The sequence below is a fragment of the Erigeron canadensis genome, chromosome 3 (genome assembly GCF_010389155.1).
Source record: "Erigeron canadensis isolate Cc75 chromosome 3, C_canadensis_v1, whole genome shotgun sequence".
Classification (NCBI taxonomy): Eukaryota; Viridiplantae; Streptophyta; class Magnoliopsida; order Asterales; family Asteraceae; genus Erigeron; species Erigeron canadensis.
The window spans coordinates 8,901,204-8,973,292 of NC_057763.1; the positions used below are offsets into that span (position 1 = coordinate 8,901,204).

Sequence of the window (72,089 nt, forward strand, 5' to 3'; positions counted from 1 at the left end):
ATATAACAAGTTTATTTCACAAAATTGTTATTGCTAATTGTTTGTATGTATTCTAATATTTTGTTTGTCCACTCATTTATGTAGTGGATTTGACTATTAAGAAAATTTTGAATATTTGATTTTTAAATATTTTCAATTATTTTATATAATTTTTTATTGAAACATTGCTTATTAGAGATTTTATTGATTCAATACTAAAAGTTTTGAAAATATAATCCACGAGCTGCGCATCTTGCGGGGTAAAAATCCTTGTATATATATATATTAAAAAAATTAGTATGTGATGAATTATACATCCAATCTTAAGTGTCTAACAGTTATGTTTTTTTCAAGATATATATTAACTTTATATTTATATACTAGACTGTAAAGATTCGAACAAATGAAATCGCAAAAGGATTGATCATCAAAAAAAAAATCGCAAAAGGAGACATACATATATATTATAACTTTTACCACGTGGTAGACTTTATAAAGATTGGTGACTTATACTTGGTGAATAACTAAATATAGAACTTTACACAAAAATTTTAAAATCGACGACTAGGTCAACTGGTTACATGTTAGAAATCCAACAGGAAACCTATTTTTTTTTTTAAAGTAATTTTTATTTATAAGTCGTCAAACTAACACGAATTGTGGAGTGACATGTATACAAACACTAAAAATTACAATTTATACATTAAAGAGATTCCAATCTTGCCAACTAATTGAGCAATGCCTCGATCGATTTTTGTACCATAAGTAACTTATAGTTTTAATCTTTTGAATGACCTTCTCCACATCAATATTCTTGCCTTCAAATTTCAATTCATTCTTCGCCTTCCAAATACACCAACATGCTACAAAAACCACACCTTTAAACACTTTTTTCCTTTTTCTTCCTAAACCCATATCTTCTTCAATAGAGAATAAGTCTTTAACTGGAATCCTATAGTTAAAGGAACTTTTCTTTGACAAATGAGACATAAGAGCCTATCACTTTGCAAAATAAGTTTTCTGCAAAAAATAAAAAAATAAAAAATCAAAATTTGTATACCCGGCACTGTTAGTGTCGGGTTCTTCCCAGTCAGCTAAACCCAGGGTTGCCAATGCCAGTTTCGTTTACGTGGCAAACGAACATTGGCTAAAAATTGGTAAGTGGTACGGGTATCTTCTTTGCATTTAATGTATACTGCAAAGCAAGAACAAGAGTAATAGTGAGAATGGTGGGAATCTAGAACCTATCATTATCAATGCCGGATTGAATATGATTTGGATGAACTCGACATTAGGAATGCCGAGTACACTGGTTTTCCAAAAGTTTGGCCGGAAACTCCTTTTGCAAAGTGATATGCTTTTATGCCTCATTTAGCAAAAAACAATCGAAAAATGTTACCAATTGCTATACGAAAAAAAGGCAATATATTTTAGACACGTAATATTTATACGGTATGTATAAGTTATTGTAGTTTATGATAAAACTAACGATAAAAGTATTACCTTTAAAAAATAGTTGGCTTATAAACACAAACACCTCGAAAATTACTGTCTAGAAGTTTCATCTTGTTAATTACTAGATGATTTTCTTTTTCTCGTGTACAACAAATATTAGTATGTTAATGTATAATGTAGTAATAGTAATTATTCTATATAAAAAAATTGTTGTAAGTTTATTATAAATTATCAACCAAATGTCATGTAGTCCCGAGTACTTTCTAAAGTTTCACATATTGGCATATTGCCATCCACTGACACATTCAATTACGATGTGTTAGTTTCATCATTCAAGTACGTACATTTAAGGGTTCACAGATAATAAGAAAATATAGAGAGAATTTACCACTTTATATCCAAAAAACAACTTAGAGTTGATGCATGTTAATTAACTCAGTTTTACACAAAAATAAGGACCATCACTCTATTAAACCTTTAAACTCGTTGCAAATCCAAAACCAATAAATGATACAAGCTAAAGTAGGTTCTACCTTGTTTATTGATATGGACTAGCCAGCCCAATAAAAGTACAGCCCCAAATAAAGACTATCATGGAAGCATGGCCCAAGAGACAAGTTAAAAAGGGTATATTGAAAAAGTAATCGGAGTAATGGATTTGTATGCAATCTTCCACCAAACTACCAAAGCATATTCCTTTGATTTCCACATGTTTTTGTTATTTCAATCCACCAATTTGAACCGAACCTGAACCGAGAAACCTGAACGGCTGAACTTGTCTTTGGAAATGGATTCAATCCAAAAACCCGGATGTTGTTGAACTAATCGGGTGACCAGTTTTGACCAACATTGGTATTTGGTTATATTGGGTTATATAACAAATTATCATATTAAATCACAAAGCACGCACTAAAACTATGTAGCTAATTAATTAACCAAAAGAGATAGAATATACCTTTAATTGAAGATGAAAAGTAAGAAACTTTATTTGAAAGGTTTAAAGTAAAACCTCTCTACGATTGCACATACAACACTAGAATGTATGCGTGCTAGCACTTGATCACGAACCGGCTTCTCCTTTTTCCTTGCTTTGATCGAATCACCAAGAACCTTAAAAAGAAGGTTAAGAATTTCGGCCCTAGGACCGAAAATAATAGAGAGAGAAGAGAGTTTTAGGGTTTTTAAAACCTTTAGAATTTGTGTGTAAAAAACAATTAGGTTAGACCTTTATTTATAGGATTAGGTAACTTGTTTACAAAGTTTAGGGTTTTCAAAACCCTTCCTTCTCCTTCTTGTGGCCGTCCCCCCTAGAACATTCTAGAGGGTTTCCTAATTGTTTTCTAAATTACAATCTTCTCCTCCATTAAGTCCGTCAGTTAAGTACCGTTAACTATTAACATTTTAACGAATGACCGTTAGTTTTTCGTGATCTTTAATTAATTAATAAATTACATTAATTATATTAATTAATTATAGTTACATTCGTGTCGAGACGTGTGACCCCGTAGACTTAAATCGTTTCTGGACATACGTTCATTTTATGTGATCATATACTAACAGCTCCCACTTGAGCTCGTAATAAATGAAGGTAATAACATTGGTTAGTGTCTAGCAATACGCCAATGCTCCCAGAAATATTTAAGTATAGTTTCTTAAAGTATATTCAAATGGTTAAGGCATTTATTTATCCCTTAGTTCCAGATACATTGTTAAATATGAATATGGATCGATGTCATTTCATAATTTAACGATTATGTTTCTCATTCCATAACTAATTAATGATTACCAAATATAATCGAGAACCATCTGGATTTATTTGGGCACGACCATGCAAACATCTTAATTAGTCCTAATGAGGGCGCCAATTGTATCATACTTCAACTTTCAAGTCGAAGGAACAAATTCTGTATTGACTACACGTGTCAGTCATTATATTTCACTACACTTTCTGAAAATAGCCCTTTATGTACTCCCTTTTTCAGGAGAGTTAGAACTATATCAAGTAAGTGCAATTCATACATGCTGACCTGCTTGTATCTCAAGTCTAAGGATAGATAAAGTGACCATTTACGAATTTCACTTAATGACGTTGATCCATAAAGTGATAATTCGTTAGTGGGGTAGTCCGATATGCATTAACTATGGATATCATGTGAGTTTGGTGGGACCATCCATTATATATTCTAAGAATATAACGAATCACTCAGATTTGTCTTAGTTTAATTATATTCTCATATAATTAATCGACAATGGACAATTTAGAATATTTAATAAAATATTCAAGGATTAAACATACAAATATAGGATACAATCAATATTAAATGAAATCAAACATATCAAGTACTTTATTTCATTATGGAAAATATTAATTGTTTAACATCCCTTATCCAAATACCGAAACAACAGATTTACATGAAATAACTAGCTAATTTAAGTCCTATGCCCTCGGCATGCCTTTCAAGCTTGGGCCTAGACAAGCTTGGGCCTACTCACGAACATAGTGATTTCGTCTAGCATAATGTCTGGCACCTTTATGAACTCCGGGTTCGTTGGCAATGATTAATGCACTTGTGTTTGTAACACCCCGACTATGGCGGAAACACGAGATGCCACAGAACGACATGGTACAAAAGATTAAATAGAAAACATCATAATTAAAATCTTAAAATCATCCCAATCAAGAGGTTACATAGTTCAAATTAAAATGTCGATAACCCATTACATAATCCAAATCCAAAATTGAAAAGATAATTGTTTGCATTACAAGCCATCAAGCAACAAACAAATGCAACATCCAAAGGCGGTCCATTAGCTAACTTACGGCTCTAAACCTGAAAAGCATGAAGAAAAAGTGTCAACTACGAGAGTTGAGTGAGTTCATAGGTTTTTAACTAGCAACATGAAGTATATATATCCATCATAATCAAAAATTTGAGAGTCACCAAAATTTCCATGTATACCTCCAATATAACATTTGAAAAGCGTATGTTCCACTTACTATAATCAACTGTAATAAAATCACTATCATATAACCACAAGAGTATAATTCAATTAACCTTGATGAGTAAATGCTTGAGCCACTACTACTACCATTTTTTTTCAAAGTCCAATAATAAATAAATAAATCTTGCACGAGCTGTCAATCAAGTGCCGTAATAATAATAATATAAAAGGGGTCGTGCCATGGAGACGACCTAAGTAAGGTAGCTAGAACACCCGTGGTCGGACTGGAAGTTGAGGTTGTCACAAAGGCAACCAACCTTCCACCGTTACACAATTGGGTGGGTGGACGAAACCTAGTTGCGCAACTAACTAACTACAGGCCTCCATGATTGGAGTAAATAGTAGTGAACCGAAGAAAAAACGGTTTGACAGAACTCAAGCTCATCATATAAATCATTTATCATAATGAACATACGAAACAATTTCATTTCATAATCATAATATCAAGAATCATTTCATATATATGTAATAATAAAAGCAATTTAGCTTATATATCATGCTTTTCACCCCGATAGTTAAAACACATAAAATAGTTTGAAAGGGGGCTATGACTCACTTGATTTGAGAGTGAAAGAGGGCTGATCAAAAGTGAAGTGCGCCTAGTGGTGTCGTCCCACAAGCAAGCCTAAACCATGGTATTCAAAATATACACAACGTAAGTGTGTGTTACATGAACTAGTAAACTAGATCATGAGACGTATGCTAGTAGGCTTGCCTATCTTTGGTTGTTACTTAATTATGGAAATCAAAGTGCATTATGATGTTCAAAATGTTTGGTTAAGTTAGAATTGGTGATAAGAGTAGTTCTCGTGTTATACGTTTTTACGCGTTTATTGGAATTTCGGTAGTTTGGCTTTGATACGCATGATTTCTTTTGTACACTTAGCTTGGTAATATTATTTGACATTAGTACTGTAATATTATGGATATTAAATATATTTTCTGATTTATATTAATTTCCTTGATTTCTTATTATTTAATTAATTATTTATTCCATTTATTCATTAATTAATTAAATAATTCCTTATAATTATTTTTAAGTTCTTAAATTGCCTTTAAAATTCATGGATCTTTATATTTTGGTTATCTACTGATTTTCAAGTTTTTAAATTTGTAATATTATGATATATGTATCTATTTAAGCTTTATTATTAATTTATTTAATAATGGTGATTAATTAGTGATTTTAACTTAGTTATTCATTCTTGAAGCATATAAAACTTGGTTCTTTTCTTGTGATTATTTTTCTCCAGTATGTTTGAGATATTTTTATCATTGGTTATGTGAATTTGGCCAAGTCCATGATTTATATAATTTATTATTGATTTAGTTATCCTTTAAATCCCATTTAAATTCATTAAATCATAAAAACACTTGAAAATCACCACAAGAGTCTTAGTCCAAAAATTCCAGGCCTTTTAGGCAACTTCTATCAATATAAATTTGTATCAATTCAACCTCTCTTGTGTCTTGCTTAAATTGAGGACTTTTCGGTTAAAAATCGTTTACCGAAATAGTGATTTTAGCCTCATTTCTTAGGCTATTAAGGTACTTCAAAATGGATTTTCATTCTAAATTCAATATTCACAGTAAGTTCATCATATTTTGGTGGTTCAAGTCGTGATGGTGGTGGTGGTGTGATATGTGCAATTTAGTGCTTTCGGTTAGTGATTATTTGACCCGAAAAGGCGATTTTTGAGCTTATTCTTGCCATGCATCAAATGACTTGAGTTTTATACTTTTAATATGTCATATTTCCAGTATGTTCATCATATTTTCATGGTCATAAAGTTAGGGTGCATGTGTATACTCAAAATGCAAATTTTACAAGCTTTCGGTTTACGATTTCAAGCATATTTTAACTTGTTTAGTTCCAAACTCATATTTTTGACATTATACTAATTTTTCCAGAATATTAACAATAATATTAACAAATTTTTCACATATGACAAGCCTAGCTTCATCTCATAATCCAACAACAAATCCAACCTTCTTAAATCTAGCATGCATGTACTTAAATCAACACTTTTTAACATAAATCTTTATCCATCAAAAATCCATCAACATAAAAATATATTTTTATGAAATATTCCAGAAATGTATGCATAAATATTATATAAAATATGTTCATCTTTTTATATAAAAAGTTACTTTACAAACTATCAACACATATCTACCTTTTTGATGCTAACTTTTATAGATCTAACTCTTTAACAACAAAATCCATATTTTTATAAAATTTCCAGAAATATAATCTTTATGATATATATAAATATCACCATTTTTCAAAGGAAAAATCACATCAAGAACTATTAAACATATATCCACACTTTTGGGTCTTAACTAGTTGAATCATTGGATTTTTCTTCATAGATCTAATATGCATGAGCATGAGAAGAAAGACCCTATCAACTTTGCCCTCATTAAGTGTATATTTGAAATAAAACATAAAGAAAACATAATCTTTTGATGAAACCTTTTTAATATGAACATAAACAAGATTAAACAAGTAAAGAGATGAAGATATATACCCTTGAAGAACAAGTTTTTGTTGAAGGAAAAGTGCAGATTTTTGTGACCCAAAAAGCCTCCAATAACCCTTGTTTCAACCTCAAAACAACCCTTAAACCTTAGCCTAATCAAACCCTAGCTTCACCTAACTTAAACCCTTATTATTAACAAGTGTTTAGATGGATTTTAGCTTTGTTTCACCCTTGTTCTTGGCTGGCCAAAATGAAGAAAGAAAGAGGGAGAAAAAGAGTTTTTCTTGAGAGAATAATGACTAGTGTGTGACGAAAGTGAAGAGTGTGTTTTTGTTGGGAGTTTCAAGAGTGATTGTGTGAGAAATAAGAATTTAAAAGTGGAGTGTGTGTGTGGTCTAAGGGGGGGGGGGGACGGCCAAAAGGGTAATGAAGGGGTTTTCTATATATATATTTTTTTTGTTTAATGTAGTGTAAGAGTGTAGGAGTATAAATATATAAGTTGTATATATATATATGTGATTGTTTTATAAGTGTAATGTTAGTTAAATGTAAGAAAATGGTTGTTTTAGTTAGGAATGTATAAATGTATGTATAAGTCATGTATATATACATGTATGGATATATTTTTATATTTTTAGTTGGTTACATAAGCCATTGGTTGTAAACTTGTATTTATTTTTAAGCATATATACTTACTTATTAAGGTTTCGACGCGTTTATGCACATATAACTTCCAATTATATTTTTAGTTGGAAATTTTTATTTATCATGATCGTATTTACTTGATTTGGTTTAGTTTTTGATTTGTTGGATATTTCATAGGAATTTTGATTGGTGTCTCAACTTGTGAGACTTACGTTATTATTATTGTCACTCGCTTGATCATCTCTAAAATTTTTGTTCTAAGGTATTTTATTAAATTTGATTTAGAACTAAATAATAGCTTAAGATTGTTAATTAGGGGCATTATTCACTAGCTTCTCATATAACTAAGGCTCACGGGATCACAATTAACACAACTAGCACTTATATAATATTATAAAAATGAGGGTTGTTACAGTGTTATCACAGTACATATCAGTGGGTAAGTCACTTGAGGGGATCACGTCAAGCCCGCCAATGAACTTCCTTATCCAGACTGCTTCCATTGCGGCTTTGGAGGCGGCAATGTACTGAGACTCTGTCGCAGACATGACAACTGTTGTTTGCTTCTTGCTTTTCCAGTCCACAGCACCTCCGTTAAGAACGAAGACGAATCCTGATTGAGACTTCGTGTCATCTTTATCAGTTTGAAATCCAGCGTCACAGTATCCGGTCACTTTAAGCTCTAAGTCTGGATTTCCTCCATACACGAAAAAAATATCTTTAGTAGCTCGTAGGTACTTCAGAATGTTTTTAACAGCAGTCCAGTGGCTTTCACCTGGATTCTGTTGATATCGGCTAACGATGTTTTGCGTGAATGCCACATTGGGTCTAGTGCATCTAACCGCATACATAATAGATCCCATAGCCGAAGCATAAGGGACTCTACGCATACGCTCCACCTTATTAGGTGTAGTAGCACCCTGTTTGACAGATAAACTAAGTCCTTCTTGCATAGGTATATACCCACGCTTAGAATTCTCCATCTTGAATCGCTTCAAGACCTTATCAATATAAGCACTTTGACTTAGTCCAATTAATCGCTTTGATCTATCTCGGTAGATCATGATTCCAAGAATGAATGTTGCTTCTCCTAAATCTTTCATGGCAAAACACTTTCCAAGATGGGATTTAACATCTTGCAACATTGGAATGTGTTTTCCTATGATCAATATGTCATCAACATACAAGACAAGGAAAGTAACATTACTCCCACTATATTTGCGATATACACATGGCTCATCGGGATTTTGAACGAAACCAAACCTTTTGATTTCTTCATCAAACCGTTTGTTCCAACTTCTTGATGCTTGATTTAGTCCATAAATGGACCTTTGAAGCTTGCATACTTTGTTGGGATGCGTTGGATCAATAAAACCTTCAGGTTGATCCATATAGACTTCTTCATCTAAGTAACCATTTAAGAAGGCAGTCTTAACATCCATTTGTCATATCTCAAAGTCATAGTATGCAGCTATGGCTAAGAGAATCCTAATAACTCTAATGTCTGCAACTGGAGAAAAGGTCTCATCATAGTCAACACCGAAACGTTGAGTATAACCTTTGGCCACAAGACGAGCTTTATAGGTGTGTATATTTCCATCCATGTCCGTCTTCTTCTTGAAGATCCACTTACACCCAACAGTTTGAGCATTTTGTGGAATATCAACCAAGCTCCAAAACTTGATTGTCTTTCATGGATTTCATTTCCACCTTCGTAGCTTCAAGCCATTTGTCAGATTTCGGATCTGATAATGAAGCTTTGAAATTCGAAGGCTCATCGAGATCTCCTAAAACGTTTTCTTCTACCATCAGACATAATCTGTCAGCAGGACGTCTTGTCCTTTCGGACTTACGAAGTGGAATCACTTCATTATCATCGACTTGAGGTTCATCACTTTGAACATCCCCCCCCCCCCCCCCAGTTGATGATTGCTAGGAGTCTCATCAAGTTCTACAACCCTCCCACTATTCTCTTGAGCTAATTTCTTTTCAAAGAATTCAACATATCGAGCAATGCGAACAGTGTTTTTGACGGGATCATAGAAGTCGTAACCCATCGTTTCCTTAGGGTATCCGACAAAGATGCACTTAGTAGTTCTGGGTTCAAGTTTGTCAGGCGTATCGCGCTACACAAGTGCCTCACATCCCCAGACTCTTAAGTAAGTCAGATTAGGGACATCTCCATGCCATAAATGATATGGCGTCTTGTCAACCTTCTTGGTTGGAACCATATTGAGAATGCGTACAACAGTCTCTAGAGCATAATCCCAAAACCAAAATGGGAGAGTCGTAAGGGTCATCATAGATCTCACCATGTCTAGCAAGGTTCGATTTCTCCTTTCAGACACTCCATTATGTTGAGGAGTGTATGGAGGAGTAAGCTGTTGGACAATTCCACATGCTTTCATATAATCCTTAAACTCTTGGCTTAAGTATTCACCACCTCGATCCGAACGAAGAATCTTGATGGTTTTGCCGAGTTGATTTTCTACTTCATTTTTAAACTCTTTGAATGTTTCAAACACTTCATGTTTATGTTTAAGCAAGTAAACATAACCATAATGACTGAAATCATCCGTAAAACTTATAAAGTAGCTAGCTCCTTTCCTTGACACATGTCTAAATGGGCTGCAAACATCAGTATGAATGAGTCCAAGAAGATCTTTAGCCCTTTCTGGCGTATGCTTAAAAGGTTTTCTTGTCATCTTGCCGAAAACACATGACTCGCATTTATTAAATGATTCATCATTTAATTTTAAGATCCCTTCACGTTGAAGTCTTTCAATGCGATTTTTGCCAATGTGTACAAGACGACAGTGCCAAAGATAGGTAGAGTCCAAGTCCGTCTTGGCTCTTTTGCTAACATTATACATTGAATTATTAGAATCACAACCACGCATATCAATTTCATAAATACCATCATAAGCAATAGCATCAAAATAATGAACATTATTTTTAGAAACTGAAATACCAATATCATTAAAAACATTAATGAATCCGTTGTCTTTCAACAAAGAAACTGAAACGACACCTCTAGTAATAGATGGTGCATAATGACAATTATCTAAAACAATAAATAAACCGGAAGGAAGAACTAAATGATATTCTCCAATAGCTTCAATAGGTGCCAGCAGACCATTGCCCACGACTAATTACAAAGCTTCGGGCTTCAGCTTCCTCCTTTTCCTAAGTGCCTGTAATTCATTATAGATATGAGTTCCACAATCAGTGTCATAAACCCACGATTTGCGCTTAGTTAAGGAAAATAATTCAATAGTGAAGATACCTGAAGTACTTGCACCGCTAGCTTGCTTCTTCTTCACATTCAACTCAGCAAGATACTTGGGACAGTTCCTCTTAAAGTGCCCGACTTCATTACAATGATGACAGGACTGGTCTTTAGCCGGATGCTCTTTCTTAGCCGGAGGAGTTTTCTTTGGTTTGGAGGGATTCGCAACTTGCTTACCCTTGCCCTTACCATCAAAGTGCCTTTAGCTAGGTGCGAATTCTTAGCTTTCTGGATCCGCCCCTTTGATCATAAGAACATTTGGGTCATTGGCCTTCTTTGGAATCGTCTTCTCATATTCAATGAGCATAGCATGGAGTTCAGTGACACTCTTTTTCATAGAGTGCATGGTATAATTTTGCACAAATCCCTCAAATTCCTTGGTAAGGGATTTGAGAATCGTGCCAACTTTTACATCCTTATGATAAGCATACTCCATCGAATCCATTTTGTCAAAAAAGCTCTTCATCTTGAGCACATGACTACTCACCGACTTACCAGATTCAAGTTTCATGTCATGGAGTTCCACAACTAAGTCAAAAAGTTCCACTCCAGCTTGTTTTTCATACAAGGATTTAAGTTCTCTAATCATATCATATGGAGTGTAAAGTTCGAATTGTTTCTGAAACTCGGAAGACATGCTCGCTAGCATCAAACAACAAACTTCATTGAATCTAGTGTACTGAATCCTATATTCAGCTTTTTCAGCTGCTGTTGCTTCAGTAGTCGGTTCGTTTGGCCATTGCCTTTCAATGACATCCATGCGTTCCTCAACTCTCAGAACAATTCGTAGTTGACGGTACCAATAATTGAAATTTGATCCATTAAGATTTTCTCTTTCAAACATTTGCCGAAAAGCATTGGTGTTTGTGGAAGGATTCATTGCCATCTACAAAACAAATTAAGTTCAAAAATTAGTATTTTCGATAATCAATCCTTAAGAAATTAATTACCGAATGTTTACAAAATAAACAATTAATTTCATTAAGGCTAGGATCCAATTGACATACAGCCATTTCATCAGTTGATCTGCTAGAAATGATTGCACTCAAAAGGTAAGTGAAGAGCAATAATTGCATTACATGTGCAATTCCTAGTAAGAATGAGACCTACAAAATGAAACTTGATTCATCAAGTGATTTGTAGTCATGTTTTGTCCCATCTTTTGCCACAGGTAAAGGTCTCACTGCTTAACTCGCATTAAGTCGTCCAACCAAGAACGCGCAAATTTGTCCACCACTGTGTACCAGTGAGTGGGATTCGCCATACAACTGCCATTTCACCATTGTGTACCAGTGAGTAAAACAACATCCACATGTGTCCTTTACACGTTGGATGACAAATGACTTAAGTTTATTGGGTCATTCAATTTGATGTGTGATCAAAAAGTTATGTTTTGAAGATTCATGCATGTCTTCTAAACATAATATGTTTATAACACTCATTCCTATTGCCTTTAACTACAAAAGAGCTCAGTAGCTCCATTTGAACTCACAAAGAAGCGTAAGGGCAAAGGTTTGCGACGGACACAATTAAAAACCCACCCTTTTAGAAGGCTAGCGCACTCCGGCTTATACCTCTTTTAGAGTTCGTTCAAATGGGTGAGCCGATGTATCTTTTGATTTTAGGGCACCAATTTTATAAACAAAATCATTATTTCAATATAATTAGTCAAGTTTATTTTTCCAAAAACAATTTTGCACACAATTTTCATAAAAGGCAAAATTAAACTTACTAAATTTACAACTTAACAATTAAGGTAACTTACTAAATATTCAACTTAACAATTAAGGTAATCAACCTAATTTTGGTCACTATGGTATAAGATTTGGCTCCTTTTTCATATGGAAAAAGACCACATACATCAAGTTGCCTTGATTGCGTAAGCAAAAATTTTTATAACAAATTATCTACCATATCTATAAAGTTGCTGATCTGGAAAATCCAACAGCTTCACGACCAAATCTGACCTTTAAGAAGGCCGAACTGGGCTTAGCACAAAACATAAACGTTGTAGCCCTATGAGTCAAGCATCTACTGTAAAAATTTGAGCTTGCAAATCCTTACGGTTGATTAGTTATGATCGTTTTAGTGAACTGGTGTCAAACAGGGATTTTCACAAAACATAATTACATTGTCTCACAATTAGTTATTCAATTATCTAGCATAATTAACCTTAATGATCAAGATTTCATATCAATATATCTAAGTAATAATCATGAATAATTTGCATGAAAAATTCATGATTTTTAACTCTTTTAACAATTAAATAATTAAAGATACACAATTAATAGATGCAATTTATCACATAAACATGTAATTAATCAAAACTTGGATTAGGAACCCTAAAAACCAAAATTTTTTTTCTGAAATTTTCAAACCATATATATATATATATATATATATTAAACATTATTTGTTTCCTATTTAAATAATGTAATTAAATTACAAAAATTAATTTAAATATATATATATTTGAAAATTATAAAAATCAAGAACCCTAACACCCCTTCAAGTTTTGATTTAATTAGTAATCAAGAAACATACATAGTAGGCTCTGATACCACTGTTGGGTTATATAACAAATATTATATTAAATCACAAAACACGCAGCGGAAGATTAAAACTATGTAGTTAATTAATTAACCAAAATAGATAGAATATACCTTTAATTGAAGATGAAAAGTAAGAAACTTTATTTGAAAGGTTTAAAGTAAAACCTCTCTACGATTGCACACACGACACTAGAATGTATGCGTGCTAGCACTTGATCACGAACCGGCTTCTCCATTTTCCTTGCTTTGATCGAATCACCAAGAACCCTAAAAAGAGGGTTAAGAATTTCGGCCCTAGGACCGAAAATAATAGAGAGAGAGAAGAGAGTTTTAGGGTTTTTAAAACCTTTAGAATTTGTGTGTAAAAAACAATTAGGTTAGACCTCTATTTATAGGATTAGGTAACTTGTTTACAAAGTTTAGGGTTTTCAAAACCCTTCCTTCTCCTTCTTGTGGTCGTCCCCCCTAGAACATTCTAGAGGGTTTCCTAATTGATTTCTTAATTACAATCTTCTTCTCCGTTAAGTCCGTCAGTTAAGTACAGTTAACTATTAACATTTTAACGGACGACCATTAGTTTTTCGTGATCTTTAATTAATTAATAAATTATATTAATTATATTAATTAATTATAGTTACATTCGTGTCGAGACGTGTGACCCCGTAGGCTTAAATCATTTATGGACATACGTTCATTTTACGTGATCATATACTAACAGGTTATACTTGAAATGAAAGAATTTTTAAAAAAATAGCATGTTGGATTAAGTGGTTGTCACTCTTGCATTTGGAGACAAATGTTATTGGTTCAATTCTCACCTCATGTAAAGGTGGGAGGTCATTTTCTATCATCTAGATAGAACCTGGAAGCAAGTTTAGGTAGAGGTAAAACTGCCTACATCTCAACATATCTTATATACCGCCGAGGTATTAAGATCCAAAACCAGTCAAAAACGGCATTGGATGTCTTCAAAGATTTTCAAAAGAGAAAGTGATATTTATACACGGTACAATTTTTATAACATTCTGTACACGCTTGTAAAATACGTAAATATGCACATCTAGGGGTGTAAATGAGTCAAGCCTACTCGATACTTATTCGAATTTGATTCGTAAAAAGCTTGTTTCTAGCCGTGCCTAAACGAGCTCGAGTCGAGTTCGAGCTTAGCTATTGACTCGTTTAGTAATCGAGCTCGAACTCGAATTTCGAATACATAACTCGATTAAACTCGCCAGCCTAAACGAGCTTTCATATATAATATACTAATAATATAACTATATATATTATAGACCCATAAAAGATGTTTAAGCCGTTTTTGTTTCTCACAATAGAGAAGTTTTTTGTTTGGACCCCATAACAGGTATTTGCGACAAGTTGAGGGACTTTCCAAACAAATAACCCTTATTTATATATACATAGATATTATATTAATCGAGTTTTAAAAATACTAATCGAGTCAAGTATAAAAGAGCTTTTTTCACGAGCTTCAAATAATCGATATTAGTTTTGATCACTTACTGAGCTGGAGCTCGAGTCAAGCCCGAATTCGTTTGGTATTATTTAGCGAACGACCCGAATCGGCTTTGGTCAACGGGATAAACATCAGGTTTGATCAAACCCAAACCGTTTTGAAACTGATTTTAGTCAAAAGTTAACTAGTTCTCTAATTTTTCCCCAAAACCGAACCCGACCCAAAAAACAAAAACCGTTGGGTTCTTCAGTTTGTTCTGTTTTTTGTGTTTAATTTTTTTTATTTTTTTTTTACTATATCCTTTCCAAAATATGTATACGCTTTGGAAGTCAATAATGGGCCTAAAGCAGATTCTTTTAACAAACCCGGTTCACTCATGAGTCATGACTGTCCCGAAGATAACAAACATACTTAACTACCACTTGATTTGGGTGTGTTTCAAGATAGACTTCACACAACAAAAATGGCGGTTCTAACAATACCAAACTGTTTTCCATTAGTCAACGGCCACCGGAGACGGTGGAATAACGGTGGTCGTAGGTGGTGCATAGTTGCTTCACAGCAAGAATTGTGCACGGAATTTAAGAAAATAAAGATAGATAAAAGTGCTTTGAAGATCGAAGAAGCAAGTTCAGATAATGAACTTTGGGCCACGTCACTTCTTCGTGTTAGATCTTTTTATGACTTTAAGTCAACCTTTGGCATCGAAGTGAGTTGACTTTTTACCTTTGAACTCTTATTAGTATCTTAATAAAACTTTGGTTTTTATTTAGTTGGTACTATGATATGATTCTATAAACATGATGGTTGATGATATTGTAAAATATAAATATCACATATTTGTTTAGTCATTTATCTATGTTATTTGATTAGAGTTGAAATTTGACAATAGAAAAGTTGTTACATTTTGCGCCTCTATTGAGTAGTGCCTAGTTGGTTCTGAGATTGGGGTATTTGGAAAGTTTCTTTGGTTTGGTTAAGAATGAAACTAAGAATATTAATTAGTGAAGCTGGATTAGGTGGTTAGGGGATAAATTGAGTGGGCTATCAAGTGGAGCTTGATTTATCCAGACGTAATGGGCTTGGACGGTCTAGTGTGACTGGTTGGGGTAGCTGGAAAAGTGATCAAGTAGTAACATTTCAAAGGTAAATATGAATTTATAATGTCTTTTAGTATCAGTTTAGGATTTATGATTATTGTTTGAATTGTCAAGTTTATTTCGATGTTAGCTTGTCATTTTTGTTAATTGATTTCTGCCTATCGAGTTGTTAACCGTCGATGCTATTTGCTAGTTTTAGGTAGAACTTTTCGCAATTAAGTCTTAGATAAATATGCTCATCAAATATTGTCATTTAAGATTGGTAGTTACCAATATTTTTCGTCTTTGTGGAGCAATTAAGTCTTGACCCACAGCACAAAATGGTCTGACCAGTGTATGGCTGTTTGAGTATAAATTTGATTTTATGTATGACTAAGCCTAAAGATCATGGAAAATTGGAAATTAGATGGATGCTAGTTCTGCTTAGTCTCAGGAAATAAAAATAGGTGTTCACGGTTCTGAGATCTAACAGATACAGAGCCACGAAGGCACTGTAAATCACTTTGTTTTCTGTTTTCAGATACAATCTATTTGATGTTAATAAGTTCAGTTATCTATGCATGTTGGTGTGTGTGTAAGTTAGATAAATGTGTGACTTTACATGGTGTGCACATCTTTAAACAATATATGTTTGCGATGCAGAGTACCAGCAAACATAATTTTGGATCTGCTCCTATAAATTCTCTGTAATTCTTGTTCTATTTGACGTTTTTGGCATCTCATTTCAAGTTACAATTTGGATAATTCATTAAACCTGTTTAGCAAATACTTATCTATGACGTGTTTTCATATAGCATCGACTAAAATAGCATAAGAACTTAGTATATTCTCTTGTTTGAGTCTTTCCTTGGCGCTATATGTAATGCTGATATTTGGGACTCTCTTTTTGTTGATTATTAACCTAAACTTTGGGTTAAATGTGTCAGATTAGGAAGTAATTCGTATGTGTATAGTAAAGATAGGACCAAAAGTATCAAGTTAGAAGACAAGTTAGAAGATTATAACCAAATAGACGGTTATATGTTGAAAGGTTGTGTCTGTACATGAAGGGTCGTGTCTATTAGATGTGTCTGTACTCTGTTGGTTGTCTATATAAAGAAACAACCACGTCAAGTTTATAGGGTCGATACTTTCTGTATGTAAAAAAAATTCTGTGTATATTATAGCAAGTTTATTCATTAAAACAAGAAGAACATTGGAATTAGGGATACGTGATTTTTGACTGCAACAAGGCGACACCATAATTGGATAAGTTCCTTTTACTTTTACTTTGACTTTTATATTAGTATTTGATTTTTCCTTTTAAAGGTCACTGAAGTATATATAATTTAAGTTTAAAAGAGATTTTTAATTGTCCATATCAATCAAATATATCATTCCCAGGAAGTGTAAATATGTTAATCTCATCATTCTGGCCTTTTGTTGGATAATTTGGAAGACGAGAAACCAATATGTCTTCTCTAATCAGACACCATCCTTACGTTTTGCTGTTAGAGAACTCAAGTCCACTAGTTTCTTATGGCTCAACAATCGATCCCATAACTCATCTATTGATTGGGCGAATTGGTTTAGATTTTGCTTGTAATGGTTTTTTCCTGTGTACTTTACTTCCTGTACTCCCCTTGTATCTTCTCTAGCTTCTCGCTAGTTTTCTTATTAATGAAAGTTCACTGAATGTTAAAAAAAAAAAATAATAATCATAAAGTCAGTTTTTTTTAAATAAACATTTGTGTTGGAATTTTATACAAAACAAAAATCTTAAATTTTTTGAAGGTAATAACACAAGGACACGAGTTCTGCTTTAAAATATAAAACAGAGATTGTAAGGACAATTTTGCAAGTTATTTTTCAAATATTTAGTAAGATACGAAATTCCCCATTAGCAAGAAAAATTCCTGATTGATTAAATAGAAAAGACCGATTCTTTTGAGATTCATAGTAAGACAAATGAATTCTTTAAACAAATTCGTTTAAGCAAGTGGCAAGTTAACTGAACCTTCGTGGTTGATAGCAAGGATAACCTGAACGTGGTTCATAGCAAGTTAAACCGAATCCTTAGGTTCATAGCAAGATCTGAACCTTAAGATTCAATAGCAAGTAGAACCCTTGATACAAACTAGCAAGCAAGTAGGATCATTGTGGTTCATCATCAAGAAAGGATCAATTATTTTGGTCATAGCAAGCAAGTTAGGCCCTAATTAGCGACTTGGTTAGGAGCGCGAAGGTTGAGTAGCAAGTTGGTCAACGTTCGTACTGGGTAGCAAGTAGCCCAGAATGCAAGTCCATTGGGTAGCAAGTAGCCCATATAGGAAGTTCATTGGGTAGCAAGTAGCCCAAACCGCAAGAAATTTGATCTTAGGATCAACAGTAAGAAGAATGATTTTTGATTCTAAGCAAGCAAGATAAACTTCCTAATTTTTATATAAGCAAGATATTGGTCATTAATCATAAGCAAGCAAGTGACTTAGCAAGTACAACAAGAAAAAATGTCAGGAGGTGCATCAAGTAGTTCAATACGTGTACAAGGGAATGTTCCACTTCAATGTCCTAAATTGACGGATACAAGTTATACAACTTGGGCATTGATGATGGAAACAATACTAATGACGTATAGACTTTAGGAAGTGATTGATGCTAAAAAGGCAACAGATGAAAAGAAAGTGTCAGATGGCAAGAAAGAAACAATAATAGATGAGAAAGCAGAAAATACAACGAAAGGAATGATATTCCAAACGTTACCACAAGACATGTTAACGTAAGTTGCACAATACTCCACCGCAACGGAAGTATGGAACTCAATCAAAGTTAAACAGATGAAAGTGCAAGTGAGTTTGCAGGAAAATTAAGTAGCATACAAGCTAAGTTTAAAAGCCTTGGAGGTACTCTGAAGGATAAAGTACTAGTAAGGAAACTACTTAACTCTGTACCAAAGAAGTTTCTACCGATCGTAGCGTCTATCGGACAATATCAAAAGATTGATACGATGCAATTTGAAGAAGCCGTGGGAAGAATAACAACATTTGAAGAGCGACTCAAAAGTCAAGACGAACCAGAAAATAATAATCAAAACAAACTTCTATTTGACAAATTCAAATAATCAAAGCTGTGGTAGAGGACTTGGAAGAAACTTCAACAAAAACAAATATAGATATGAAAAAGATACTAGTCGTGGAAGCATTGACAAAAGCAAGCTAAGGTGTTATGAATGTGGTGATCATGGATATTTCGCGAAAGAATGCACGAAGTGGAAAGACAAGGAGCAAGAAGCACTTCTTATCTCAGAAGACGAAGAACCATCTTTACTGTAAAGCAAGACAAAGCAAGTTGAAGACCCATCTTAAACGAAAGTTTAGTTTAAGGGGGAGTGTTGATTATTAACCTAAGCTTTGGGTTAAATGCGTCAGATTAGGAAGTAATTCGTATGAGTATTGTAAAGATAGGACCAAAAATGTCAAGTTAGAAGATTATAACCGAATAGACGGTTATATGTTGAAAGGTTGTGTCTGTACGTGAAGGGTCATGTTGTGAAGGGTCGTGTCTATTAGATGTGTCAGTTGGTTTGTTTATATAGAGAAACAACCACCGCAAGTCTATAGGGTCGATACTTTCTGTATGTAAAAACAATTCTGTGTATATTATAGCAAGTTTATCCATTAAAACATAGTATTGTTCATCAAAAGAACCCTGTGAAACCCAACACTTTTGACCATTTTACAGAGGTTGTTATACATATGCATCTTCCCCCATTTTTCTTAATGTGACAAAACTGATGATCGTTTATCCTATTTAAGTTTTCTTAGGATCATAAAAAGTACTTGGCAGAACAAGAGTTCACAGCTTTGAAAGAACGTCTTGCTGGTAAAAAGGAAGGTGTAAAAGTCTCTTGCATCAATGCCACACTACCATTATCACAAACAACGAGTTTTCCTGAAGAGCTATGTTCTTCATGCAAGGTTCCACCAGGCTGCACTATGTTTATTTCATTTTTGGTTTATCTTTAAGTTTAAAAGAACAAATAAATAATTGGAATCGACATTATGTTCACATTTTGTTGTATTTTCTACCTTCTTGGTTATATAATGTGTTGTGTAATTCTCTCAATAAATCTTGTGCAGTATTCACATGATGGAGAGGATCGAGTTGTTGTAGGGACTCTTAATCTGAATCGGTGTATAAGTCTACCAAATGAGATAACAGGAATGAAGCCACTGGTAATTTTTTTTCATATGGATTATTAGGTCAAACATACTCGTATCTGCTAAGTGATAAGACTAATGAACGTAAATTGAGTATGTGTAAGTAGTGGAATCGAACCGAACTCTATTTACAATTCAATATTTCTATATTATCACCTCTTCTTGTTTCTATTGATTTACGTCTAGCCTCTTGTTTTTTTTTTTTTTTTGCATAGAAAAATTCTCGCATCTAGGATTTACATATACAACATATATCACTCTTAAGATGGGTGATTTTTAGGTTTTTCGAAAAAAAATCATAATTGGGTTGTGCCATATAGATGAAAGAGTATACAATAATGATGTATTTGCCGAATCAAATACCATGGTTTAATAATCAAGCATTCTGATTAGTTGATAATTTTACTATTAGTTGGGAATTTTGTGAAAGGTTCCTGTAAATATTCTTTGAGAAAATAACCCAGGGGAAGGGCTGATTTGCGGATGAGGAATTAGCATACCAACTCGCTTTCATCCTTTCCGTTCGTGTTGGTAGACCTCTTTTAGTTTTTAAGAGAGGTTGCAAGCAAGAGGGTAATTCATGATTTCTAAATCAAATAAATTTTTTATTCGATTTAGAAAGTAGGAAACTAGAAAGAAATCTATATATAAAGAGGGCAAAGTAATACAAAAAGAACTGATATTAAACTTTCAATACATATTATTTTAACAAATTTTTTTGTTAGTAAGTAACACATTTTTTTGGTAGGCATTTTACCTCTTTCCTTTTTCCCTGATCTATAATTAGTAACAATTAAGCAACTACTACCTGACAAAAATTTAGTGTTTGTTCAATTTAATGTATCATTCCTTCTTTAAAGTTGTTATGCTAAAAGTTAAAACGTTCATTCTAAGAACTGGAAAGTTGTTTTATACAGGGAATTGGAGGTGATTTTGCAAGAGCGTATTTAAGTGATGTATGTGTTGCCAATGAATGCCAGAGGAATGGAATTGCTTTCTTCCTTGTGGAGAAATCAAAATTAGTTGCTCAAGATTGGGGTAAACTATATTAATACCCATCGCTCTAACTCTGCAAAAGTTGTCAATGTCAATTAATGTCTATGGAATTATAACCAATTAACTTGTGTTGATATTTGGGAACGTTTAGGGATTAGTGATTTATATGTGCACGTGGCTGTTGACAATGAGCCGGCCAAGAATCTATACATGAAATGTGGTTTTGTTCGAGAAAGCGAAGAACCTGCGTGGCAGGCAAGGTTTCTTGATCGGCCCCGAAGGCTTCTACTCTGGATTGGTCTTCCCCAACAATTATGATTGGTAGGAATATCAACTGTTAAAAAGCAATAATGTTAATTATACTAATAATTTCGTTGGACATTTTAGCTGTGATTTCATCATGGAAAGGCATAAGGTGGTTGTAATTCAGCTATCTGGCTATTTATTTGTGTATAAAGTTTCCCTTATTGTACAGGATAGATTTCCAAGGCCAAATTCGGTATATGTATGTAATTTGTTTTATGAAAATCTGCTCAATTATTAGAATTTGAACAAACCTTGTGATGATATAAAATTTTGAAAACCAATTTTATAATGTTATGTAACTACCTGTGTATATATTAAAAATATACTTTTAAAGACATATTAACCAATCAAACTCCTTGATTTTAACAAATAGGTATATAAAAGTTGCGTTAATAAGTTTGTACGATATGCATCAATAAGACGGGAATTTAATCATTTTTAGTACTTGCTTTGAAACTGTTATACTTTGTGCCATGTTATTGTACTCCAATCAAAGCATAGAGTCAAAAAATTTCACCTCAGCATTATTCAGTTTGAATTTCCGGCGAAGGTGCACGTCTACAAATTATTTCTTGTACTCTCTGTAATAACAACCTTTTCATTGGTCAAAAGATTTAACCTCATAAATAAACTGCATTTAAGTAAAAAGAATACTAATTCCACAAAAGCATGATGGAGGGATATTAATAGCCCAAAACTTTCAGGTTATAAGGACATTAGGCTTGATAATATATATTACATACTTTCATGCTTTTTTTTTTTTTTTGAAGAAGAAGAGGTAAGCCACACCCAGTTTGATTCATATTTGTCTTTGCCTTTTAGCTTTAAGTTAGATAATGAATTGAAGAAATAGTTACGTGAAGTCTATGACTTTTTAATTCATATGAATGAAAATAAAATCCTTTCTCTACTGATGTGTAAGTTTCTAATCAACAAAATAAATAGCTTTTAATAAATAAAATAAGTTGTTTTGATTATTGCAGGTTTAATATCAGCTTATTGAAATGACTACTACAACTACTAGTATGCACATTGCTTTAGCAAATCCCTTATCTTTCCATAAAATTTCAAAATCGGGCGTTGCTAATTTCAGTAGAGACTTTAGTGGATCATCATGTTCAAAGTTTAAAAGCTCACGCTATGTTTCTTCGATACAGTTATTATCTGATAAGAATGTCAAATCTAGTTCTTTGAGATTTGGAAAGATGACCACAAAAGCAATGTCAGATTCTAATGACCGAAAACCTCTTCCAGGGCTGCCAATTGATCTAAGAGGTTAATTCCTAGTAGACCTTAATTTTCTATATCTTTAATTCCTTATTTATGTGAATTCAGTGGAAAAGGCCTTTCTTGCGGATGATTTTAACCTTTACATATTTAAGAAACGAGTTAAAATCGCTGCAAGAAAGCAGCCAATTCCGGTTCAAACAGGCCAAGTGGAACTATGTGCAGGAAAGACAGCATTCATTGCTGGTATGGCTGATGATAATGGATATGGTTGGGCAATAGCAAAATCTCTAGCTGCTGCTGGTGCTGAGATTCTTGTTGGCACATGGGTCCCAGTAACATACTATATCCGAGCCCTTTTACTTACTTTTATTAGAGATTAGAGGTGGTGATGAAACGGCAGGCTGGAATGGTTTTGTATCGCATCAATACAGATTCCTTGGAAACTGTCAGTATGTGGCAAAAGAGGCCGTGTTCAGTTGACCCACTGGCACCTTTCTGTCCATTTTACATTTTTTTATGATCACGAAAACATTTTACTACAATAATATTTCTAATATTCACATAAAAAGGACTCTTGATGTTTTTGTGCATTAAAAAGAGGCTTTGGGCGACTTTCAGCCCGTTTGACCATGTAAAAATAAAACATAAACCCAAATCGCCCGATAAGTTAATGAGTTGAAACTGCCACCTCTATAAAGCAAATATCATCGGGCTTTTTAAGTTGTAATTTGCTATTGATTGACTATTTACATTTGCAGGCATTCAACATATTCAAAACTAGTCTTGAAAGGGGGAAGTTTGACGAATCACGTGTGTAAGTTTTTCTGCCATTTCTTTTTTTTGGTAAAAGGTCAGCATTTCTGGTTAGATCTATATATATCAATAAACAAGCTCTTGATAGAGTATCAAGACGACTTTACAACCCATGCATTAACATACACCATCTAGGACAGAAAGAGTCATGCCACTTTCACATGTATAATATATCAAAGATAAAACATAAGATTGCACATCTTTAGTTAATGAAAGTGGAAGATCCCATGATGTCAAAAAGCGCGCACTCTCTTGGTCTTCTTAAATTTACACATCACGAGCTTGAATCTAAGTGTAGATATGATAGAGTCTACCACTTTTGAGGCCGATCTCTGCTGGTTTTTAAAATGTCGAGCCATATAAATTATACAGAGGCTGTGAGCATCAGCTTAGCCACAACACTCTGCACAGAGCCTCCTTTGCGAAAGGGATAATCTCGCTTAAAACATCATCCCAGCAACATGTTCTGTTTATTAACCTAGCTAATTTAGTACACTTTAACCAAACCTACAATGAAATAGGCCATTTGAAAAAGAGATAGTTATGCGAGTCAGGTTGTTTCTTGCATAAGGAACACAGTTGGAGTGTAGTTGATTGCGTGTGAATGTCCCATTGAGCAAGATTATCTCGGGTCTTCATATTTTTCTTCAATAATAACCATACAATGAAAGCATGTTTTGGTATATCATGATTATACCAAACTACATTAAACCAGTTCACTTTATCCGCTGAATGTCGAATTGAGTTCGAAACATGAGAAACAACAACCACTTTGACACTATTTTGATCCTTCCAAAGAAGCTTGTCACTACATCCAACATGAAAAGACACTTGAATAGTAGGAAATATGTCATCCCAATTTGAAGGCCATAGCCATTTCTCATTCTCTACAATATCAGAAACTGCAACATTTAAATTAGGACCTGGTAATCATACACGGAATGACAAATGTTTTTAAAGGGCCACAGGAGCTCCAATTGTCGTACCATGCAGAAGCCATATTGCCATCACCAATATGAAAACAGAAAAATCTTTGAATAAGAGTACGAATCTGGAGTAACTTGCGCCAACTCCAGCTAATATTACCTTGGTAGAGGACTCCCAAAAAGATTTTTCCTCTCAACCTATAAGTATGGATCCATTTCACCAATAAAGTTTCTGTTTTAATATTAAGATTATGAATATTGGTTGAGAGGAGCGCCGCATTAAAGCATTCTAATCTACGCAAACCAAGGCCTCCTTCCTCCTTTGGTAAACATGCAACATCCCAAGCGACCTTTACCTTTGCCTTCACCCCGTAGGAACCGTTGTATGATCTGTTCAATATCACATAAAGTACTCAATGGTAGCATAAAAACTGAAGATCAATAAACATGAATCCAAGAGAGATCAGAATAGATTAACTGAAGTCTTCCCGCAGAGTACACAAATTTGTTCTTCCAATCGTTGACTCTCTTTTTAACCCTTTCCACCAAAACTTTGCAATCCCTTATCATGAGCCAAGACGAGATAAGGGGGACACCAAGATACTTGACAGACAAAGTCCCTTCTTTTTACCGAAAGGAAATTCAGAATCCATAGCTTAACATGATTAAGAACATTACATAAATAAGTTGTGCTTTTAGGTAAACTAGGTGCCAAACTAGAAACCTCTTTAAATTCCTCCAATGCATCCATAACTACTTTTGCAGACGCGACATCACAATGCATATAAAAAAGATCATCAGCAAAACATAAATTGATTACCTCATGTTTAGAACACTTATGATGGTAAGAAAAACTACCGGACTCCCTAACTTTACGTTTAAGAATCAATGAAAGAATCTTCATAACGAGAATAAATGATATAGAGATAGCGGGTCACCTTGCCAAAGACCCCTTTTTCTTTAAAAAATCCATGTGAATGATCATTAATATTAAAAGAAAATCAAGTAGTAGCGTCTCACTCCATAATCCAAGATACCATTCTCCGATGAAATCCAAACCCCAAAGAACCGTCTTCAAGAAATCCCAATTGACTTTATCATAAGACTTCTGTCCACCTTAAGAGCGCACTGGGGTGGACCTCTATCTAAATAGTAGTTATGCATTAATTCCTGTGTCAACAAAATATTATACATGATTCTTCTTTCCGGCAAAATCGCAGTAACCAGGGCCTCAAGACATCCTTTTAGCCTAGTCTCTATTATTTTGTTGATACATTTACAAATGACATTACATAGAGAAATCGGCATGTAATCTGTAATTCTTGTAGGAGTAGAGATCTTGAGAATAAGATCAATTACCGTGTGGTTTACTTGTTTGAGAAGGTTACCACTAGTGACGAAATCCTGAATAGATCTAGTCATTTCAGAATCCACAACATCCCATGCACTTTTAAAGAAACATGCAGAATATCCATTCACCATAGAAAACATTGCCTGCTTCACCTCGTCACTAGTAACCAAGGTAACCAAAGATTCGGCCTGATCTTGAGATAAAACATTACAAAATAAATTAGAAGAGATAAGAGGACTAACAGACCCAGCTTGGCCGAGAAAATGTAAATAGTGCCCAAGAAAAGCCGAGCCAACACTATCCCCATCACTAATAACACCATTTATATTCATGTCCATATCAATTCTACTTTGAGCAGACTTTGCTTTTACCACTTGATGGAAAAAAACAGAGTTCCATGCAACAATCTTATAGAAGATACATGCGATTCAAGAATAGGGGAAGCAGATAACTGATTATCTGAGAGCACCTAATGAACCTCCTTTTGCTTCGGGCATCCCCCTTAAGTTCCATGCAACAATCTTATACATTGGGAACTGTTGAAGCAGGAGTGCTTGCCTCTGTAATACCCTTTGTAAATTTTTGTTTCGGGAATCTTGTTCTTAAATTAACTCATCCTCATCACAGTCCTCAACAAAATCAAATTCTTTACGTCCCTTTTGCAAGTTCTTGCTAGAGCATAACCCTTCAGGAAGATCATCACCATATTCATCCATAATGGAGTAAAGATTACTAGTACTAACCGCATTATTCGCTGAAGTGCTTGAGTCATTCTTGGCAAAAGCATGATGCTTTTATTTTTTTATTTTTTTGCATCTAGAGACACACATTCTTTTTAGGTCTATACACCCAATTCGACTTCGGCTTGGTCAGTTTAACCCCATCAACCTGTCTATCACCATTTACTTTACCCTTCCCTTTTTTTACTGTTCATAATAGTAAAGCCATCATTTGTAGCTGTTTCTTGCAGTTTCTTTTTTGGTGATTATCATCATGTTCAAATATCTTGCAATGCTTACAGTGTGGAGGCAGCTATTCGAATTTAATCCCACGACTTCTTTTGAAAATCTGTCACCATTCAGATGCGGAATACCAACAACTATTCATCTTTCCATCCTTTAGTAGCATCCAGTTCAATCAAAGCCCTAGCATAACTGTGTCTTCCCCAAGAGTTCAAAGACATTTGGCTTGTGTGGAATATAAGAGAACCGGTTTCCCCAATTTAGAAGCAAGCATACCCAGTCTATCCTTAGTGTATGCAACCAAGGGCACATCATAGAGTTTAACTCAAACATGTACATTTTTCAAATCAGATTTAGTCAAGCAAGTGTTTGGATTCCATTTCTTTAGAAAAATAGGTGCGGATATTATCATACAGGGCCTTTTTCCCTAACCTGTTTTCATACCCTCGTTAGATTTGAATTGGAAAAAAACAAAAAACTAAACTATTCATCATATCATATATCTATACAATATTATAAAAGCAAATAGACCATGTCTAATATTTTAAGTTTCAACATTTACTTCATTAAAAATCTCATCCTATCTATTCTATATTTACCTAAAATAACTATAGGGGGTGTTTGGTATGATGGAATGGAAAAGAGAGAAAAGGAACGGGAAAGACTTCCCTTGTTTGTTTGCGACGAAAAAAGGGAATGAGAAAGGAGAAAGGGGAATCAATTCCATTCTCTCCATTCTCTACAAATTATAGAGAATGGGTGAGAATGGAAAAAAATTTTTTTTTTTTTTTAAGATGTTATATGTAATAAATGTATTATTATTTAAAATTTTTTTTTTATATATATATTCATTCTCTGTGGGCACCAAACAACAGAATCCATTCTCTTTCCAAATACTCATTCTCTTTCTCACTATTTTCATTCTCTATTACATTTCCATTCTCTATGATTCCCTCCTACCAAACACCCCTAATATCCTTTCTCTCTCCTCAAATCTCAACCACTCATTTTTTTTCTCTCTCTTCTATAAATCATTTTATTCCTCTAGTTTATTCAAAAACTTTTATCTCAAAAACCATACATCGATGAATTATAAAAATTTTATGGCTGTTTTTAAAATTTTATGCTATTTCATTAGAGAAGTCATTTTATATATTTTGACGAATTTTTAAATCTGAAGGCGGAGCCCGTCAGGTATATCACCCCATCACCGTCACCACCATTACATCACCAACCCGCCATCGCCTCCATCACCGCCGCAACATACGGGTACCTTTCTCCCGTCACTTGACCCAAATTCGCCCATGCATTCTTGATATAAGCTTCTACAGCTAGAAAAGCTAATCACTCTCCTAGGAAATAACCATAAAATGAATTCAAGAAACGCCTAATTACCTCTATAATTGAAGACAATGGGATCACCGATTCAAACCTTTAATAGTAATGGCAACATTCATCGTTCTAAAGTTAACCTTTTTATACAATTTTTCTTATCTCAAAGCATATGCATAAGAAGGCTTAGGGGCAAGGGTGTAGTGCCACAACTTGACAAATTGGCTAGTTTTTGGCCAATCAAATGTCGCCACGTGTTTTCTCCAAAAACTAGCCAAAACTTGTCAAATTAAATGGTGTAATGTAACAAAACTAGCCAAAAATTGTTAAAATGTCAATGCTAGAAAAATTTAAAAAGTGACCATTTTTAATAAAAAATGATACTTGGGTTCAGAATTTGGGGGTCGGGAATTTCAGAAATCGAAGACGCCATGGCTGCCAACCCGAAGGTTTACCCCGCCAAGATACGTCCCGGATCATCCGAGTCCCATTTTTACGAACATTTTATATCAAGTTGGAACAGCTTAGCGTGATCCGTAGTTAGCAAGGTGGGAAAGAACAGGGCCTAGTTCTGCCCATTTAACGTAACACCGGCAACCTAAGTTTTCAACGATATCATCATCGGCTAAAGCTACTTTTTCCGACTACCTATTTCTTTAATGGAACAAAAGACAGCAACACTACCAAGGAAAAATCCAGCAACGCTACACTAAGTTAACACTACCAAGCTAATTACAAACATGCAATTAACAACAATGTAAATAAAGATAAAAAATACATATAAGCAACAATAAGTAGCAGTTGTTAACCGGAAAACCCAAAAAAGGGCTCGCCGGAAAACTGTATAAACCGGAAACCCCAAAAAGAAGTCATCGGAAAACCGAAGTAACACCACCAGAAACCCCGAAAAGGGGTCATCGGATTACATGCAGCGACGATTAAACCAGAAACCCCGTAAAAGAGGTCACCGGAAAACCAGATTAAAAGTAGCCAAAGAGCCAATGAATAGGGTTGTAAACGAACCGAACGAACACGAGCGAAGCCTTGTTCATGTTCGTTCGTTTAACTTAACAAATGGTTCACGAACGAATAAACGAACATAATGACTTGTTCATGTTCGTTCCTTTGTGTTGATGAATGAATGGTCACGAACACAAACGAACGAACACTAATGAACGAACACAAACGAACGAAATATTTATAAATTAAGTATTTTTGCTTAAAAATTTCTTAAATAACTAGGTATTAATATATATTATATAAAAGAAATATATATATATATATAAAAATTATTTTTCATAGTATAGGTTATTAGGTGTATATATATGTAAACGAACATAATGGATTATTGTTCATGAACATAAACGAACTATTGTTCACGAACGACCGTTCATGAACATAAACGAACGAATGTTCACGAAAAGATTATCGAACGTAAATGAAAGAACAAGAGCTTTGTTCATGTTCGCTCATTTAACTAAATGAACGAACATGAACGAACTTCTCGTCGAACGGTTCATGAACTATTCGTGAATTGTTCAGTTCGTTTAAAGCCCTACCAATGAATGTGTCAACTACACCCTTGCTAAAGCCAAACAACTCTTTGGCCGTAAAAAGTGAACGTTGCTAGCCGAAAACCCCAAAAAGGGGTTTCTTATCTCACCGGAATAAGGGTATTGTACGTTAGGAGCATCAGCAAGTTTTTCCGGCATGGATTCAGGCAATAGAAGCCTAGAAAAACATAGGATTAGCCTCAAAATCGAAACCCTCCCCCCCCCCCCCCCAACAAAAAAAGAAAAAAAAAGAAACTTAGGTTTCAGGTGTAAATAGTTTTTGGCACAAGAACTAAAAAAAAAAGGTCACAAAGGTACACTCCCAACGTTCACAATGATCAGCCAAATGTGGCCGATATATATAGCCGATCCAACTTGCCAATTCTTGTCGATGCACATGCTACAAGGTAGCCAAAGCTAGCCGAACTAACTTGCCGAGAAATTAGCCGACTACACTCTTGCCCCTTACTAGCCTCCACATCATTAGCATATATATCTTTCTTAGATAAATCAAACCCTTTGCCTATATTGGATTAGGATTAGGGTTATTCACCCCACCCTACATCACCAGATTTCCCTTAAGGAGGAACTTCATGTTGATCATTGTCAGTAGCAGTAGCAAACACACCTGTCATATTGGATTAGGATTAGGGTTATTCACCCCACCCTACATCACTAGATTTCCCTTAAGGAGGAACTTCATGTTGATCATTGTCAGTAGCAGTAGCAAACACACCTGTCATATTCAGTCAACTTTTCACACTAGCAGACCCATCAGAAACCAGAATCTCTTTGTGCACATTATGGTCCCTTTTATCACCACCACCTTTATTCACCATATTACAAAGTTTATCAAAACGATTAACAGGTAAAGAAAAACCAAAAGAACCAGCTCTCTGCAGAAATTAGGTCATCATAACATCATGCTATTAGAGAGAAAAATATAGAGAAAAGAAGAATTTGTTAAATCTCAAGCTAATTGATACAGCTTGGATATATGTTGTATTTATATGAATCTTACAACTGAAAGACAGTTACAACGACTCCTAACGACTTCTGTTACAGGGTTACAAACTTGACACTTTTGACCCCTCTACTTTATTGAATGTACAATTATTGAATGAAATGTAATTTTCCAATATTATCTATATAACAAATGCCCCTCCCTTAAAAGACTTTTTGTCCTTAAAAAGGAAATTGAGGAAATCTGTGTTTCATATCTTCCAAATTACCCCATAAGGCTTTAGTGATGGGAAAGCCCTCCCAGTGAACCAATATCTTCATAGCACCCCTGTCACCCTTCTTGACCTGTTGTTTAGATAAAACAGCTTTTGGTTGGATCAAACATCTGGGGCTTTTTGGCATTGGGAATACTGAGTAAGTTGGACCATAAGCTTTCTTCAAGAGTGACACATGGAAAGTGTGGTGCATTTGAGCTTCTTCAGGAAGATCCAACTTATAAGCAACTGAACCCACTTTCTCTGTCCCTATGCAAGTCTTCCACAGCTTCCATGGCAGTGTCACCAGGAATATATGGAATGTGAAGATTGGGCTTAATTCCAAAGAGTGCTTCAAATGGTGACATTTGAATAGCAGAGTGCCAAGTAGTGTTATACTACCATTGAGCTAAAAGTACCCATTTAACCCATGTCAGAGGAGCATCCATGCACATACTCCTCAAATAAGACTCAAGGCACCTGTTGAGAACTTAAGTTTGACCATCCGACTGTGGGTGGTAAGCAGAAGATAGAACTAATGTGACTCCCTGTAGCCTCATAAATTCCTTCCAAAATTAGCTTATGAATGGATCTCTATCAGACACAATAGTTTTAGGACGCCCATGAATTTTAAACACTTGATCCATAAAAGCTTGTGCTACTTTGGCTGCAGTGTATGGGTGATTTAGCAAAATGAAGTGCCCATACTTTGTTAATCTACTACCACAACTATAGTATCCTTCCCCTAAACATTGGGTAGTCCACTAATGAAATCCATAGAAATATCTGAAAATATTGATTGTGGAATGGGAAGAGGTTGTAACAAACTAGGGGAAGTTGTTCTTTCATATTTAGCTCTCTGACAGACTTGACATTCTTTAATAAACTGTTGCAGACCCTTTAAGCAATGCTTCCAATAAAAAGATTTTGTATCTTCTGCAATGTTGGAATGATGCCAAAATGGCCCCCAATGGCCGAAGTATAAAAAATAGAAATGATATCCTTCTTTAAATTGTATCCTGACCAATAACAATTTTTTTCCTTCTTTTCAGTAAGCTGCCATCCCATGATCTTTTAATTCTCTCTAACAATAAAGCATTAATGCTACTTACTCCCATTTCAAAAATTGCCATTCCTTGAGCCCTGCTTAGAGCATCTGCTACCAAATTGTCTGCCCCCTTTTTGTAGCAAATTTCGTAATCATACCCTACTAATTTTGAAAGCCATTTATGTTGTAAAGGGGTCATGATTCTCTGCTCCATCAAGTACTTGAGGCTTTGATGATCAGTTTTGATGATGAAGTGTTTGCTTATTAGATAATGGTGCCATTGTTTAACTGCCATCAGGATTGCCAAGGGTTCCTTTTCATACACAGAAAGACTTTGATGCCTCACAGAAAGAGCTTTGCTTGTATAAGCTAATGGATGTCCCTCTTGCATTAGAACTGCTCCCAAACCCTTTGAAGAAGCACCAGTTTCTATGAAAAATGACTTTGAAAAATCTGGTAAGCTCAAAACTGGTGGTGAACTCAAAGCTTGTTTTAATGTCAGAAATGTTGCTTGAGCATTCTCATTCCACAAAAACCCCTCTTTTTTTAGTAATTCAGTTAAAGGCTTAGCAATTATACCAAATCCTTTAATAAATTTCTGTAGTAGCCTGTCAGACCCAAGAACCCTCTAAGCTGTTTTGCAGTTGTAGGTGCTGGCCAATCTTGAATTGCTTGTATTTTCTTAGGGTCAGTTGCTACTCCTTCTTTGCTGATAATGTGCCACAAGTACTCTACTTGTTTCCCCCCAAAAGCACATTTAGATTGTTTTGCTTTCAAAGAACTATCTTGCATGATCATTAAAACTGTTTCCAAATCTATCAAATGCTGCAGCCAATTTTTGTTGTACACCAGGATATCATAAAAAAAAACAATGTTTTTCCTTAATAGCTCCTTAAATGTGGTTTTCATAAGGGATTGGAAGGTGGCTGGTGCATTAGTTAGACCAAATGGAAGCACAAAAAATTCAAAGTGTCCTTAATGAGTCTTGAAAGTTGTTTTATAGATATCAGGTTCATACATCCTAATTTGATGATAACCTGACCTTAAATCCAGTTTGGAAAACACAACAGCTCCTTGTAATTCATCCAATAATTCTTCAACCAGAGGTATGGGATATAGATCTTTCACTGTCTCCTCATTCAATCTCCTATAATCTAAGCACATCCTCCAAGAACCATCTTTCTTTTTCACTAATACCACAGGTGCATCAAACCATCCTAATTTTTAAGTTCTATCAACAACATATCTCCATTAAACCAATTCCCTTGCATACTCCACTTAAAGTCCTTACACAAGTTTACACATTCCATTTTATTTCCATCTGCCACAACTACTTTCACATGAGGAATTTGTATGGTTAAGCACCTCATTTTTTCTGCTAATAAGTGGCTCATAAAGTTATGAGTTGAACCATTATCTATTAAAATGTGTAGACACCTAGTACCCATGGTTCCTATAACCTGCATTGTGGAATATGATGGGATTCCCATGATAGCATTCAATGAAATTTGGGGGTCTCCTTGTATCATTGGTTGCTTAATTTCTTCTTTAATCACTAAACTATTTTCTGTTTCCACTAGTAGCATATTCATACTATGTAACAATCCCAAATTAGTCATATCCTCCTTTGTTTGTTCCATAAATTCAACCAAAAATAACTGCTTCTTTCCCTTACATACTCTAAAATGTCCAGGCACAAATTTTTCTGTGCAGTAAAAACATTCTCCCCTTACCCTCTTTTCTTCTCTAAATTTGTTATTAACTCTCCCGTGGATTATAGCAGTTGAACTAGAAGGAATTGAATTGATAGGAGTTACCAAAATTGGAGGTTTGGTAGCATTTGTTAATTGATTTGTTCTTGGCAGAGTATTTCTATAACCAGTAAATCCTCCATTATTCCCTCCTAATCTTAATGTTTTATTTTATTCATTTTGCATTTTTGCCAATGAATAAGCATCTTTTAACAGTTTGGGCTTAAATATCTTAACAGGACATTTAATCTCAGGTTTTAATCCTTCCAAAAACATACTAACTGCATATTCTTCAGGAATGCTAACCTTATTAAGAAGAGCATCAAAAGAGTCACAGTAATATTCCAGTTCACGAATCTGAATGAGAGCTTTGAGTGCTCCCATTGCATTTTCAACACCTGCTGTAGCAAACCTAGCCATGGCGGATCTCAAGTACTCCGTCCATTAAATCTCTTCCATTGATTTACCATTAGATTTTATGTAAGCTTGATGCCACTGCAATGCTCTGCCCTCCATATGAATGGCGGCATACCGGATTTTCCTGTTTTCAGGCGTATTATCGATTATTAAAAAGTGATCACAAGGATACATCCATCCTTCTACATCATCGCCATCAAATTTAGGAATATCAAGTTTTGTGAGACGGTTATTGATACTACCACCGTCGTCACCTTGAACAACTACCATATGCTGCTCCTCCATAGTGGCTACATTCTTTGTGAGTGAATCGACTACAACTTTCAATGAGACAATAGTATCTTAAGCTGTAGCAAGTTCACGTTGTACTCTTTCTAAACTGTCTTTGCCGGAATTTTTCTTCGTCACCGGCGCCATCGTTCTGGTATAAACTTGCCGGAATCGTGAAATGTTGGTGAAATTGTGGCCGGAATCACATTCGCTGCTGGAAACGGTGGCTCTGATACCAATTTGTTAGAGAGAAAAATATAGAGAATAGAAGAATTTTTTAAATCTCAAGTTAATTGATACAGCTTGGATATATGTTGTATTTATATGAATCTTACAACTGAAAGACGGTTACAACGACTCCTAACGACTTCTGTTACCAGTTACAAACTTGACACTGTTGATCCCTCTACTTTATTGAATATACAGTTATTGAATGAAATGTAATTTCCCAGATATAACACATGCACATCGAATAAGTTTAGCTCGAAGATTACTAGTTTAAAAGATTCCAAGTAAACCCTAGCCTCTAATCAATCAGGAAAACTAAACCCAAATCAAGGATCTAATCTACCATGAGAGGGACATAATCAAGGAAAAGCAGATCGAAATTAGAGCAGGAAAAAGAGGGGAAAATCAAGATTAAGGAGAGAGCAAAGGATTTTATGCCAAAATAAAGCTGTTTATCGAAAGCTCTTTTCTGTCATTTCATAATATTCAATTATTTCAATAATATTATTATGATTCCTCTACTAAACAGTAGGTAATTGTATATAGATTGCCAGATGGATCTTTGATGAATATTACTAAAGTGTACCCCTTAGATGCCATCTATGATACACCTGAAGATGTTCCCATGGATGTAAGCATGAACTTTAATAAAGATGGTTCTGTATTATATAAAATGTTACAACCTCACATTTTATTTTTGAACGACAATGATAATCATTAACTACATTATGGTGGGTTATGCAGGTAAAATCTAATAGGCGTTATGCAGGTTGCTCAAAGTGGACCATTAAGGTATAATCTTGTGACTCGGGTTATTTTCAATTCTATTCAAAGCCAAATGTTCCTGCACGGTTGTAAAAGTCTTATCATATAATATAGCTAATTCAATATAATTTTTATGTTAGGAAGTAGCTGAATCCGTAAAAGAGGATGTTGGCAGAATCGACATTCTTGTGCATTCATTAGCCAATGGACCTGAGGTTTTATTTGGATGTCATTCCATTTTTAACTTTTGTTTAGACTAGAACCACCTGATAATTAAGTTATCTCAAGTAAGACTTGAACCCAACACCTCTATGTGGGCCCTAATATTGCTAGGCCAAAGGCTCTTTGGTCTGGGTTATGTTGATATCTAACAAGCCAATTAAATTGGTCAAAACTCGTCCAAAGTGCATATTCAATATAACTTTGTCAATCACATGTATATATATAGGAATTCATGTGAAAACCATTTGAATTAGAACTCTGGGAACTTTTAAGTTATAAATTAATGTTCATATGTCAATGTTATGTGTTAACAGAGTCGTTCACATATGAACCGAGTATGTTGTACTTAATATTAGTTATATTTATATATGAATAGTTTCACATGAACCTCTAAATTACAGGAACTCTTAGAAACTTTCTTTGAATTGCTTAAACATATTCATATGATTATATAGTTTCTTACACATGTTCATATGACTATTTATTTCGTTTGATCACCAAATATCTCATGAAACATGTATTTACAAAATAGTTACATATATATATATATATGTTCGACTTACTACATATCCTCATAGCACTATTCATATATGTCTACTCATAAAATCTATGTCTTCACATAATTGTATAATGGATGAAGAACCATGTCTTCACAAAATTGTAAAATAAAAAACTGCATCTAAATAAGTCAAAAACAATCCCCAGAATTACCAATGGTGATTAATTTTTGAAAGCTCCTCAGGGTTTTTGCAAGTTTTGGGGTTTTAACCTAACTTTTCATTATATTTATATGTATAACTTCGACAAATAGTATTTTTTGAAAGTCGGACCAAACTATCTCTAAGTATTTCCTTGCTAACAAAGCAAGGTTTGCAGGTTACCAAACGTCTCTTACAAACATCAAGATTTGGGTATCTGGCTGCCATCTCAGCATCAAGTTATTCTTTGATATCTTTGCTGAAACATTTTTTCCCAATAATGAACCCAGGTATGATTCTCATCCTAACGTTTATATATGAATAGTTTGAGCGGGTTGGCAATAATGGATTGGATTGGATTGACCTATAACACGTTTTTCTAGAAACAACAAAATTTTTTATAAATAATAAGTATTTGAAGGATATACTAATTTCGACCACTAGGGAGGTAGTAAAGTGAAGGATATAAATTTTTATCATTATTATTATTAACATTTTTATTTACTAAATTTTTATTAATTTTTTATTATGATATTATTTATATAATTATATTTTTTTAATATAAAAATTAATTTTTTTTGATGTTTTTTTATTATTATTAAAATTTATTAATTGTTATATATCATTATTAATATTTATGATTTTTAGTTATTGAAACGACACAACTCAACTCAATCAAAAGTTTAAAAAAAAAAAAATTTGTGCTGGCCGTAAATTTATGGCTGAGAGCCGTAAATTTACGGCTTAATTATTACAACTGACTATAAAAACCTAGCCGTATAATTATGGCTCAAATTATAACTAGCTGTAAAAAGGAGCCTTAATTTGCTCCTGGATTTTTTTCTTCCCTCATCAAAAGTACTCGAAAATATAAAGGCCCCTAAATTTATGGTCCTAGGACATAAATGTAAGGTCAGGTCTGCACAAAACCATTTTGACTCAAATTTGATTCAAACTCTTTCCAAACCTCAAAAGCTCAAACCAAAACACCAAAAAGAGTAATATCACATATTACAACATAAAAGATACATCTGACACCTTAACCATTGAAATTTACATTAAAACGATCAAACGGGTCACATTACCCAAGTTGTCATTAACCAAGACTATTCTATACTTTAAGTTACAAAAACCATGACTCCAAACTAAGTTTTTGCAGAAATATAGATTACCCAAATATGAGAAAACATCACAAATGACCAAAAGCCAAGTTTAAAAAAACAACAAGAGTATCATGAGCCATAATGAGGTAGGATGACTAAGCATCTATACCAAAAATTTCATTCTTCCGCGAATGGACAATTACCTTCCAAAATACCCAAATCAACTTCTTATCAACACTTCAAATCAACAAGGGCTTAGTTCCTTCTTCTGAAACCACCTATAAAAATGGTAAACAACTAAAATATAAACGAATACTTAGTGAATAAACTTGCATACAAATATATATACGAAGGAGGGCAAAAACACAAAAGATTATCACATGTAGCCAATGGTACCGTCATACCATCACTTGCATACTCACTTTTGCGCTAACAACATGGATCCATATATGCTAAAACAATAGTCAAAGAGGTTCTTAGGCCTCGTTTCAATACACAAGAGGTTCTTACGGCTCATCTCAATACAACTATGGGGTTCTTAGGCCCCGACCTCAAAATTAGGCCCTAATGCCAAATCGATTACCACATACGGAATCCACCATCATATGGTAGTCGACCCATCACACATATAAGAGTATGCAAATTTACTCACCTCCTCCGCGGCTAACAACAATCAAGATTTCCACAACACAAATGACAAAGCTTTCAACCTAGGAAATAATCACAATATTCATATAAGACTATATTCACAATCTTGGTTAACTCAATTTAGCCATACTAACAATTCACTATCATTCTTAGCCCACAACAAACCCATTGTGTTATTAAGTTGCTTTACTTATAAAAATCCATTTTGGTGCAAGAATATTCATCATCATCTTCACCAAGTTCACCATTTCACTTTGACTAGTAAAGTCACAATTCTCATACTTTGAGTATTACTAACATCGTTCATATTTCAAATCATTTTCATCATGCATCTCAATAACAAAACCATATAATGAAAGAAATTGGGAGAAAATATCATGCATGGACTCAATCCCACAAAAGCCCAAATTTCCAATATTCAAGAACTCTAATTTTAAAAATGAAATTAAAATTAGGTTGAAGGAATCCTTACCTAGAAGAAGAGTATTAAAATCAAGATCTAGGATCACAAATTCTTCCTTCTTTTTTCCTTAGGTGTGTTAACACACACACACACTACACACACACCCAACTTCCTCAATTGAAATTCTTCCCTAAAAGATTGTTATTATTACTATTGTTATTGACTTGAAAGATTGATTGGAAGAATTGAGGATGAAATTTACTTTTGATGGAAGAAATGAGAGAACAAATGAGAAGAGTTTAGAAGATTAAAACTTGAGAGGAAATGGATGGGCTATCCCCCCTTTGCCACGTACATAATAGAATAAGTGGGTATTTTATCCGCTATCCGCTAAAGTTTCAACTAAATTAACCTCATATCCAAAAATAAAATACTAGAAAATTATGTTAATGTCAAAACTACAAAAAAAGGTTAATTTATTTATTCAAAAAAATCTTAGGGTGTTACATTTATTTATCATTATTATTATTTTGTTTATTATTATTAATTTTTTTATTTATTAATTTTTTTTTTACTTTTATATATTTTTAATATAATAATAACTATTATTATAATTATTAATTTATTATTTGATTTTTTTAATTAATAAAAAATTTATTAATTTAATTTGTATTGTAATTATTTTATAGTATTATTATGATGATAATTGTTATTATTTATATTTTATTAAGATATTATAAAAATTTTAATGAAGTGTAATTTTGTCATTTGTTATAATTTCAATTCAGATTTTTTAGCTCAATTTCATTGAATTCTGTCAACTTAACACATGACATGTTTTAAACCTTTTCAATTCTAAATCATTCAAATTTTAAATCCTTTCACAGATTTAAATTTCATAAAAAACATTATATGAACCAACCTTAAAGTTATTATAAAAAAAAAAAAAGGAGAATAAATTGTTTCCGTACTCCATTTTCTGGAACAAAATGATTTGGTATGTTACAATTCATATTTCATACTCGTATAACTTTCTCCCATGCTACTATACCCATTTAATCACTTTTCTTTTGAGCTACTTTTTTTATTATTATTATTATCTAACACATATAACTTATTATTGAAGATAAACACGTAAGTACATTACCCAAATGAGTTGTCACCTCTAAATGTGGATAATAAACTATTTACTATTGAGGTTGAATATAATGTTGCAGGCAGTGCTTCAATTTCTCTGACCTACATGGCTTCTGAAAGGATCATTCCAACGTAGTTTCTCTATTTTCTTACATGTTATTTACATTTGATTTTTGTTTTTCTTGGGTCATTTTTTAAATTATAAACGATTCGTAACGGCACCCTTTTAATGCCAGCTACGGTGGAGGTATGAGTTCAGCCAAGGCTGCTTTGGAGAGTGACACAAGAGTTAGTTCCTAAATTAAAGAAAGTTCTTACTTCGTGGTGCTATTTTATTAGCTTCAAATAATTAGGATTTCTATATACAGATGTTGGCATTTGATGCCGGAAGAAAACAAGGAATCCGAGTGAATACAATTTCAGCAGGTAGCCTCTTATTCATTATTTCATAAGGCAAACACATAATATATTTCAATTAATGCTAGAAATTTCTTCCATGATACTATATAATGTATAATAAGAATGTGTCAGGAACACTAAGAAGTCGTGCTGCCAAAGCGATCGGGCCCATTGATCAGTATATCAATTATGCATTAGAGAATGCGCCGCTGCAAAAAGAACTATTAGCAGGTCAGTGCCAGTGTCCCTTCAGAACTTTAGTGTGGCTTGAAACCCTCTTTTGTCCAAAATTCTTAATCATAAAAAAATATACTAACTCTACTTTCAACTCGTTTGAAATACAACACAGCCCGAATCGACCCACCCATAAGTAAATGGGTTGAAATTGCCACCTCTGGGTAGTACAGTAACTAGATTTAGACACATGTATACGTTAAAATAATGCCGATAAAACATGTAATCTTTTATATAATACAATGATAGTCTCTATCAATACATAAATAACAATAATTGGTAACATTTAACTTCGTTAAGATACATGTCGTGATGAAATTAAGGTTTTTGGCTTGTTAGTAAGTTATTAGGTCAAGTTTCTTTAGAATAAACATGTATTGTATGAAGATTAATTAAACAATTTATATAAGCAGAGGAGGTCGGAAATGCTGCTGCTTTTCTTGCATCACCGCTGGCTTCAGCCATCACGGGGACAGTGTTGTATGTGGATAATGGTCTAAATGCAATGGGCGTTCGAGTTGATAGCCCTACACTTACAGATGTTGATTTATCATAAACCATAAGTTAAGTTAGTCACAAAGCACAATCCAGTTTTTGATTGGCTTTGTTTCCTTCACAGTTTTACATTACAATGTATATGTGGTACTATCGCACTTCCAGATTTTGGTGATCACGCAACAAACAAAAAGATGTACATGCTTGCACACATTGACACAAGCAACAGACTTATCCAAAAATCTCAGATTAATATATATCACAAATATCAGACTTATTTTATGTAGTTGTGTTCTTAACCGTATAAATAAACATAGACTAGAACACCTTTTTGTAGTAGTGTTACACTGTTATTTAGGCAAACAAATCCGCCTTACTTATAAATAGTAGTAGTTTAACTGAAGGGCCTTTCTTCCTAGACCATTCATGGTTTCTACATTCATTCTTCATTCATGGCTTCATGAATGGGTTTGGGTTAGCGACCTTAGATAAGCAAAATACAGAATCTGAACGGTTAAAATCATAATGGATGTTTGCCAGTTGCCACATAATATACAACCTTTCCCCTGCCTTGGCATTCAATGTTGCAAAACTAGGGATGAGCATAAAGCCCGAAAACCCGAAAACCGGCCTAAGACCGACCGAATCCGGACCTACCCGACCCGGACCGGATGCCAAACGGTCCGGTCCTAGGTTCCTAGTTTAAGGTAAATTCAACTTATCTAAATGAAATTGCCAATCTCAAGCCAAAATCATTCGAGAATACCCTTTTATTCTTTTTCACATTGGATGCATCTTAAAAGTCTTTGTGTCTAGAGACTGGGCATTCAAGAAGACAATTGAAGTTGACGACATCACAACACTAAATAGTTGCTGCATGAGAACCTCATTCGAGGGTTTCTTTGAGGTCTGGCAAGGAGGGCAGAAGCTTCAAGGCCCAAAAAATTATATTTTGTGGATTCAAGTTTTATGATCTTTATTATTTTGAGTCAAAACAAAAACTTAATACGAGTAGTAGAGAAACTGAAAATTTGATCAACAAAGATTGGAATTGAAAAATCAACAAAAGTCAAAAAAACAATGTTCGATTTTCTTTTTGAGACTTTCTTGTCAACAGTCAAGCCTGTCTTTATTATAGTCCAACTCCCACATCTAGATCTAATACAACTACAGAATACATGATTTGATTCATATGCTGTATACGCTTGATCTGGCCCAACATTCAAGTGATCACGAATCAACACCAAAAAATTAAACTGGTCGGCCAACAATCAACAAGATCTTGACGATGATGAACCATTAGCACCAATTAGTAGACATGTAATGAAACGCAATGATGTTGAAGATGTTGCACCAAAGAAAATGTTAGTTATGAACTCAGAAATAATTATCTACTGATTACAGAAATATTACTGTTTACAGTTAATTACTGCTACATAGAGAGAAGGTGTACTAGCTTTCGAGTTAGTTTCAGAAATTCTGAATCAGAACTCAATTATCATTTTTAGTACACATAACTAAGCAAACGCACACCGCAGACACGATATTCATTATTAACTCAGCACTAACACCCTGCTGAATAAACAAAAATACACATCGAATATCAGCAGATTATTATTCAGTCCATACAAACCCAAAAATAAAAAATCTGGTAGTGACTTCTGGTTTCAAACAAGTGTATCAAAAGAAAAAAAAATAGTGCGAAGTATAAAACTTTACTAATAACGTGGCTATCAAGTACTTCTCACAATTTGAAATGATTATTTCTCAATGTTAAAGTCGAAAACTACTATTATTATGTCAATGTCAAATTTTATGCTTAAGGAAGGAAGACGAAACTACTTGAGATGATTAAAAGCAGAATGTGTTTTACCTATACTGATGGGTGGAACAATTAGATAACTATGGCAAAGACGGTAGGATTTTTCCTGAGCATGTACCAAATCCAACATTGTAACCATTTCCCTGCAGAAGAGAGCCCAAAGTCATGTAATTAGCCTTCCAAAGCCATCCGTGATGAATTTTCCATGTCAATCTATTTAGATTAGGGAATAGATAAAACAAAGAGTTCAACTCAAAACGTGTATTACCTTGCAACAGCCACTGATAATAACTTCATCTCCATCTTCTATAAATTTACGACTTGTTTTGCCAAGAGACAACTCTTTTGTTCCATTCCATGTTAACTCTAGCAAGCATCCATATGATTCAGATTCCTGTAAATATTTAAGCAGTAAAATAGCATGAACTTTCATATAGATTTAAATTGTGTAAAAAGAAGTGAACGCAAAGCTAAAATCTTACAGGTCCGCTTATTGTTCCAGTTCCTAGGAGATCTCCAGGCCTCAAATTACAGCCATTCACAGTATGGTGTGCAAGTTGTTGGGTCAGTGTCCAGTACCTAACAGACAATGATTTTGACTCAGAATTAAACAATTAAAACATCATTTTACTTACCTACGGGAATTTTTTTATCACAAAATATACAATGATACATTAATAGTATTAGAGAAATGGAACTAAACTGATTGCTAGGTACAGAACAACATATTGTAGTGTGCATGTCTTACAAGTGATTGAAATTGCTTCTTGTGACAATGAATGAATCATCTTGTCCTGCTGGTTTAACACGAACCTTGAATGGAAAGACTAGTTAGATCTCGGAAAAAAGAGTAGTGCAAAGAATTTACCAAGACTTTTGTTAAATGACAAATAAGTAGGAACAGGTATAGACGGCCTTGATCAAAGTCACCATAAATTTCAACAGCCATTCTAGTGCACTGAAGGTCTAAACTAACAAGGACATTGAAGGTTTAGAAGTATATGCTACAGGGTTTAGAAATGAAAGTGTGCCTGCAAACACACAAGCCATCATGGCACTTAGACTCTCTTAGTGGACAAGGTGGGTAACACATCAAACAAGTGATTTTATACAGGTCAAATCGGACCAGAACCAATGTTCTATATAATTCGGTCCTAGAATATGTTCCTAAAATAGGATTGTAATACTTACTTTTACTATGGTGATTTAGTAAGTTTTTAATTTAAAGGCGAATTTGTATTATAAACAGAAAATTTACAAGCAAATAAAATGAAACAATACATGACTATGTACTATTCTACCACCAATTCTATAACAATCCAATTCTACTTAAACCTCCCAAACAGACTCAAATACAAAAACAATTCAGAAACACCAGGAACCATACGAACTAGTGCTAGAAAGGGACCCAGAAGTGTCATCTTACACCACTCTCTATTCCCTTCCGCACACACTAGTCCAGGTTCATCTCAATATAGCATCAGAAACAAACATCCAGTCTTCAAAATTAACTGGCAAACAAAGCATTTGACTTCCAAACAAGCTTCCATTTTGCAGCCATTTTTATCACATTCTTAGAATTCTTAACTTTCGAAGAAAGCAGCTTGAATCTAACATCTTTAATTCTGCTACAAACTTCCTCCTCACTCCTTTGTTCATTCTTGAAAAGTCTTGAATTCCTTTCCTGCCAAATATAATAGATAGAAGCAGCCAATACTAGTTTATTCCCTATCACAATAATACTATTCTGCACTCTCATATCAACATTCTCCAGAATACAACCCTCCAGATTGGAACTCATATTTACCAAAGTAGTCATATTCTTCATATATTCCCAGATATTCTTTGCAAATTGACATTGAAAAAAAAGATGAGCATGACTATCAGCAACATCTTGACAGAATGGGCACCTTAAACTTCCACCCTGCTGCCATTTTTCCATTCTATCATGAGTCATTAACCTGCCCTGTATAGCTAACCACAGAATAAAAGCGTGTTTAGGAACCATTTGAGTAAACCAAACAACCTGTTTCCAGTCAACCTTTGGTCTATTATCTCTAAGATCTTCCCAAGCTTGTTTAGTACTAATATTTACCTTTTGATTCTCATTGTTAACCGACTGAATTTTATCTACCTTATCAATCTGCCAATCAGGTACCTCAATATGACCAAGACTAGGAAACATTAACATCCACTCACTTGGCCATTTCCAACTTCCCTCATTACACATATCAGCTACCCTCATATTATCATCCAATCTAGCATCATATATAGCTCTCCTAGATATAAAATCACATAAAGGCCCCTTTTCACTCCACTTATCATACCATAGAGAAATATTTCTTCCATTACCAATCTCATACCATACATGACTTTTAATCATATCTCTAATCTTTAACATATTTCTCCAACCCTAACTGTCACTCTTTTTTGCATCAATTTTTCAAATACTTTTACCTTTTAATTTCACCACATTCACCCCCTTTGCCCACAAAGAATCCTTGTTTTCTAAAATTTTCCAGAATTGTCTTAAAAGTAACACTTCATTCCATTTCTTCATATCTTTTAAACCTAAACCACCCTCCTCTTTAGGTTTACAAACATTCTTCCATGCCACTTTAGCTTTCCCTTGTGCAGAATCCCCATTATTCCAAAGGAACCTTTTAAAAAGTTGTTCAAGTTCTTTAATCACTGCAGCAGGTATCATATACACTAAAGCCCAGTAATTCTGCATAGAAGCTAAAACAGCTGCAATTGATTGCAATCTTCCTGCATAAGAAAGAGTTTTATTCCTCCAGCTCTTAATCTTGCTTTTCACTTTATCCACCAGAACTTTGCAGTCTTTAGTCCCCAACATCTTAGCTAACAATGGCACTCCCAAATACCTTACAGGAAGCTTACCACATTTAAATGGCAAAATACTAATTAACTCCTGCTTATTCTTTTCCTTAATGCTTCCAAAGAATATAATACTTTTTCCAAGATTAGGAATTAACCCTGAGACTTTAGAAAATTCATCCAATGACTTCTGAATAACCTTGATGGATCCAGCAGTTCCTTTACATAGTACTAACAAATCATCAGCAAAGCATATGTGAGACAGCTTTAAATCTTTGCATCCAAAATGATACTCAAACTCACTAGAATCTTTATTGTTCTTGCACATTATTAGATTAAACACTTCCATTACCAATGTAAACAAGTAAGGAGAAATAGGGTCTCCTTCTCTCAATCCTCTTCCACCTTTAAAATATCCATGAGTCTCACCATTCAAACATATAGAAAATTTAGTAGTTGAGACACAAGTCATTATCCAAGTTACCATTTTCTCATGAAACCCAAATTCCTTTAAAATATTCTCAAGGAATTTCCAGTTCACTGTGTCATAAGCCTTTTGTATATCTATTTGCATGGCACATCTTTTAGGCCCTGACTTCCTAATATAACCTCTGAGCAACTCCTGTGCTATCAAAATATTGTCTTGGATATGCCTACCAGGCACAAAAGCACTTTGATTAATATGCACTATCTTTCCAAGACCACTCTGAATTCTCTTTGTAAGGATTTTACTTGTACATTTGTATATAACATTACAACAAGCAATAGGTCTGAAATCAGAAACCTTATTAGGAGTAGCAATCTTAGGAATTAAAGCAATCAATGTAGCATTAATTTCACCAAGAATTTTTCCTTTCAAGAAGAACTCCTTAATTGCTCTGCACACATTCTTTCCAATTAAATCCCATGCTTTTCTGAAAAATCCAGAAGTATACCCATCAGGTCTAGAGGCCTTATTACTATCAATATCAAAAATTGCTTCCTTTATTTCTTCATCAGTTACACCTTTAACCATATTATCAGAATCTTCCTTATCAAGCACCTTCCTAAAAAAGTCCCTTCATTAGTGGTTCAATACTATCAGTTCTCCCAAGAAAATTCTGAAAATGTTTAACAAATTGTTTAGCCACATCATCTCCTTCATATCTGTTCCCATCCTCATCACAAATAACTTCTACTTTGCCTTTATTCCTTCTAAACTTCAGCATACTATGAAAATATGCAGTATTCCTATCACCTTCTTTCAACCAATTAATCTTCACTTTTTGCTGTAACAATTTCATTTCCTCATTAACAGCAGCAACATATTCATTTAGGGTCTTAATAGCTTGCTTTTTGATCTCTACATTATGGGGATCCATATCATAAGCTTCTTGATCTCTCTTCAATTTCTCCTTTAAGCCTCTAGAATTCTCATAAATGTTGTCCTTATTCCAACTAATTCTGTTAAGACGCTTTTTAAGCTTCTTTAAATTCTGCACAAGCTTATACATATGACACCCATGTATCCTATCATCCCACTCATCCTTCACCACCTCTAGAAATTCAGTTCTATTAGTGATAAAATTAGAAAATCTAAATGATCTAACCTTCCTAGTAAGCTCAGCTTTTATATTCAACACAGCAGGACTATGATCAGACTTCAGAGATAAGAAAAGGAAGAAACATACCATGAGCCTTCTGAAATCTATTTACAAAACCATCATTTACCATGATTCTGTCCAGTTTCTTTAGAATATTGCATTTCATGCTCTTCAAAGACTTTGTCCATGTATAGTGGAACCCACTACTCACAATATTATCAATTTCTAACATATTAACAGCATTCTTAAAATCATTCATGTCATTGGTGACACCAGATCCTCCTGCAGAATGCTCATCAACACCCAAAGTGACATTAAAATCCCCCATTAAAACCCAAGGATGATTATCAACAATCCTCTTATGATTACCTAATTCTTTCCACAAATCCTTTCTTTCCGTTCCATTATTACTTGCATAAATGATACTGCAGTAAAATTTTATACTGCTATTAATATTCTCAACTAAACAGTTCATTGTTTGGTTAGTCATGCCAATTCCCATAACTTTCACAACAGCAGGATTCCATCCCATCATAATTCTACAAGAACTTGGACTATAATGTACATTTGACATCCACTCCCAGTTCTTAAAAACCTTATTTCCAATTCTGTCCACATTATGTACTTTTAGGTGAGTTTCCAGGACAGCACATATCTGCACTCTTTCTTCCCTAATAAACTTAACAACTTCATTCTGCTTAAATTCAGTACTCATTCCCCTAATATTCCAGCTTACAACTTTAAACTCCATAAATTCATTGACAAAAGTAATACTCATATAGATATATGAGTAGCACCCCCATTCATCTCATCAGCAACCAAATAACTAACTGGTTGATTCATTCTCAACTTCAATAACATCCTCTTCCTCATCAGTGTCCCACTCCTTATGCCTACTTTCCCATCTATCCTTATAATATCTTAGCATTTTTCCTGACCAGTTCTTAGTAGCCTGCATAGATGGCTGTTCTTTCCTCTTAATATAACTATCAACAATTAATTTCTCACCATAATCAATATCAGGTTACTGCTCACTCCCTCCATTCTCTTCATTTAAAACTGGATATTTATTATCATTCAGTTCACCTATATTATTATTCACCTCTTTTTGTTGCTTCCCATCCTGTTCTCTCACTCCTTTACTCTGCCATATAGTCTTTCCTCTAATATTCCTTCCATTCCTGCCGCTTTGCTCTCCATTCTTCCTATAAAACCTTCTCCTGTTATTAACATGAACAAAATCATCCTCCTTTGTTTCTTTTTGGCTATCAATCACATTTCCATATTTACCTTCCACTCTCTCACCTGTTGCATTCTGTTTCTTACATTTGGCATCACTATGCCCAAAAACTTGACAATGACTACACTTAATAGGCTTCCAAGTATATTCCACATTCACATATTTAGTACTTTTAATATTCTGAAATTCATCCTTGTAAACTATTTCAATCTAGTCCTTTAATTCCTTTCCTGCTTCAAACTCAACTAAAACTCTTACATAACCAATCCTCCCATTTCCTTGATGGCACATATTAGCAGTCATACTATCCATCATAAGTGGTTTGCCCAATCTGCTAGCTAAAGTACTAATTCCCTTATACTCCAAGCTTCTAAAGGCAGATTCACCAATTTAATCCACATAGGTATTTTATTAGGTTCTGCCTTTTCCATACTCACCTCAGGATTCCATTCTTGCACAACAAGGGGCTTTCCATTCACCATCCATGGACTTTGTTCAACTACCTTGTGCATCCCATCCAAACTTCTGAACTTAAAGTAGCAACTTCCCTTATTATCCTTAATAATCTCACTTAACCCATATTTGCCCCACATTCTCCTCAGATTATACCTTATCTCACTTAATTCAATATTACATCCCACAAAGAAGCCGCGGGCAGTCATTTGCCACTTCTTACATCCTTCTTTAACAAGATCATCCTCAAAAATGACTACCACCTCACCCTTATCATTCAATCCAGTAGGAACAAAAAACAAATTTCTATCCATATCATTCCCAGATTTAACAATATAGCATGACATTTGGTTTACAGTATTCCTAATCATATCACTTGCCAAATGAGTATCATTAACATCATTAATATCAGCCATAACAGAGCATTCCTTAGACAGAATCTTACTTACAGAATTCTCAATTGCAACATCATGAGCATTGCCATCACTACCTTCCTGATCACCAATTCCATTTGATTTGAGTTCATCCATTCCAATACCTGCTCCCATAGTATCTCCCTTCTCCACTTCTTTATTTAGTTCCAAATTCTGCTTTATATCTTCCTTACAACCATTTATATCCTCCACCTCAGCTTTCCTATTCACACTGCTGACGTCATCATCTTCATTATTATTCTTCTCAATATTTACAGCTTTTTTATGTTTATTATTCTTATTATTCATTACATAATCACCTAAATTTATTGGAGTTTTAGTATTTCTACCCGATGATCTTTTTTTCGACATTATTACAAAAATCCCAAATTCTAGGGTTTTTAATGCCTTTGAAAATCGTAAAATTGCTCCAGTAGGGTTATGCAGAATGAAGATTAGATCATAAACCGACAAAGAATGATGAAAATTGGTGAAGAAATGAAAGAGAATTGAAGATTATTAATGGCGGAAATTTAAAATCATTTTCCCGCCGAAATCGCCATCAGGAGAGAGAGCTTATTCCATGATTAGCACAAAAAATTGATAGTAATATGTAATTACATTTTGGATGATTTTGGAGCCATTCAACCCTTTCGGCCCATTTCCTTCTAAACTATTTCACATTTTATCCCTTGTAACCCTCTAGAATACATACATAATCCAAATCGATACATTCATAAGTAGATGGGTGAAAATGCTACTTTTCAGATAGAGGCTCACTTGGACAATAGAGAAAGTTAAGCGTTCAAATCATACCTCCAAAGAAATATCATAATTCTTCGATATCTTTTCTGCAAGGTATGGCAAAGGCGGAGGGACCTGCAAGTTTAAAAGGTCGCTTATATGTCAAAGGGATTTTAACCAAACATTAAAGTTGAGTATGTACTGGCTATTGGTCTTAGAAGAAGAGAGCTACCTGCTTGGGAGCATCACAAGCAAACGGTTCTAGAGCTTCTAAAGTCACAATCCAAGGGGATATTGTTGTTCCTGCAAAAGACCAGAATTGAGTCTAGACCTGGTTTTGCTACTACATGATACAAACTTCATTAAATAAGAAAAAAAAAAAAGAAAAAGCCTGAGTTCTTACCAAAACTTTTACCAAGAAAAGGACCAAGAGGCACATACTCCCATGCCTGAATATCTCTTGCTGTTGAGGCCATTGCTTAAACAAAGTTAATCGAGAACCAAATCTAGTTACAGATAAGAATGGTGTGAGGTAAAGAATAACATACCACTCCAGTCATTCATAAGCACAACTCCAAAAATGTGATCTGCAGCGTTGTTCACGTCTATTGGCTTTCCCAACACATTTCCAGGCCCAATAACAGCAGCCTTGAAGCAACAGACACAAAAACAAGGTGAGAAAAGGATTACCCATATATAAGAATTGCCAAAGCATGGAGTGGAAAATACCATCTCAAGCTCAAAGTCAATCTTTTTTGACGGTCCAAAGTATGGTGGAGAGTCACCAGTTGGATGAGATTGACCTCTGAAGAAAAACAAATTGTATGTTAGATGAAATCTGGAATCCTTAGGATGGATCACCCTAAATCTTGTAAAGCTGATCATAAGCAGATGAAAATATGAAAACCATCAAGAACAGAAACATAAACAAGGAAAGAGTAACAAGGGAGCTCAAATGTTATGCTGATTGCATAACTTTAAGATCATAAGTTAGTTAAATATCAGCTAGCCACCACGCCTGCACATAACTCGTATCATATATAACAAAACCGGCAAAACATATGCAGACAGTCAATCTGCACCTATTCTCGAGGAATACTTGCATATGGAACAGTAGAACACACATTCAACTAGAGGAAAGGGATAAGATAGAACACCCACTTAAAGGTATGAATTTCATAAATTAAAAAATATCAGAGAGATTTATTTACTTTGGTCTAATAATATCAGTTCCGGTTATGACAATAGATGATGCTCTTCCATGATATGCAATTGGGAGATGAAACCTGGATATTTCACAGATTTTAGAACATCAAACAGGATGAACATGATCAAGGAGGAAGTATAAAACCATGCACAAAATGAGCCCATAATTTGTATATATACTTACCAGTTGGGATTAATTGGGTTCTGTGGCCCCCTAAATATGGTCCCACAATTCTTAGCATGATGCAGAGATGAAAAGAAATCTGTGTAGTCCCCTATTGCAATCGGAATCAGCATTTCTACCTCATCCTGGAGAATTATGAGTTAAAGAAGCTCTAGTACAACAGAAACGGCATAAAACGTGTATTCAAATAGATCACATACCATAGGCAAAAGTGACTTTTGCCTCAAACTTGCATTATTTTGTAACGTTGGTTCAGCCGCTACATCAGAAAACACAGGCATTATAAGTTTTAAGATATACTTGGAACTTGAATCTTATAAGAGAAAAGAACATAGGCTCATCCATATTTTTGCATTTATGTAGCCAAACAGAAGATTTGAATTTGAGTGCTCGCACTTCCAATCAAATATTTAAATGATTAATATATGCAAGATGGGAAGTCATATTGCACCTGATAACAATTTTTGCAATGTAGCACGAGCTTCCTTCCATGCTGGTCTTCCCAGTTCGAGAAATTTGTTAAGATTTGACTGCATTTAAAACAATTAACATTTGAAGATTGTGTTAAGAATTTTCTTTACGATTCATTTCAAAAATGCTGATACTATTTGTTGGCAATGGAATCAAAGCACAAATTAACTCAACGTCGTCCAAATAAGAGAAACTAAATATCAAAGCCGTTAATTCTATCAAAGTACATACTACTTTGGCTTGAAGTCATCAAAGTATAAGTAGTTTTTAAAAATGGAAAAAAGAACAGAGTTGATATTCGAAATGATTAACCGAAATTCACCATCTTTGTTATATTATAAAGCATTTGCTTTTATACCCACAAAAACTTTCAATAAAAATTTTTATAAATATTATTCCTAATTGGCATATATTACACATAGAAGTATAACACTATAAATCATAACGACCTAAATATTTACATTAATTATCTCAAACGAAAACTGACAACCTTAAGATTAACCAGTCATCCAAATTGAACTAGGCTAAATGCCGTTTAATGAAAAATATGCATTCCGATATAATTAGTATCTTAACTTCTAAGACCATTCACAAGGGTTGGTGAAACAAAGAAAGTAGCCAGTGAAGGGTAATGGGTAGGAAGCTCCTGATACCAAGATACCCAGAGCACACACCACTTAGTACTCATGCCCGATGAAGCAATCCTGACACATGGAGCACAAGATATATTTCTCCACTTGCCTTTAGCAAGATTTAAACATGTGACCTTGCAGTCTTCATCTTGTGGGCCCATATAGTCACATGGCGGCGGTACCAGTTGATCTATGATCAATTTGTAAGTGGCCAATGAAGTGTTAATGTGTACCGGTGAAACACATTGGTGAAGATGAGATTGTTGATGTGTTGTTTTAATTGGATTATAGTATAGTATACAATTTACAATATAAATAACTCTTTGTTCCGGAGAAAAAATTATGTATATTATTATAGGATATCACAACAGAATATTTGTCCCAAAAATCACTCAGGTATATATCATTATAATCACTATCATCATTCATCAGTGTATTCTTCATTCAACTAAGTAGGTAAGGTTTCTTCTATATTTATCAAGACTCATCCGCTATTTTATATACCCTCTTTAGCTAAAATTTTCTTCATTATCATTTGTTAGAGACACTGTAATTCTATAAACTCTTCTGCTTTTTTTTTTCAGGCCCGCGCTTTTTTTCCGCCTGTCGCCTAGGCCCCATTTGGGGTCATTGCGCTTTGAGTCTGCTTTCGCCTTTGACAACTATGCTAATAACAACCATACCCAATCTCACATATACTTTGGGTAGGTGATGGTACTATTCAAGTAAGGATAATGCAATGTAAGTATGTAACTTCCAAATTTAAGCAAAAACAAGTATTAAACTGAAATATAATAAAATCAAATTAAATTAATACTCTCTCCATCTTAAAATGTTTGTATATTGGCCACAAACTAAAATGTTAAGCATTTGAGACGGAGAGAGACGTACAGGAATAAAATTATGTGAAATAGAAAAGAGATAAAAGAAAAAAAAACAAAACAAAACAAAAAAAACCAAAAAACCTGATGGAAGCAATCGGAAGAGGAAAGCAAAGGACCATCAAACAAACCAGCGGAATGAATGGATGAAAGATCGACAACGTAATCTCCGATGGCAACTCCTGGTTTTGGTGTGGCACAAGAAGAGTGTTTGAATATTCCGTACGGAAGGTTTTGTATGGAGAAGTGTGAGTCCGGTTTGACTTCAATGAAAGACATGTTTTTTTGTTTACTTCGGCCGGGAAAAATATGTTTCTCCGATGATGAATACAATGGAAGCAGTAGTAGTAGTAGCAAATAGAGTCTCAACTTCTACCACAGTCCACACATCACAACTAACAATGTTAAATTTTATTTAAAAATATAAAAGGGTTACGTCTAACGCCACGTTATACAAAACAAACATGAAACATGTAACATTGTGGGCCCATTGTGGGCGTATTCGACTCGTAACCTTTTATTCGATTTGAAAATACGTGTTTTTGACTCGTGACTTGAAGTATGACTCGACTCGTAAAAGTCAGAATATTTTTATATACGGAGTAGTACATAATATTGTATAATTTTATATATGTGATGTTTTTTGAAACAAAATATAAATTGATTATCTTAATTTATTTTTTTTGGTATCCTAAAAATAGACAAGAAGTTAATACTTACAGACTCAAGTACCGATTTTAAAAATGTAAACCTACCACCAACAGATAACAAGTTAGATTTCCAAGATGCTAATTTGTTTTTGGAACTTATCGATCTCCAAGTTCCAAGTAGCAATTCAGGAGGAAGTAACCCATATGATCCACACCAATCCCAATAATAGATGATTTATTGAGATTAATCTTGAGCCCAGAAGAAAATAAAAACAAAGAGCATTGGTGATAACCTCCAAATCATACTAAGACCATTCACCCACCAACATCACATCATACTAAGACCATTCACCCACCAACATCACATCATCAGCATAGAATAAATGAGAAATGAACACCTTTTTGATCTTGACACCATAAAAGAAAATACCTTTCTTAACCAAACTGTCAATAGCTACATGAAGACCCTCTATAGCAATAATGAATAAAAATGGTGCCATCGGATCTCCCAGTCGAAGCCCACGTTGGATGGGGAATTCCTGGGTAGGGCTACCATTACTAAGATGGAATAGCTGGCCGAATATAAGCAAGCTTTGATCCATTCAATCCTGAGGATAAAAATAAGGAATTCCCAAGACAAAGAGTCATAAGCTTTAGCAAAATCGATTTTAAACAACATTAATTAATCTTTTCTTTCTAGCTTTATACCAATCAATAATCTCATTCAAGATGAGAGGCCCATCCAAGATATGTCTACCTTTTATGAAAGGCGGGCTCCTCTGGGCTTACAATAGAATCAATAACTTTAAAAGCTTGGCCACAATTTTATATTGGACGCCAGTAAGACTAATAGTTCTGAAATCAGAAATCACAGGATTAATCACTTTAGAAATAAGTGTAACAAAAGAAGAATTGTTGTAGGAATTTTGGCCTTGTTGTGGAATTCTGCCACCATGCAAAAAATGACGTCTTTGACAACCTCCTAATTCCTTTTGATAAATTTGAATGAGAACCCGTCTTGACCAGGAGCCTTGTCACCCCCACAACTCCATACCACAGCTTTGAATTCTTCTTGTGAAAACTCGACTTCAAGGAAAGACATTTGATTTGTAGATAGATTCTTAAAAGTTGACTGCTCAAAGTTGAATGCAAGACCTATGAGAGCTTTAAACTTATTGGCGAAGTGATCAAAGAAGCAAAATTGTATTTCCTTAGGATCCAGTATCCAATTCCCATTAACTTTTATGATCGTCTTCATTTAATGATAATGGCATGAAAATTTCGAGTTGTCATCCCCCTCGACACTCCATTTAACCTTTGTTTTTTGTATGAGATCACAGTTAACCCGATTGTCCCACGAATGTCCGGACCGGGGGCCTTGTCACCCCTACAACTCCAAACCACAACTTTGCTTTCTTCTTGTGAAAACTCGGCTTCAAGAAAAGACATTTGATTTGTAGACAGATTCTTAAAAGCCGATTGCTCAAAATTAAATGGAAGACACTTGAAAGCTTTAAACTTATTGGCAAAGTGATTAAAGAAGCAAAATTTTATCTCCTTAGGATCCGATATCCGATTCCCATTAACTTTTATGCCATTTAAATTCTATTAACATCGTCTCTAGTGCGACCTCTGTTGCAATCCTTTCGCCATATTTTAACATCTCCCTTTAGTTTTTTAAGTTTGTCTTTTAGATACACAAACACACAGTTTTTACCATCATGAATCTGATTGCAGTTGGTAGATAAAACAGTGTCAAAACCCTTGCAATCCATCCAAGAATTAAAGAACTTGAATGGGGTTGGACTAAAATCCACTTTCTTTCTTGAAAGTAAAAGAGGCCGATGATCGGACACAATATCATCCAAAGCTTCGAGAACAAAATCCTAACACGTATTATAGATTTCCATATTAATGAAAAAATCTATGGAGTCTACTAGCCTTAGAACCATCAGCGGAGACTCTACTAAATCGGTGTCGGCCAAGATTAAGGTCGACAAAAGATCCATTATCAACGAAACGATTAAAATTTAAAGCATTGATTTTTGAGAAAGACGACCCCATTCTTCCTTCACAACTTCTAACTGAGTTTAAGTCCCCGCACATGATATATTTCCCCGGATGATTAGCCATAGAATTCAGAATGCATTCCCATAGCTAAATCTTCTCATTCTCCGGTTGAGGCACATAAACATTCATAAAATAACAAGACATGTCTTCTATTAATATGTCCGAATTAATTAGCTAATTTTTAATTATTAGACCATTTCTAACTTTTCATTTTTTTCATCTACGCTTATTTATGCTTTGCAGTAGTAGTATCATTTTTTTTTTCTCGTTAACCATTCACATTCCTATAAAATATATAATATTTTTATATATAATATTTTGAAAAATAAAATTGCTTAACTAGTTATACAAAAAGTATTCTCATGGTATTCCCTTTTTTCTTGTACCATGAGGTCATACGCTCGTTCATTAAAAGTTTAGTTACGTAGTTAGTTTTTATAATTGAATATTGTGAAAAAATTTATAGATGAACTGTTAGTTCATTTGGCTAGGGCTTGCCTCTGAAGCCATGATCCTAGCTTTGATTCCTTGCCAAGCATCCAACTTCTAAGTATCTATTCAAAATGAACTATCACAGGCCGGTCCGTCTGTATTCAAAACCATGCCTATAACCACCACTTAATTTTTAAAGACATTTGAGAATTTAGAATCAATAAAGTTTATTAATATTTTGATAGACTGATTAATTATTTGAAATTTAAGATTATTTTTCATAACTTATTATATTAAAACAAACCATAACCCAACCATATAGCAATAGCACATAAGACAATCTCACAGCTCATTGGCAATCAATAGCTTATATGGCATCAATGTAGTCCACTAGTCCGTTTGGCTAAACATAACCCATATAGCAATACATTAGCCCGTTTGGCAAGCCATAGCCAATTCGGCAAGCTATAGCCCTTTTGGCAACAAGTTAGCCCGTTTGGCCATTTTAACAAGTCAACTAACGGTCAATATGCACTTGACAACAATATATATATATACTAGATATTTTATCCCGCGCGATGCACGACTAGTTAAAAAGGTTATTATATGCATTAATAAATAGCTATTCTATAGTCTTATTATGTTGAAATTGATTATGTTATAGTTAATGGTTAATTCCTAGATTACTCTGGTCATCTTTTGTCTTTTCTGACATGTCGATATCACAGTCACTAAACCTACTATAGTGATTACACACCAACATTTAACCTAAGATATTTTGATATCATCAACAAATCAAACGTAAATCGATAATGTAGCATGATATCTAATATATTCATCAAATAAAATAATATATACAAAAGTAAAAAAACTAAACATGACAAAAAATTAGTCATATAAAATACACATAAATACAATACGAATAAGTAAAAATTAATAAGATAAATAAGAGAAAATCATTATAGTTTTTGCTTTCAGTTATGCTGAAAAGATGGAGAAAAAACCTTATGTAGTGAGGGGAAAAAATAATCCTAAACACAATTAGGAAATAAAGTATTTTATCTCCAACAATCAAGAAACAACAAATATTTTATCTCCAACAATCAAGAAACACAATTAGGAAATAAAGTATTTTTTTGTGGCTAGAATAACCAATTTTGGTTAAGGTTTCGGCCAAAAGAACGAAGGAGAAACAACAAAATTGTTTGGTCGTGTATAACCTAATAATATTTTTAAAAAAAATTTAAAAGTTGACATAGTCTTCAAAGTTGTATATATTTTAATAAACAATATTATTTATGTCAAATATCATTGCCAAATTAATAGATGCATTGGACGTCTTCTTATATCTTTAATATGGGTTTTGAGTTTTTTTTTTTAATTTTGTGTATATAGTTTTGATTTAATATTTTATGTTATATTTAATAAAATAAATTACATTTGTTTGAGAATAAATAGAGGTTATAAGATAAATTTTGTAAAAAAGTATGGAAATGCCACGTAGGATACAATCCTATGTGGCAATGTTTAAAGCTAGCTTTAGGTTGAAAGAAGGATTTAAAAGGCTAGGATTTTTACTGTTTTAATATATATATATATATATATTGGTATACGACAGAAGAATAACTTGATAAATTAAAAACCAATTGAAAAATACTTCATGATTATGATAAATTAACAACGAAGAAAACTATGAAACATAATATATGTATAGATAGATTATTAAGAATAACTTTATAAATTAAAAATCAATTGAAAAATACTTCATGATTATGATAAATTAACAACGAAGAAAACTGTGAAATATAATATATGTATAGATAGATTATTAATAATAACTTTATAAATTAAAAATCAATTGAAAAATACTTCATGATTATGATAAATTAACAACGAAGAAAACTGCGAAACATAATATATGTATAGATAGATTATTATAAAGGGCTATGTAATTTGAGGTGTACGTGTTGAACGTAATATATAGTTTGATTATGAAGTGTATATAGTAAATAGAAAATGAAAAAAAAGAAAGAAAAGGTACTAAAATATCATGGATTATGAGTCATGAATTATGAAGTGTTCATAGTTAAAATAAAAAAGTTAAAAAATGTCATGCAATGTTAGTCGTGATTTTTTATATATGTTTGATTTATATAAATATAAATTATATTTATATATATATGCTTTTTCTATATGCCATATTTAAAATATATGTATAATTATATTATATTATTTAATGAAAATCTATTAGTGTGAAAAAAATATGGAGGTGCCACGTAGGATAAATCCTATGTGGCATGTTTAGAAATAATTTTAATTTGATGTGAATGACTTTAAAAAATCAGGATAACTATTGTTTTATTATGTATATATATATATATAGTAATCCTAATACTCGTAAGATGTACGATAGCTATATAGATTGTATTATAAGAAAATTCGTATACGCCTCATGCATCATTCGTGAGTATGATATAAATTGTTGCTAAAATAAATCGATGATCGGAGCTAAATTATAATAAACAGTAATGATAAATATAATATATGTTTAATTAGATTTTTAGATTTACCTTAAATTTTTAGGACCACGTCAAAATCGGAAATTGTAAGCATAGTGTATGATGTCAAATAACCTTGTGATTTTGGATCGTAAATTCAAAATTTTGAAGTCTTCATGTTATTATTATTATTATTATTATTATTATTATTATTATTATTATTATTATTATTATCATCATCATCATCTACCAATATATATATAACAAGGTCCTAAATTCTTTTATAAAGAAACAAGGACCGTTAGATGAGTTAAAACTTTTAATCACATCCCTTAGATCAGAATAATTGTAACATTACCAAATTTATTATTAAGTAAACACAACATGAGTCCTTCTACTTTATATATTTAGACAAACTATAACCTTTTGTAATTAAATATATTAATATTTAATAATAAATATATGTATGATATCTACATCGTATTTGTATCTTATTCAAGTTTTACAAAATTATTTAACAAACAATAAGATGTTAATATTTTATTACTAAATCATTATATTGGAGATTTATTTACTCCTTTCGTAAAACAATCAACAATCAATTGGTAATTTTTAATAGATTAATAGCAATTTGGTTATGCCCTATTTAAATATTATAATAGAAATTAATAAATTGATTTTTTTTTATCACTACAAAACATGTAAAATAAAACTATTTATCACTTATAGTTTTATAAAACATATAGCCTGAACTTTTATAATAGTATTTAAATATTATAAATAAATTTAATAAATTAATCATTTTTATCATTAATAAAAAAAGGTAATTTGATGAGATCCCTTGATCTCATGTACCATTTGGTACCCACTAATCCAATTAAAGATCGTTAGATAAATTCAAACTTTTAATTACAACCGTTAGATCAAAATAATTGTATCATTATCAAATTTAATATTATTAAGTAAACACGGTATTAGTCCTTTTACTTTATACATTTAGATAAAGTATAACCTTATGTAACTAAATATATTAGTGTATAATAATAAGAAATCTATATAATATTCACGATTATTTTTAATTTTAAAAAATAAATAATTTTTAGGTTTTAGAAGAAAGCATATACTTATTTAACAATACTAACTTAATCATTTTTATCACTATGAAACATGTAAAATAAAGCTATTATTCAATTATAATTTTTATAAAGTATATAACATTGAACCTTTATAATAACCTTTATCCAACAATAATTTATCTGGCTAAAATAAAAATATTAACAAATTTTAACAACTAAATATTTTTGCGTTTAACAACTAACACTAAAATATACATATATATTTTATATTAAACATAAAGTTTTAAGCTGTTTCCCCCCTTTTTTTTAACATAAGTAATTATTTTTAAGTCTATCATTGCTATCGGACATTAATTTGGAATATGCTACCCAAACTTTACAGATAAACCAATAATAGCTAATTTTTAAATATATATATATATATATATAGTAGAGTAACACTCCAGTGAGAACAGTCTTAAAATAAGAACGGTGAGAACAGTTAAAAAAATCATTTTGATGCATTAAAAGTCCATAAAACTAACATAGTGCTTAACTAATTATCATTATTTAAGTGTATAACAACTCATTGGCCTGTCAAAATCAAGAAAATCATGTTTTTTGTTTTGTGCATCCATCTTGGATGCATATTCTTCAAAATAATGCATCCACCAAAAAACGTGATTTTTTCCATTTTGACGGATCAATGTGTTGTTAAACACTTAAATAATGATAATTAGTTGAGCACTATGTTAGTTTTATAGTCTTTTAATGCATCAAAATGATGTTTTTTAAGTGTTCTCACCGTTCTTATTTTAAAACTGTTCTTATTTGATTGTCCCCCTATATATATATATATATATATATATATATATATATATATATATATTTATGCACTAACTCTTTTCATTCTATTATGCATTATTTCTTTTCAACTTATTACTATCATTTTATTTTATCTATATACATATATTGTTCAAACAGTAAAGTTTTAATAAAATGAATTTATTTGTATATAAATTCACATAAAGTATGTTTTGCAATTTATACTAAAATAATATAAAAAGACCAAATATACTAAAAAGAAGTTAGAAAATAAACAAAAATATGGCTTAGTACGATATCAATACAAATACAAAAAGTATTGAGTTGAGTCTAACGAATTATAATCTATCAAGAATAAAGAGTTAAAAAAAAGTAGAATGAGCTTTTAAAAGATATTTTAAAATTTAAAGTTAAATAAAGTTTTAAAAAATCGTAATAAACTTTCCATACAAATTTTTAATAATAATTGATAAGAAAGAGTTTGAATAACATAATTGATATAATTCATAATATGAAGGATTTAAAATCAACTTAACTCAAACTTAAGTGGAAGATGACATCATATATATATATAATAGTCTTAAAGTATATAATGGAGAAACAATAACCATTAGATGTAATTAAATTTTAATTACAACGCTTAAATCAAAATGATGATGTCATTGACTTTATAATTGGTCAAACACAACATTTGCTCTTCTACTATATATTTTAAACAAAATAAAATATCAAATTTAAAAATAAACTAATAATAACTTTTATTTTCTAATATATATTCATGCATTAATTCTTTTCAATCTATTACTATCATTATCATGCATTATTTCTTTTCAATATATTACTACCATTTATATTTTACTTTATACATTTAATTTTCAAATGCTAAAGTTTTTCAAAATAGTAACTAATAAAATGAATTTATTTGTATATAAATTCACATGAATTATGTGCTGCAATTTATACTAAGATAATATAAAAAGACAAAATATATCAACAAAAAATTGAAGGAAATAAGAAAAGGAACATACGATTATGGATACGAATTATAATGAAAACTATATTGGGCTTAATATTAACGAATTATGATCAGTCAAGAATAATGTAACATCCTAAAACTTTTTGACGTTGACCGTTAACTTACCGTTAGCGACCGTTAGTTACTATGTGTTTTATATGTGCTTACGTGAATTAAATGATTTACGTGAGATATCTGTTAAAACTATTTAAAGTAATGAAATTAAAGTTGATAATGATTAATGAAGTCAATTAATGTTCCCAATAAGATATAAGGGTTGATAATTGTTCCCGTAGGCGTTAAAAGAGCCGTCAAGGGCCGAAACGAGTTGTAAAGAAGTGTGAGGGCCTGAATGTAAAATTTTAAAAGTTATTTTAGTATATAAAGGGTATGGAGGTCGACCATATGGCAGAAAAATCAGATCAAAAACCCTAGAAAAGTATTTCACACAAAACTTAGGTTAAACTTCAAGATCTAGTTGATTTCGGGTGATTTCAAAAAGGTTTTTGCTAGCTTTTCTATCCATTAATCATCCCTACAGGTAATATGTCAGTAATATAATTTTGATTAAGTTTTAAAGTAGGTTTTATCTCTGTAAATTCAACTGTGAGGGTTGGAATGGATTAAAGTTGATGTTTTCGGTTAAAAACGACATTTTCGTGAGTTAAATCGTTAATAGAGATGATATACTGTATCAAGATGCAAACTTTAATGATGAATAATGTTTTTAAGATGTATTAGAGTGTATAGGAACTGTAGAGTTCATGGTAGATGTGTGGTGGTCGAAATTGCTTACAAAACTAACGGCTTACTAGATCTGAAAATTTAGTAATATTGAAAAAATCATATCTATTTCAATTAAACGAGTTAGGAGATGAATCTTATATTTTTGAAAAGGTCTATATGTTCTCTTGAATCTATATGAACAAAGTTTCTGGTGATTTTGCCCATAAATAGCCGAAAAGTGTCGATTTCCAAAAGTGGTCGAATTTCAGACGATTTCTGCAGACTCATCTTGTAAACGTCATAAATCATTTATTAGAGATCTTCAAGAGTCAAACTTTATATTTCTGGAAAGGTATTTGCATTCCCTACATTTCTTAAGAACTAAGTTTTGACTCATTTGGTCGTCTTGAGGTCGAAAAGTCTCCTGCAAGTGAAGGGTGTGAGCCTGGAAATTGATATCGACGAGACCACCCATGGGCTCTGCGATACCAGCCAAGAGAAGGGTTCTAAACGCGTTTAAGTATCTAGTTGACTTATATTTCCATCCTTCTTGTATTATAGGTTGTCGGGAACACTTTTGAAGCACGGTAAACACATTTGTGATTGTTGAGTACTCCATTGAGGTAAGATAACATCTTTTACTACACGAGGGACAACAAAACATAGTTTTCATAAGTTAACTTCCCAAAATGAATGTTTATATGCTTGAATGTATTCGGGGAATGAATGGGATGTTACTATGGGGTATATTATGGTTACCATTGATGATAAATGGTAAGCTTAAGCATGCTATGATGAAATGAAATATGTATATGTTATGTTATGATGATATGATGGAATAATGTGATGAGATGAAATGTTTATGATGCAAATATAAGATGACATGATGTTAATACGATAAGATGTTATGTTAATATAAAGATATGATGCTATAATGCAATTGACGATATGATGACGCAATGCTATGATGTTATGATAATGAAATGATATGACGATACGATATGTTGCTATCAAGTTAAGAAGATGTGATGCTAATATGACATGACGATATTATGTTATATGATATCACGAAATGATGATTTTATGAAATAACGATATGATGTTATGAATGATACGTTGATATGAATATAAAATGATATGACGATGCGATGCTAATATGTGATGACCATATGATGATGTATGTATGTCATATGATTAATTGCATGGCTTGAACACCTAGTCACTAGACTTCTATAGGTTTGCCATGACACGTGCACGATTAAGGGCCCTAAAGTAAAGAAAGATGTATGTGATTAGTTTAGGTGAAAATGTAGCCTAAGCTATTATAATGTAAAGAAAGATATATGTGATTAGTTTAAGTGAAAGTGTAGCCTAAGCTAATATAATAAAGAAGTCTCGAGCATAAGTAACGTTGTGTTAAGCTTAACCCATGCTAGTTCTTCGGAGCTAGTGTGTACGTGGTCACGTGGTGTGGGAATCTAGATACCTCTCCGTGGCATAGTTATGTTTGAGTGTATCCGGGTGGAGTAACTAATCACTACACGCGCAAAGTTCAAACAGTATACTCAGTTGGATCGACATTGTTTTTCTTTAACGACGACGGTAGACCACCGTAAGGTTTACCCATCAAGTCGCGTGTGAGGTCCCCATGTAAGGTCTTATGGCCGCCTACACATAACCCCACATCCCTAAGTATGTGTGGCTTATGTCACATAGCCTACGTCTAGGCAAAAGAAAAGTAAAGAAATAAAGAAAGTAAAGAAAGATGAAAAGTAAAGCTTTATGATGATAAGCACATTTAGGACTACGATGAATTCATAATGTGTTAACTTATGTATGTTGCTTTAATGTTGATGATACGATCTTGCTAATGTATGATGTGATGGACACCATAATAATGTGGTGATCTTAACGTGTTATGACGAATATGTGATATTAACAATATGAAATGTTTTTGTTAATATATAATGAATTGGCAATGTTTTCATAAACTTATGTTATCTTACTTAGCTTTAAAAGTTAACACTTGCTATTTTGAAAAACGTTGTTCCCTCAGGTTAAGCAGGTTGAGCTAGTGAAACACTTAGCTTGGTGAGGCGGGTAGTTGCTATAAATAAGACATTTAGTCTTCCCGCTTAGTCATTTATGTTAGCCTTATGATGATTGGCTACTTTTAATATGACTTATGTATTGATTATGTTATACTATTTTAATGATATGAATATTGTAACACCACTTTTATGAATGAACTATCCATTAAAGGTTAGTTATGTTTTAAGGATTCTGTTTTCCGCATTTCTAAACGTCGTTAGGCAAAAGCTTTTGAAAATCTAGATTTTCAAATGACGGGTGTTACAAATAACGATTTAAAAATTTATAGTTTAACTATTTTTAAGAAATCATAATAAACTTTTCATACAAAGTTTTTAATGATAGTTTAAAAAAGGGATTAAATAAAATAGTTCATATAATCCATAATACGAAGGACATCGACTTTACTCAAAATTAAGTGAAAAATGCATCATATATATAGGGAAAAGTAGATGTGGTGTTGTCATACACTTAAATTGGGTGTAATTTCTCTCACATGTTATTTTTTTATTTTATTTTAATGTCTAATGAATAAATTATTATCCCCATGCTATATATATACAGTAAAAGGTTCATGTGCGAATCATTTAAATTGGAAGAACCATGAGAACCTTTAAATTATAAGTTGATGTTCATATATGAATGATATATGTGAGCAAATTTGTTCACATATGACCAAATTAAATTTTACTTGAAATTACATATGTTCATATGTGAATAGTTCTCATATAAACTTTACCCTATATATATATATATAATCCTTTATAAAGCAAAATGGCTTTCCCTATATTAAGAAATTCGACACTTTTTTATACCCAAAATACTATTAGCCTTAAATAACATTAATATCTTTACTCATGTACCCCTTTTTTTCACATTAACAATCACACCTCTATCGCTACTGCCACTTCCGCCGTTACTGTCGCCACCCGTCACCACCACCAAATAAAATACTATATAAAATCAAGTATTTATTTATTTTGAATTTATATCAAATGATAACATGTTATTAATTTATATGCATGCTTGCGTATTACGCGAGACAATAATCTAGTTATTATAAGTAATGAGAATTGAATAATTAAGAAAGAAAAAGAGACAATTTATTAATTAAAAAACGATCAATCAATAAGGTTATAATGTATTGAATCGCCAAAAAATGTCAACACAAAAAAAATGCATTTCAAACAAAATTTGAAATGTATTGACCATTGAGTAGTTTAGAAAATTGTCATTTTGTTATGTGTAAAATGATAAGTATGAAGTTATATAATGACTACAATTAATAAATTGACATATATATCACAAAAACAGTTAAAGACATGGGTAAGTCGTTAAGATTGAATAATGAGATTAAGTTTAGTTAAATAGTATGAGATAAATAGTAATTTGTACACCACCGACTTTTTAACGTACATAACTAAATATGTTTTATGTTATTGTGCAGCACAAAATCTTAGAGTATGTTTAGTAGAGTACGGTTAAAAGCTAGTGGTGTATAGATCATCACCCTTGATTTAAAAGCGTGATATGTATCAGTGGTAAACACTTTTATGGGTTTGATCTTCATCCCATGTAAACGCTGGATTTTCCTTTCTACCACTTAGGTAAAACCTGAAGCAATCCCTCTACTTAGGTAGAGGTAAGGTCTATCTACATTTTAACATAGGTAAAGTATACCCAAGTGTATGTAACTTTGTAACTTTTCCTATTGTGTGTATACATCAAAAGTTTTGAACATTGTATGAAAGTATCTCGCTAAATTGAGTGAATCGTGTAACCGGTGACCGATCTGGAGGTTAGCCAGTAACAATTTAAACAAGGAACGTGTTTTTGTTGCTTACATGGAAAATAATTTATACGTCATATCATCTTATTAAAAAACGAGTCAACCACCTATAAATACCGACCCTTATCATTTTTCCCCCATTTATCACTTAACCTAATTTCACCCAGCCACCCCGATCCCTTTTCAGTTCATACAAAAATCATCTAAAAAACATCCAAAATCAAGAACGAGACATGGTTTAATTCATGAATTCCTGTTAAACATTATAGATGTTCTAATGTGTATGACCCTACGGGCTTAAAGATCCGAAGACATATGGTTAGTCGGGTCTACGAAAGTTCACATAATTTCAACATCTCCAAACATCTAAGGATCCTAAATGGGTTGAAGTTATGACTTTAGAAATAATTACATTAGAAAAGAATAATACCTAGACCCTATTACCACTCCCACTTGGTAAACACCTCATCGGCTGCAAATGGGTATATAGGATTAAACATCATGCAGATGGGAGTGTGGAGAGATACAAAGCTATGCTTGTTGCTCAAGGGTTCAAACAAAAGGAAGGCATAGATTGTAAAGAAACATTTGCTCTTGTGGCCAAAATGACCACTGTTAGAACCCATATTGCTGTTGCAATTCAAAAGAACTGGCACTTAGAATAGTTGGATGTCAATAATGCCTTCCTTCATGGTGACCTTTCAGAAGAAGTATATATGTCTGTTCCTAAGGGGTACCATCTTGATTTACCACCCAAAATTGTTTGCAAGCTTAATAATACACTTTATGGACTCAAACAAGCCAATAGACAATGGTTCACAAAGCTCACCACTTTCCTGACCACCCTTGGGTTCAAACAAAGCTATGCAGATACCTCTCTGTTAACTTATTCTCCAGCAACTGATTTTCTAGCATTTCTGGTGTATGTGGATGATATACTTCTCTGTGGTACAAATCAATCTCTCCTTGACTCCATCAAATCCAAACTTCAACAACAATTTAGCTTTAAAGCATTGGGTCCTTTACATTACTATTTGCCTATTTGGGAATAGAATTCTTCAGATATTCCAAAGGTATGGCCATGTCCTAAAGAAAATATGCATTGGATATTAATGACACTGCCAACATCTCTAACCTAAAACCTACAGCAACACCAATTAATCCATCAGTCAAGTTGACACCTACTTCTGGAACACCACTCACAGACATCACTCTTTATAGAACACTTGTTGGAAAACTGATATACCTTACCATCACCAGACCTGATCTATCTTTTGCTGCCCAATTATTAAGTTAGTTCTCCCATCCCCCACTGATATCCACATGAAAGCACTTCTCAAAGTTCTTAGATATATTAAGCTAAATCCTGGTCAAGGCATCTTTTTCCCTACTTTCAATACCTTAGAACTTAGAAACTATTGTGACAGTGACTAGGCATCATGTCCCATATCCAGAAGATCAGTTTCAGGTTTTGCCATATTTCTGGGTTCCAATCTTATCTCATGGAAGTCAAAGAAACAAACAGTTGTATCAAGGTCTTCTACTAAAGCAGAATACAGGGCTCTTGCAGACAGTACATGCGAAAAATCTAGGTGCCATCATTCCTACACCTATCCTAATGTTATGTGATAATGCTTCTACTATTGCTTTAGCTTCAAATCGAAAACCAAGCATTTTGAGCTGGATTATCATTTTGTTAGAGAAAAGACCAGGGCTGGTCAAACTGTTCCCTAATTTATCTCCACCAAAGCTCAGCTGGTAGATATTCTCATCAAGGGTCTCTCCAAATCCCTCAACTACAATTGCTTATCCAAGTTGAGTTGTTGTAATCCTTACACACTCTTACACACTCTCAACTTGGGGGGAAAGGGGGGGGGGGGGGGGGGGGGATGAAGATACATATCATGTATCTATGCTAAATGGTTCTGAAAGCAATACTACAACAACAGCAAAAGTGAATGCTCACACCTCAATCAGATTCAACACAAAGATGAAGCATGCTTTGATGAAATGCTTTTGGCAATGTGATGTAATATAGATGGATATAAGTTTAAGTTAAATGTGTATATAGTCTAACAATAGAAGGACTAGTTATGTAACATTATGAAAGTTAGGCAGTTAGGCGATCAACTGATGCATGTATATAATATACTTTGTATATTCATTACAACTGAAACATTACAAATTTCTCCCAATCATCTTCTTCAATCATGAATGTTGTTAGTTTAGATCATGTCATAGAGTCGATCTGTTATATGATAAATTATTCAATTTCCATTAAGGGAGGTTAGTTGAGTGAAATTCTGTGTTGATTTCATATTTGGTAATTGGTAAAATGAGACATCAAGCTAGACGTCTAACACTAGAATAGTAGTTTACATTTCATTGTGCCTAGCCAATTTTTCAATCCATTATGACATAAGTGTGCAAGAACACCGTGAATAGCCTTTTTATATGTTGGTTTGGATTTCTCAAGTTCAAAACATATTACAAGTGTGTAGATCCATAAATGTTTAAAGTAGCTTTTTAATTGGTACATGATTGGGTTCATACATTTTGAATCCAGCCTAATTAAAGTTGCCCAAATGAAGCATGGAACAAGAATATGATGAGAAATAAATTATGAATTTGAACAAAGTAGATCATTTAGGAAGACTAGAAACAGGCTTAAGACCATGTTTCATAGCTGCTTTCCAAACAACGTCGATTCGATCAACATCAAGAGCTCCAACTTCATGGTGAGTCCATCTTTCCAAGCTATGTACCACACCTCCAGCATGACAAGCATGCACTATTCCTCTTCCCATTGTATACTGCATTTCCACAATCATACAGTTAAGTTAATTAAAGATTTAATCTGGAAAATACCCCTTTGTTTCATATTAAAATATCCAATTTTGACTTGTAAAATCTTTTTCTTTCAATTTTGGCTATAAATATCTTTGTTTTTGTCATATAGTAGTTAATGAAATTTATATCAATCAAAAATATATTTATAACTCATTCCGTCCATATATTTTGTAAAAGTGTTATATAATACAAACGGAAAATTTTATAGTCAAAGTTGAAAGCAGAAGACTTGACAGGCTAAAATTGGACATTTAATATAGGACAGAAGAAGAGTATGTACTATATATACCTCGCAAGATCCAAGGCCTTCAACGTCATCGGGTAGTTTCATGGCAGCAAGGTCGCCATAAGTGCAGTCCCTTCTAAAAGGCAAGATGGGTGGTACCACAAATTGATGAAAATGTGTTCCTGATGGTGCCCATCTTTGCTGTCCAGGGGTAATCCATTTCCCCACCACCCACGCCTGTGTTATACAAACATTTATTAAATATCTAGTTATGACTTGTATGTGTTTTAATTCACAATTTATACAAACACGTAAAAAGCATCAGTCTCTTTCATGCTTTAAAAGGTTCAAATACAAGATTAGGCAAGCTGGATAATCTGTCAAAACCTGTTTCACAATATTATCCATATATATCTAAACTGTTAGAAGATGTACGTATAAGATAAATGACAATTAACACTATAAAAATTCGATATATTTATTTATACCTTGCAATTTTTTGCTGCTTGATATTTGGTGACTTGGACCAAATTTTTCTGACAATCTGCTGGTGCTTCTTCTTGAATGTTATTAAATCTTTCTGTTGACTCAGTCAGCATCTGTATTTTTTATTTCAAAGAGATTATTGAACTAAATCATATAATATATATATATATATATATATATATATATAATTATAAGTGTTGCGGGTTGTATTATGATTAACTGCAGTAAAATAATATTCAAAGGTAAGTGATGTTGGTTAGTTGGTTGCTATGATTATAGCTGCAGCATGATAATATTCAGAGGTAATTAAAGTGTACTTATAAACTTAAAACGTTAATTTGTAACTTATTTTAAAAAAAAAATCTGTAAAAATGTTAGATTGAGATTCGAGACGGCAAAATAGACCCAAATGCCCAAATGGATTGTATTGGGCTGTGTATATATAACTTGCATGCGGGCTTCGACCCGGGTCCATTATGACCCGAACCCATTTGATAAATTTTTAAAAACTATTTGTTTTGATCCGGACTCAATTTGACCCCAACCCGTTATGACCCGTTACCCAAAACCACCCATTTTGCTACCTTTAATTGAGATCTTCTAAAGTTACAACCCATCTAGACTAGTAAAGTTGACAAATTGACCATTGGGTTAAAAATCAAGCCAAAATTCAAAGTCATATTTAAATCTTGACCCTCACTTTTAATTCAAAGGTCAAAATATTTTCAACTTTACTTACAAAGTTGAAAACAACTTAGATAATCTCCCTCCAAAAATGTTAGAGACGCATTTTTAAATTTATGGGCTTGAGTATCAAACCTTGATCTCTTCAAGGGTAATATATAATTTAAATAAATATTTTTTTGGTATGTAACTGAGCACAATGTAGGTAAATTAAAGTAGGGGAAATGTTAGGTAAAGCAGGGGGATAATGTAAAATTCAGGGGTATGTAAAATTTAAGGGTTATGTATGTTTATTAAATTCAAAGGTTTAATCTATAACTTTTTTTAATATGACAGTATCTAAGCTTAGGTAAAATCCACAGTAGGATATTTTCCCATTAAAGTATCTTTTTATTAAGATGCACTTTTGTACAACCAGAACCTTAATAATTACTGTACGTAGCATCTATCTAACATTATATTTTTATAAATATTTTGTCAGTCTAAGCCATTCATTTGAATTTAGGTGGGTTGTTGGTAGTTTAATTGACCTGGTGTACGTACCAAATTATTTTACTTCATCATAAATTAACATTTATTTTTTAAAGAAAACAGTTCAATATGATTATTTTTTTAGAGGATGAAACTCTGGAACTTCAATGTATATATAGTACTTTCATTTTATATAAAGTTGCATTAAGCATTAGGAACTTTTTTGTTGCTTTCATCGTCTAACAAATTTCTCAAAACTTGTTCATGTATATGCGTATATTTGATTAATTGTTAGTCTTTGATAATTGATCGATGCTAAAAACATTAACCACTAGAGTTTTGTAGGTTACTACACAAATGAAAACATTGGTTAGTTTTTTCTTTAATTAAATGTATATGAAAAGGGTTGGATGTTGATGAGCAAGACTTACAAGAACTCGAACGCCTCGTCTACAAAGGTAAAGTGCAATGGCTCGTCCGAGCTTTGAAGTGGCACCGGTGAGGAACACCTCTTTCACGTCTTCGTGAATCTCGTTAAGAATAACAGCGGCAGTCAATGTATTCCCATGGACTACTCGCACTTTCAAATTTGGGTGCTTTTTCACAAACAACGTTCCACCTCCGTTAAGTGCTTCATTCTACAAATTACAAAGAAAAATTAGTAAAACATCAAGAATTTAATATATCAATCAAAATACATTGGCCCATGTTGAACACCTCAAGTTAGTGAACCTACAAAGTTGACATTAAAGGCTCTTCAATAATACTAAAGAGTACCAATAATCATTTTGGTAACTTGACGATGACTACTAATGTGATAATAAAACTTTAACAATACAATCATTTTCATAATGAATATGTAAATGAGACACAAGCTAGCATCACACATTAATCTAATAACCCCACAAAGCTGGAGTCTTTATTTCTTTTTTTTTTAATCATCATTCATTGAAAAGGAAAAAGTAGATATTTCTCACTTTCGCAAAAATTAATGTTATCAATACAGTGATTTCCACAGGTAGTACAATGATAAGCGTACATCATTTTCGCCACATTAACCAAAAGTCAAAGTTGATG

The 72,089-nt window shown here is 33.2% G+C and overlaps 4 protein-coding genes across 6 annotated transcripts in view; 2 read left to right on the plus strand and 2 right to left on the minus strand.

Moving 5' to 3' along the window:
• Positions 1–15,250: 15,250 nt before the first annotated feature.
• LOC122594366 lies at positions 15,251–21,725 on the plus strand. Its single transcript, XM_043766831.1, has 5 exons — positions 15,251–15,586; positions 19,778–19,930; positions 20,093–20,188; positions 21,091–21,211; positions 21,321–21,725. The coding sequence occupies exons 1-5, from the start codon at positions 15,341–15,343 to the stop codon at positions 21,485–21,487; spliced, it is 783 nt and encodes a 260-aa protein (XP_043622766.1). The 5' UTR covers positions 15,251–15,340; the 3' UTR covers positions 21,488–21,725.
• Positions 21,726–22,479: 754 nt separating this feature from the next.
• On the plus strand, positions 22,480–40,844 carry LOC122594264 (enoyl-[acyl-carrier-protein] reductase [NADH], chloroplastic-like). Its single transcript, XM_043766738.1, has 12 exons — positions 22,480–22,750; positions 22,928–23,037; positions 23,464–23,519; positions 35,120–35,204; positions 35,318–35,365; positions 35,479–35,553; positions 36,437–36,548; positions 39,630–39,681; positions 39,786–39,837; positions 39,918–39,975; positions 40,081–40,179; positions 40,596–40,844. Exons 1-12 carry the CDS (start codon positions 22,480–22,482, stop codon positions 40,736–40,738), a joined length of 1,161 nt encoding a protein of 386 aa, XP_043622673.1. The 3' UTR covers positions 40,739–40,844.
• Positions 40,845–41,707: 863 nt separating this feature from the next.
• On the minus strand, positions 41,708–53,542 carry LOC122590571 (fumarylacetoacetase). 3 transcript variants are annotated; one of them, XM_043762767.1, is made up of 15 exons: positions 53,229–53,542; positions 51,612–51,690; positions 51,361–51,419; positions 51,161–51,285; positions 50,982–51,056; positions 50,500–50,575; positions 50,319–50,418; positions 50,174–50,233; positions 50,003–50,073; positions 49,843–49,905; positions 43,248–43,312; positions 42,982–43,078; positions 42,768–42,893; positions 42,551–42,642; positions 41,708–41,958 (listed from the first exon to the last, which is right to left on the minus strand). In XM_043762767.1, the coding sequence occupies exons 1-14, from the start codon at positions 53,421–53,423 to the stop codon at positions 42,580–42,582; spliced, it is 1,254 nt and encodes a 417-aa protein (XP_043618702.1). In that variant the 5' UTR covers positions 53,424–53,542; the 3' UTR covers positions 41,708–41,958; positions 42,551–42,579. The 3 variants fall into 3 exon arrangements, with proteins under 3 accessions (XP_043618702.1, XP_043618701.1, XP_043618700.1); XM_043762766.1 differs by lacking the exon at positions 41,708–41,958 and adding an exon at positions 42,026–42,249; XM_043762765.1 differs by lacking the exon at positions 41,708–41,958 and adding an exon at positions 42,026–42,252.
• A 15,195-nt stretch (positions 53,543–68,737) lies between these two features.
• The window catches only part of LOC122593064 (very-long-chain aldehyde decarbonylase CER3-like), a 9,112-nt gene continuing 5,760 nt past the window's right edge, over positions 68,738–72,089 (minus strand). Inside the window, exons 8-11 of the mRNA XM_043765407.1 lie at positions 71,444–71,650; positions 69,860–69,970; positions 69,435–69,608; positions 68,738–69,108 (exon numbers count right to left, since the gene is read on the minus strand). Coding sequence (XP_043621342.1) covers positions 68,938–69,108; positions 69,435–69,608; positions 69,860–69,970; positions 71,444–71,650 — 663 coding nt within the window. The 3' untranslated portion in view covers positions 68,738–68,937. The remainder of the gene's footprint in view (positions 69,109–69,434; positions 69,609–69,859; positions 69,971–71,443; positions 71,651–72,089) is intronic.

Bases quoted from the DNA above. Each gene is read 5' to 3' on its own strand.
- LOC122594264 (XM_043766738.1), top strand. From the start codon at position 22,480: ATGACTACTACAACTACTAGTATGCACATTGCTTTAGCAAATCCCTTA. The intron at 22,751-22,927 runs GTTAATTCCTAG...AACTATGTGCAG, and splicing joins GCTGCCAATTGATCTAAGAG to GAAAGACAGCATTCATTGCT. The intron at 39,976-40,080 runs GTAGCCTCTTAT...AGAATGTGTCAG, and splicing joins AGTGAATACAATTTCAGCAG to GAACACTAAGAAGTCGTGCT.
- LOC122590571 (XM_043762767.1), bottom strand. From the start codon at position 53,423: ATGTCTTTCATTGAAGTCAAACCGGACTCACACTTCTCCATACAAAAC. The intron at 51,420-51,611 runs GTGCAATATGAC...TTTCTGATGTAG, and splicing joins ATTGCAAAAATTGTTATCAG to CGGCTGAACCAACGTTACAA. The intron at 42,643-42,767 runs GTAATACACGTT...TCTCTTCTGCAG, and splicing joins TTATCAGTGGCTGTTGCAAG to GGAAATGGTTACAATGTTGG.
- LOC122594366 (XM_043766831.1), top strand. From the start codon at position 15,341: ATGGCGGTTCTAACAATACCAAACTGTTTTCCATTAGTCAACGGCCAC. The intron at 19,931-20,092 runs GTTCCACCAGGC...AATCTTGTGCAG, and splicing joins AGCTATGTTCTTCATGCAAG to TATTCACATGATGGAGAGGA. The intron at 20,189-21,090 runs GTAATTTTTTTT...TGTTTTATACAG, and splicing joins TAACAGGAATGAAGCCACTG to GGAATTGGAGGTGATTTTGC.